Here is a 72089-nt window from a genome sequence, read left to right as displayed (position 1 = left end):
TTGTATTTATATCCTTTTTTATTATGACAAAGAGGGGGGAGAAGAGATGATGATTTTGATAGACCTAGTAAAACAACACATGTAAAATGTATAAAATATATTTGGTGTACCTTCTGACAAAGCAAGTTCTTATAAGTACACTCCAACATAAAATATTTTTGTTTTATTCCTATGAAATTGGTCCATCAAAATACATGTTTTGGTCATCATCAAAAGGGGGAGATTGTAAGAACAATATTTGGTTCTGCAATAAGTCACAATTTTTTTTACGATAAAGTATATATATTTTATATGTAAAAATTTAGTTACTAATAGTTTTCTTGAGTGTGCAGGTAAAATGTTCTAAGAGATTCTGGATTGTTGTCCGTAAAGAATTGTCAGAAACAAGCAAGGCAACTCGGAAATACCATTTGCAGCTGAATCTGAAGAAACATTAGTAGTTGTTAAGAATGTTGAATGTTCATCAGAAGGAGAGTTATTATGATCTTCTCAAATAAGTTATTGCATCAGAAGCCACGAGTAATCAGAAGGAAGAATTTCGTTAGAACTTCTGTTCAAAGATCGAAAACCAATACACAAGAGCAAGCTTTCAAGTCAAGATCAGGAACCAAAATTTATTCATCAGAAGAGTTGTTGCTTCTAACTCTGAAGAAAAAGTCAGATTTTGAATGCAAGATTAGACACATCAAAGGTCCATCCAAGAATACAAAGATCAGACTCAAGGATGTACTAAGGATAAGAACCGAGCTAATAAAGCAAGAAGATCAGATAACAAGATCCAAGAATCAAAAGTGCTTTCAATAATGAAAGAACTTGTTCTCAAATTTGTTGTTGCTTGCATATTTGGAAAAGAATGTTCTAATTCTAAGGATTCTGAAACAATATATGGACAAGCTATAGCGTCACAAGACCACTCCATATCAGAAGTTGAGTATCGCTTTTCAGAAGAGTTGCTGCTGTCAAGTTCTGATAAACGAGACTCTGACTCTCACAAGATAATGATTCTATACTTCACATCAAAGTAATTTTTGAACTACACATCAGGATCATTATCAGAAAGATAAAGACAAGTTGATAATGATATCGCTTTGGAGTCAATGAGATCTTGGACTTTGTGTTTCAAAATATTACAATCCTCAGTTGAATGTCCAGATGTCCCAGAATGGTACTCACACTTTGCATTTAAGTCATATCCTTGAGGAATCGGTGTTGGAGGGGGCTTAGCCTCCCTTAGTTCGACCAAGGATTCCTGGAGTAGATGAGAGAGCAGTTGACTATAAGTCATAGGAATCGGGTCAATCTTTCTTGGTGGTCTTCTCGGCCTTCGTGGACCCTGTTGTTGGTAATTCTGGTGATAGTTAAGAACATGAACCTGAGGATAGGCAGGGAGTTTCTCTTCTCCATTCTCTGGGGTTGCATTTGTTTCACTTTTCTCTTCTTCGGTGAATTCAGGAACATTGACCATATCTTGGATTTTACCCATCTTTAAAGCATTTTCAATTCGTTCTCCTACGACAACCAAACTTGAGAATTCGGAGGAAGCACATCCAATCATCATGTTCAGATAAGGATCTTTCAGGGTGTTCATGAACATGTCTACAAGCTCTCGTTCCAAAAGAGGAGGTTGGACTCTGGAAGCTAATTCTCTCCACCTTTGTGCATACTCTTTAAAAGACTCATCAACCTTCTGAGTTAAACTTTGGAGTTGTAGTCTAGTAGGAGCCATGTCATTGTTGTATTTGTAGTGCTTGAGAAAAGCCTCTGCTAGTTCATCCCATGTGCGGATGTGGGTTCGTTCAAGTCGTGTATACCATTCAAGGGATGCTCCACTGAGGCTATCTTGAAAGAAGTGCATTAGAAGCTTATCATTTTCTGCATACGGTGCCATCTTGTTGCAAAATGCCTTGATGTGACTCATCGGACAAGTGGTACCCTTGTACTTCTCAAAATTGGGGACTTTGAACTTAGCAGGAATCTTGATATCAGGCACTAGGCACAAATCAATAGCATTTAAACCAGAGGAGCTTCGACCTTCTAAAGCATTCAATCTTTCTTCCAGGAGGTGGAATTTTCTCTCATTTTCCTCGATCGGGAATTTGAAAGCTTCAAGTTCAGAATCGTTCTCATGATGTGAATCCCCCTTGTTAGGAATTTCCACGGACACAGGTTTTGATCCTCCTTTAGCAACAGTGGTCGGAGTACCATTAGCCAACTTAGCAACACTTTGTCTTAGCTCTTCTTGCCCTTGAACAACAACATGGAGAGTCTCAAAGAGTTGGGTCATCCTTTCCCCCATAGTATTCAAGTCCTTACGAAGCTCAGCCTGATTCTGTTCGAGATGGTCCATGATTCTCTTCTGATTAATCCTTGTATGCTACGGATGTAGGGAAGTCAAAGGCGTTGATGAAGCAGAAATCCTGATTGAAAGGGACCCCAATTAGCTTCTGATGCGGAACCATGAAATGTATGATGATATGAATGCAATGTTTCATTTCCGAGGAATCCTAAAGTTCTTTCACACACTTTTTGTTTTGTTCCCTTTTTTTTTGAAATCAAAGCTTTCCTTTTTATAGAATATCTTTTCTTTTTGCTTTTCTATTTCCTTTTTTCTTTTTTCTCTCTCTTTTTTGTATATTTTCTTTTTGGAAATAGACTTTAGGATCCCTCACAAATGAAGTGGATAAAACAATGATGTTATGCAATGCAGGCATGGGATCAAGGTCCATATGATCTGAGTAACCACCACACAATCCTCTGAATAGCTGATGTGAAGCTTCTGTACAGGCCAAGTGTCACAGGATCAAAGGTTCGACGCCTTTTTGAATACCAGAATATCAAGCACCATGAGAACAGACCAAATAAAGGTCCGACCTCAAATATGAATAAGTAATGGTATGTAGGAGTCAAGGTTTCCTGTCCCACCCCAATCTCACGGGTATGAAGTCTAGACACGGACAAGTGGTCCCTAATGGTCACTAGGGTCTACAGTTCCCATGGGGTACAAAGTGTTTGTGGCAGCAAGGGTGCCAGACACAGTGTTCCATGAAAGAACCTCGCCCAGTTGTGGTACCCCATGTTGAACTCGATCGTAGCAAGGGCCACGGGAGTCAACATGAGCATCCACGCTAATCCTATGTGTCACTTGGCCTGGGTAGTGGGCCTTTTACCTCACAAAACCCCCCACCTGCAAAACAGAACAGAAGACCCCAAGGAACACAGAATATAATCCACATGCATGATGTGCAAACAGAAATAAACATGATATGCAGGCAAAGAATAAGCATGCAAACATATATACAAGGTATAGACATAAAACAAGTAAACACCCAGTAAATAAACAAACGCAGGCTAGGATCGACTCGCTAAGAATGGACCCGCAATAGGTCTAGCAACGTCCCCAGCAGAGTCGCCAGCTGTCGCACGCTCGCGAAAAAATGAACAGAGTCGCCACCAATATATTTATCCCATAAGGGAAAGGAATATCAGAAAACCTAACAAAGGAAGGAACAGGGTCTTGCGACCAGAGAATCAAGGTACGGGAGTCGGTTACGCAAGGGGAAGGTATTAGCACCCCTCGCGCCCATCGTACTCGATGGTATCCACCTATGTTTGTTTCTATCTAAAGGGTGTGTACTATGTCTATCTATATGTGAATGAATGCAAAAGAAATACGGGGAAAAGAAGGAATATTTACAAGTGTGCTCGCTTAGGCCCCGCGACCCAATGCCTACGTATCCCTTACAAGGAATCAGAGCGACCGTAGTTCGGCTCAAGATTTTCTGTTTGTTTTTGTGTTTTTTAGTTGGGCGGAGTTAACGCTCGCGCTCTTGCATAAGGGATCGACCTAGGATGCAATAGAGCGGAGATAACAATGCCCTTAAGAAAGGAGAGAGAAGAGAGAGAGTTTGAGTGTTTCGAGGAAATCCTTAAAGCAAGGGAAACTCGAGTTACTCTTTGGTTTGTGTTTTTTAGAAGTTGGGAACTTACGCCTGAATGGGGCCCTAAAGCAAGGGAGATCCAAGCACTCGAACATTCCCTAAAGCAAGGGATGTTCAAGCTTCCATTCCCTTTTTAAGATTTTCACTTTTTTATTAATGTTTTAAGTATTTTCTTTGTATTTTTTATGGGGAATTTATTCAAGCATTTATTAGATGTTTTAGTGTTGCAAAAGAAAAGGAAACTAGCCTAATATGAATGGGAATTTCTACCTAATATTATCATGGTTTCTACCTAAGGTTAGGATTTAAAAGAGGCATGAAAAATAAAGCGCTAAGTAGAATATTGAAAATAGCATGAAAAAGAACAAGTCAAAATATAGCACAAAAGTGAATTAAAAGTACTATTATTTTTATGGTTTTTATGAAAGAAAATTGAATTCTAATTAACCAAAAAGAATTAAAAGAGATAGCCTAAACTAATATATATTTTTTTTAGTGATTATTCTCTATGTGACAAAAATTGGATTAAAGCTAACAAAATTCTAATGATTTTTATTGTTTTTTATGACCTAAAAGAAACACAAAAAAAACTAACTAAAGGCCTAAATCTAACATGAACAGGGGGTGTAAAGTTGAATATTGTGGTATGATTCAGTAAACTGGCGCAGGGCCCATGACAGGACTTGGCCCAGCAGAGTTATTTTTGTGTGTAATTTTCTATGGCAAAAAAAGAGTAACGATGGGCTTATGGGAGTGCAGTCAGCAATGGCCCAAATAACGTTTTTGTTTCAGTTTCTCTCATGTCCAAAAAATGGTGCATGGGCCTCAAGGGGTGTAGTCAAGCGAATTTGCAATTGAGCCCAGGGTTTTCTTTGTTTTCAGATTTTGCGTCAAAAAAAGGAAACGGGCCTATGGGAGGTGTGTAGATAGCATTTTCGTATGGGCCCAAGGGATTTTGATCTAACTTCAATCAGAATTATTCAATCAGGTTTTTTTTATTCAAAACAGAAGTTAATCAATTCCACTTAATCACCAATTAACATCAGATTTACTACCTAATACAGTCGTTATACTAATTAATGCATGCTAATTAATTTAAGAAGAAATTGAAAGAGGGGGCTAGGTTTACCTGATTGTGACAATTGAATTTCTTCGACGAACCTCTCCCTTTCCTCAAACGCACGAGCTCGCGGCGGTGACGGCTCCTCCCTTCCTTCTCCGATTAGCTCACTCCGTTCTACCTCGATTCTCTTCTCTTGCTCTCCGACGTCTCCTCTTACGAACGCCGCCGCACCGGTGAGTGCCTCCTAGAAGCGGTGTCTTCGGAAACTCAACCGATGTCACCTCAGCCACCCTCCGTCTTCGACTCGTCTTCTCCTTCTATTACTCAGTCGCGCAAATTCGATGACGTCTAGAAGCCATTAGCAACGGAATCAGAAATACACCTTGGCGCATCTCAGGTACTTCTCTACGTTCTTTGCTTCATTGTCTCCGATTCAAACATTCTTCTCTTCTTCTGAAATTTTTGTGTGAGCGTTGTTGATTGCGTGAGTTGTTGTTGAATAAACCGTGTAGTTGCGGAGAGTTGAACTTGAATGAGAGTGATGAAGATTGAGTTCAGAGAAAAGTGAAGGAGACTGAGAGAATGGTGATGATGGTGAAGCAGAGAGAGTTCAGAGGGATGGGATGGAGATTGAAGTTGCAGAGAGGGGGATGAATATGGAGTGAGAAGAAGATGAGAGGTGATGAATGATAGGTGGTGGTGGTTGAGCTCAATTGATAAGAGCTTCAGATGTTGAAGCTCTATCAATGGTGGATCGGTGAGCTTTTGGTGGAGGTAAGGGAGAGAGATGAATGATGAAGAAGGTGATGGAGTCGCAGAGGTGAAGATGATGATGGTGAGAGATTGAAGTGAAGGTTGGTGATTGATGGATGAGAGGTTATGAGAGAATGGAGAAGGTGATGGTGAAGGGTGAAGGTGAGAATGAGCGTGTCTTTGAATTATGGAGGGAAGAGAGACTATATAGGTGGCAGAGGGAGGATGTGAGCCATTGGATTGACTGAGGTTGGTTATGAATGGAGAGTGAGGATTGATTCAGTTTTGGTGGTTATGAATTGGCCAGAGGTTGTTATTTCTGTTATGAAGCTGTTTCAGTTAGTTATAGATTCTGTTATGAAGGCTGTTAGTAGTTAGTTGGGGGAGAATTCTGTTTTGAGAGTTAACTGATTTTGTTAGTTGTTAGGATGGGTTCTGAGTGTTAGTTAGTGAGTTCTGTTATGTGAAGGTTATAACTGGTTTAACAATTAGGTTGGTTGAGTTTGGTGATTAGAAATTGGTTTGTAAAAAACTGTTTTGGGTTGGTTACAGTTAGAGGCTGAATTGGTTAGAGGTTAAAGACATAATTGTCAGTTAGTTAAATGGTATGGATATTGAGAATTTAATGTTAAATAGTGAGTGTGTTCTATTTGTGTATGCGGACTGCTGAAATGTTGAATGGTGGTTCTGAATATATGTATTGCAGGGACTGAATATGATGGTGTTTTGATGCTGCTGTGTTGTGAATGGATTTTTTTCAGGAGATATGCGATGATGCACTGCCATGTGAAACCAAGAACTCAACTATACATATGATGATGAAGATCGCCAAGGCTGACCTCAAGACCAATTGCAAGTAGAAACGAATCCGGAAAGGCCATTCAACTACTTTTCTTATAACTGTTGTAGGTTTCTTTTTTCGTACAGAGTCGATATATGGTGCTAATGAAATTCCTTTGGGCTTTTCTGTCTTTTCCTTCTGCCTGGCAGTATGTATCGCAAGTCACGGGAATCATCTTGTACAATACACCGGTATTACGACTTGGCTGGATGTTGGCGCGAGTATGGCAGCAAGGTATACTTAACACACATTTATTCAGTAAAGCTTCTTCATGATGCAAGCCTGCTCGATTTCTACATACCGCGTGCATTGAATAGTTAGGCATAGCTTATACAGATCTTTTTTTGGTTTTTCTTTGTGTATCACTATATGTATGAATTTGTTTTATGAGATATGGAATGATGTTATGTGGATTGAATGGTTGTTGAACTGTTCCGATTTTCTGATGATGAAATATGTCTTGAACTGCAGGGTTATGATGAATGTAGTGCTCCCCATGTACAAACTGCTGCCACTGCTGATGTTGGAGCTATTGTATTTTTCTATTTTGATGTAGGTTGGGTTGACGCAGGGCTGGTACAGTAGCGTTTCGAACCGAACTAGATTATGGCATGACTGGAATAGCAAGCTTAGGGCAAGGCTCATGATGACGGTTGAGCGTATTGACTGACAGTGACGACCATAGGATTTATAGGCCTTGCAACATGTCTCTTTTTTGTATTTTCCTTCATGTAGTGATTCTTAATTTATGTGGATTGTATTGTATTGGAACTTGTATTGATTTATGGAGCAAACAATGAAATGGTGCATCCAAAAGCTTCTTGATTTCTTTCTTCAAAATGTTTGATCTTTGTATGGAATTTGAATGAATGATGCTTGCCTGAAGCTCATAATAGATTTTGAATCTTGTATGTAAATGTTGACTCCATGATCTTATAACTTTGGATACTTTTGAACATATCCTCTCCTTTTTTTTTAGGTTCAAATGGCCAATTATTCCTTTATTTTTCCCAATGCTTGACATCAAAAGAATTTACACTTTAATCATCATAGCATCGTAACGAAATCAACTAGTGAAAGTATATGAGGCCATAACCTTAATTAGGAAATCTTTGTTCAAATGACCCAGGGAATAAACCTTAGGCCAAGCAATAAGTCATCTGATCAAATGCCTTTCAGAAGAACTGTACATACCACAATCTTGATTAAATGTCAAACACTTTTTTGAGGAAATAAGTACTCTTTTGCCAAAACACATGAAACTCCAGCTTGCTTCATGACCCTTAATCCCACACTTTTAGATGTTTTATTTAATGAATGAATGCCAAGCCATGCAAATGCCCTAATGGAGGTATTCATGTGAAATGGGAAGTATAAGCCAGATGAAAATAAGGGGTAGGACAAATTTGGGGTATGACAATCGCCAACGCGAGAATACGGATGTTCTCGCGACTTCGCGTTAGAGATAACCTTAGTTGTGAGATGATCTCGTTTATGCTCCAGAGATGGACGCTTATGTGAGAGATACGTGATGACATAGATGATAATCGTAGGTTGAGTATAACGGGCTGGTAAGTGTATGTTTGTGAAGATTGAATATATTTACATTCCTGATAAGTTATTTCTCTTCTAAGAATGTGTTTATTCTTTTCCTGTCTATATCTTTGTTTACTTTTTGCTCATTCAATCCCGAGATCGAAACCATAGAAACTATTGAATGGCATCTCTCCATCTCTATGGACGATAATTCCCGGATCAATATTTCCAAATCTTTTTTGTTGCTTACCCTATACTGCATTCAACAGTCACTGTTGGAACTCTTATTCAAGGAGTTTCAACCTCATACTTCTCGAGGTTGTTTTTACTAAGTCTCTGGCCAATGTCTTAGTAAATGGATCTTCTAAATTATAGCTTGTTCGTATGTAGGAGAGTGAAATGATTCCATCCTTAATCAATTTTCTCACGAACGAATGTATAAACCCTATATGTCTAGACTTTCCATTATACACTTCCCTGAATGCTCTAGCTAAAGTGGTTGGACTATCACAATGAATCATCACATTTGAAACATTGTCTTTAGCCAATGGAACTTCCAAGAAAAGGTCCCTCAATCATTCCGCTTCTTGACCAGCGAAAGCAAAAGCCACGAACTCTGATTCCATGGTTGAAAGAATAATGCATGTTTTTTCTTAATCTTCCAAGAAATTGCTCCTCCAGCTAGTGTAAATATCCACCCAGTTATATATTTGTGATCTCCAATCTTAGATATCCAACTCGCATCAGTATAGCCTTCTAGAATGGCAGGGAACCTACCATAATGAAGGTCAAGATTTTTGGTTTTTAGTATATAGCCGAAAATCCTTGTGATTGCCTTCCATTGTTCATTATATAGACTATTAATACATTTACTCATTTTACTAACTACAAATGATATATCGGGTCTAGTACATTGCATTAAATACATAAGGCACTCTATTGCACTTGCATCTTCCAATTGAGTCACTGCTCTTCCGTTTTTCTTTTGAAGTTTGACAACATGATCAAATGTGCAAAAAAAATATTTCTTCTAAAGAGTTGATGATTCATTTTTTCTAAGCCTCACACACCTATAATTGGTAGTTAACGATCAACTTCTTTTGTCCCTCGAATATAAAGTACGCTACCAAGATATGGTAGCATTAATTGGATTTTCATGGTTAAATGATGTCAAATGAAGCGACTATTGTTGATAACACTTTATAGGACAAGTATTTGTTTTATCGTGTCCATAAGGATTGATGCGATATTACTGTCGTTCTACAGTTAAAAATGTCTTAAGTAAGGGTTTTGGAAAAGTTTTAGTAACAAAAATTTCGATTGCATGAAAAATAGTTAAAGACGGTAAAATAGAGTTTTGAAGGGTTAGAGAAAAATGTGTCAAGATTAAGTTTCATTAACTTGCTTCATATATTCGATTAATTAAGCGTATGAACTTATTAATGATTAATACAATCATGTATCCTCTCGATACTGTTTATTTCTAAAGCGGTATCTGAGTATTATTGTATTAACCACTAGATGATCTCTCAACCCAATAATCAATATGATAATCTTTAAAGTTTGACACAAGTGATTATCAACTCACAAATCTATCTCTAGGGTTTGTTTATTGATAGATGAATATCTTATAGGTCAAGGTTTGAAACATATTTCTCAATATTGATTCAAAGCAACAAATATAACAAAAACAACAAGATATTCACCATATATTAACCATCAACCAAGTTCATACACAAAAGATCAAAAGAAATATATTTTATACAACGTGGTATGCTCCTATAAGAGCTTCAACACAGTCGGCAATAGTCTTTGAACATATCTAGCGGTGATGTCACACAACTTCCCAACCACAACTTGTGGATCTTCCGTAATGAACTTTGCAACAAAAGGAACCTCCCCACAATCACAAGGAGCAGTATGTATAGAGTCTTGTCCAGGAGCAATCCAACGACGTGGTTCAAATGCGGAGTCTCGAATATATCTCTATCATAAGACATGATAAAATAATAAGCATTGAGCTGAATCATTTGTTAGAAACAAAAACATTCTGGCACCGGAAGATAAATATCCTTCATGTTTCTTAGGATATTTAAGACTAACCAAAACCCTTCTGGCACCTATTTTCACAAACAAAAACTAACCAAAAAGGAAGAGAGACCCATCGCAACACCATACTACTGCCTAGACCATCAAGCTCCGACGAAACCGCGACGCTTCAGCCAGAAAACGCAACAACAACTGCCGTAGCCGCAGCCGCACCTCCTCTGGCCTGCAACCAGTCGCACCACCGGGACCTCACTCCCACGATGACCGCAATTGTTACCACCTATCAACTTTGATTTTTGTGTTTTTGCATTTTCGTTCTCCTTACGCTTCACTGTGTTGCTTTCTTTAGTTTCATACTTATCTGTTTCGTTCTCCTTGATGTGTGGGCCACTTACAATACTATGTTTATTATTTTATTATTATATCACATGTGGGTTTATGGTCATCAACAATAAACTATATAATTATTATTAGATACTACCACTCTTCTTAATTTATCCTTTTAATTTTTTGTGTGGTTTTATTAGACTAATCTATTTATGTGAAATTGAGTCTATTTACTAGTAGTTACTTAACAACACGATTATTTTATTTTTTTAATAATATTGTAAGCATTAAAAACCTTAGAATTTAAAAATAACACAAATCACAGTAAAAAAAATAATTAATATAATAATATTAAATAATTAACCATTAGAATTTTATTTACTTTTTTATATAGGTTTTAGGAAAAACATTAAACAACTAATTTTTATTCATACACACACTAATCTATTTATAATTAATAAATATTTTTACATTAAATAATTATTAATTTAAAACATTATTACCTTTTATTAAATTTATTAATTTTTTTTTTTGCAAAAAACACATTTTATTATATAAGAAAAATATTTCACATTATTTTTAAATTAAAAATAATATTAAAATATGATAAAAACAAAATCCGGAAAAAATATTTCCTGCGAATTTTCTCATATATATATGAGAAAAAATATTTTCTCATATATATATATATATATATATATATATATATATATATATATATATATATATATATATATATATATATATATATATATATATATATATATATATATATATATATATATGGATGGTGCACTAACACTGTCAATTCTTAACCAAAATATATTTAAGTATTTTAATTGATACCCACGAAGATTTTTTTAAAAAGAGTCCTTCCAAAGATGTATCTTCGGAAGTTGGGGGCATAAATGAAATTTTATGTGGTGCCTAAAAGATCTACGAGATGCATTGAGGAAATCGTCAACCATGTTTGGAGGTGTTTTTCACCTAGTTGTTATTCCATATGGCGCCACATACATTTTAACAAAAAATTCTGTAGGTAAATCCGTAAGTAACAGTAAATTCATGGGTTATAGAAATTTTTTTAAAAAAAAAAAATAGGAGGCGCAATATAGAATGGCCAAACATGATTATTAAGATAATATTTTGAAATATGAGTTACTTATGTATATTTTTAAAAAAAATTGGTTATTATAAAAAAATCTTTGATACCCATTCTCAAAATTTTTAATACCTTTTATTTCATTAAAAAAATCAAAATGAAAGTTTAAAAAATAACACAATTCACATAAAACATTATATAATAATATTAAATAATTAACCATTAAATATAATGATTAATTTTTTTAAAAAAATTTAGACAAAAATTACTATTATTTTAAGAAAATAGATAAATTCGCAGCAAAATCCGCAGGAAATTTTCCTGCGGAATTACCTGCGGATTTTGTATAATAGTTTGGTTTTAATAAAATAGCTTTCCGCAGCAAAAGTCGCAGGAAACTTTCCTGCAGATTTACCTGCGGAATTTGTATTACAGTTTCGTTTTCTGTTTGAAATAGGGGTGTTAAAAAATATGGTTAACTGAATTGTATACTTGATCTGAACTGCATTGCACCATAAAAAAACTGAACCACTTAAATGGTTAATGAACTGAACTATTTAATTTAAACAATTCAAATTCAGTTTAAAACTGGTTCAGAACCAATTTCTTTTTATAAACTGGTTTAATTATATAAATTAGTTTCTAATAAAAGAAAGAAAAAAGATTGAAAATCGATTTTTCTGAAAAAAATAAAAAAAATTAAGTTTTTTGGAATTCAAAAAAAAGTTTTTTTAAAAAAAATAAAAAATCGAGTTTTTCAAAAAATACAAAAAAAAATTAAAATCGAGTTTTAGAAAACACGAAAAATTTAGTTTTTTCGAAAATACGAAAAATCAATTTTTTGAAAAAAAAAACAAGTATTCTGAAACACAAATAATCGAGTTTTCAAAAATACGAAAAATCGATTTTTCGAAAATACGAAAAAATTGATTTTTTTGGGAAACAAAAATAATTGAGTTATTCACAAATACGAAAAAATCGATATTTCGAAAACACGAAAAAATCGAGTTTTTCGAAAATACGAAAAAATCGAGTTTTTTGAAAATAAGGAAATTCGAGTTTATTTGAAACACGAAAAGTCGAGTTTTTTCAAAAAAATTAAAAATCGATATTTCGGAAACACGGAAAATTTATTTTTTTCGAAAATACGACAAATTGATTTTTTCGGAAACAAAAATAATTGAGTTTTTCACAAATACGAAAAATGGAGTTTTTTCAAAAAAATAAAAAATCGAATTTTCAAAAACACAAAAAAACGAGTTTTTAAGTAATATGAAAAAACAATTTTTTTTTGAAAAAAATAAAAAATTGAGGTTTTAGAAATAAAAAAATTAAGTTTTTTCGAAAAGAAAATTAAAAAAAAAACTAAAAAATCGAGTTGCTTGCAAAACCGTAAAAAATTCAGTTCACAGACTGAAACCAATGGAACACGTAACTCGAACCAATGGAACACATAACTGGAATTAAGCTTCATGTTATATACACTACAATAAGAGCACAATTCCACTAAAATCAATTTTGTTACTTGTAAGTTGGAAAACAAAAACACATAAAAATCGATCTTTGCCAAACATAGGTAGCGAAGATACATCTATGATTTGTTCATATACTATGCAAATACGTTAAAGAAGTTTTCATCTTATGATTCAAATTTAATTATTTTCGATGTGAGAATTTTTTAAAAAAATAATTTATAAGCATTCTGTAAGTTTTAAATTTTAAACTTATTATGATTGTCATTAATAGAGATAATAGGTCGGATCGATTTACAAGGCATATAGTTTGGGGATCGATTTACAAGGCATATAGTTTGGTGTCACCAATTTAATAATAATAATAATAAATTTAGTTTTTAACTATAAATTGGTTTTAAACTAGTTTATAACTAAAAATTTATTATAAACCAGTTTATAAATACAAACTGGTTCTGAACTAGTTTAAAACTGAATTGAAACTGTTTTATCAGTTAATTTGATTTTTATTAAAATGGTTTTTAAAAACTGAAGTGAACCATTAATTTGGTTCAGTTCAGTGCAGTTCATGAACCATGAACACCCCTAGTTTGAAATATATAAACCGCAGCAAAATTCGCAGGTATTTCTGCGGAATTTTCTGGCAATTCTGTATCCGCAGGAAATCTTATTTCACTAAAGAAAGTCCCAGGAAAATCCGCAGGTATACCTGCGGAATGTTTTCTGCAGGAAATTCCGCAGGTAATACGTGTATTTCTAGTAGTGTATGTATTATGTGCTATCTCTTATTTTATTTAATATATTAGTGGTTTGAAAAAAACTGTATTATCCATTATATTTTTGTAAGAATGAAGTCGATCTTTCAAAGTAATATAGATTCATTCTCTTTTAAATATGATAAAAAAAAATACATTGATTTTGTTCACACCTTATGTTTTCCACTTCTTTATAGTACAATTGTACAAAGGAATCTGAAATGGGAAGATATGGACCCAAAAAATGCTTTCGTAGTTGTGACTTTTAGCTATTATGAATAGACCAATTAATGAGCATATATTAAAAAGTGGGCCAAAGAAAAGCAATTGTTTTGGATACCCATGGCATAACCCTCAAGTATATGCCGATGTTTCATAATTTGTTTATTCTATCATCTTTAACAACTAGAGTAAAAACCGTAAAATGGATAGGGCTCCGGACATAGGTAATTACCCATTAAATAAGCGGGTATGATTACGGACACAAGTATCTTACTACTCACTTCGTTTCATACTCGCACTACATATTTATATTATGTCATTTAAATTATTATATAAAAATGTATGTTTATTAATTTTTAAAAAATATATCGCTATTAAACTATTACACATTTTAATAAAAATATTTATTTATTTCTTAACTCAACAATAACATTCATAATTTTTTTAATATTGTTTAAAAAACTTAAATTATATGAATGAAAGGAATAGTGTTTTGAATAATGAACAGGATGTACAAATTGAATGAATGATATTCGAATTTTGAATAATGTATTTATAGGTCATATATGTGTTGTTTCACAGGTTTGCAACTCTTGATGAAACAGCACATTTTTAGCATAAGTTTGCAATGGTTCGCCTATAGTCACCTTAAGCACCACTTCATGAAGTGTTGCATATTTTACAAGCCACCACTAACGCCTTTACGCACACGCCCTCCGACCCGGTCTTAGAGCCAGTGGCGACACCAACGAGGGTTTGTATGGTTGAGACAAGTGGTATAATGTTTGGGACCACCGCACTAGTCCATGTGGCACTTTATTCTCTTTTGTCCTTTTGTTGAGTTCAATGTTTCAAGGTCTTTATAAATGCTCTTAAAGTTAAATCCACTTTCTATGTGAGACTATTTGTAATACATTTATTGTCATTAACTCAATTGCCCATTTTTGTCATATTGGAACATACTCATGGCATTAGTTGTTCATTAATTTCCAACAATCCCCCATTTGTTATAATAATAACAAATATAATTTCAGAAAATGAGGTATAAAATTGTTAATATAGTTAGGTATCTTTTGCTTTAAAACTTACCTTAGTGAGGACAAAACAAAGTTTAATCAGAATGTTAGGTAGCAAAGATTTAAAACCATTCATCCATATGATTATATCGGCATTACCTTACACACACTCTTGAAGGGTTATTCCTCTCCATATCTCACTTAACACTTATTTATGGCCATGTGCTATCCTGTTTCATGAAATTTTCATGAGAAAAACTCCAACTCTCACTTTGAGACGACACCATCTCGAAATTCACATAGGTGAAGTTTATGTTGTATCCTTTTCCATGAGATACTCACCCTCAGTTTTGAACTTCATTAAGATGTTTAAAAACCTCAACCCTCTATTTAAAATTAGTCAACATTATTTACCAATCTCCAACACACATCCAAATCAACGATTTGTTGTTACCCATTGAATTTTTAAGTTAATGTTCTGTTAACATAAGATTGGGTTGTCACAACTGTTGGAACTCTTATTCAAGGAGTTTCAACCCCATACCTCTCAAGGTTATTTTTACTAATTCTCTGGTCTGTGTCTTAGTAAATGGATCTTCCAAATTATAGCTTGTTCGTATATAAGTGAGTGAAATGATTCCATCCTTAATCAATTTTCTCACGGATGTCTAAACCCTATATGTCTAGACTTTCCATTATACACTTCCCTGAATGCTCTTGCTAAAGTGGTTGGACTATCACAATGAATCATCACCTTTGAAACGTTGTCTTTAGCCAATGGAAATTTCAAGAGAAGTTCCCTCAACTATTCCTCTTCTTGACCAGCAGAACCAAGAGCCACGAACTCTGATTCCATGGTTGAAAGAGTAATACATGTTTTTTCTTAATCTTCCAAGAAATTTCTCCTCCAGCTAGTGTAAATATCCACCCATTTGTATATTTTTTATTTCCAATATTAGTTATCCAACTCGCATCGGTATATCCTTCTAGAATTGCAGGGAACCTACCATAATGAAGGTCAAGATTTTGGTTTTTAGTAGATAGTCGAAAATCCTTGTGATTACCTTCCAGTGTTCATTATTTAGATACTAGTAAATTAACTCATTTTACTAACTACAGATGATATATCTGGTGTAGTACATTGCATTAAATATATAAGACACCCGATTGCACTTGCATCTTTCAACTGAACCGCTGCTCTTCCATTGTTCTTTTGAAGTTTGACAACATGATGAAATGTGGAAAAAAAATATTGCTTCTAAAGGAGTTGATGATTCATTTTTTCTAAGCCTCACACACCTATAGTTGGTAGTTAACGATCAGCTTCTTTTGTCGCTCGAATAGAAAGCATGCTACCAAAATATAGTAGCATTAATTGAATTCTTATGGTTAAATGATGTCAAATGGAGCGACTATCATGAGTGTGACAAGTATTTCAAATTATATATCTTCTTCAACAAGGCCAAAATTTTCACTAAGTGTTTAGATCATATTGGTTTCTCCTTCAAATTGCATATGGGTACTAATCTTGGCAATTTTGCCACGGCCTACAATTTAGACCTTTTTCACCGTCCGCTAGGCATGTCCTCTCTTTTTTCTCTTAGATAAAAACGCTATGAATTTGTACTCTTCCTCAAAATGCTTTGACCATATGGATTTGTCAAACTAGTCAGATTCGTTGTGGTGCTTGTTAAGGTTGTTAATGAAGTATTGTCTGGCCATTTGTCGATTTATGTGTTAGGTGGTGATCTTCATATTATTTAGTGAGAACTACGCTGCCATATCTTGCAATGACATGGTAGCTCTAAGAGAATTCAATCTATCTACTATTTACTATCTAATATCTATTCATTAATAATAGATCCACCAAATTGTCTAAATTACTCTTTCACCAAAATTTATTTGCACTAATCTACTATCTATTCATTAATAATAGATTGACCAATCTACTATCTACTATCTATTCATCTATTTATTAATAATAGATTGACCAAATTGCTTAAATTACCCTTTCACCAAAATTTATTTGCACTAATAAAATGTCATTTTTGTAACTAACAAATTAAGTATTCACTCTTTCAACTTTATTGAATGGATGCCCCAAGTGTTAGCTTTTCATTGGTCCGAATTAAATAACATTTTCCCTACAACTTTATTGCATGAATGATGACATCACATGTAAGCCATGGATGATGGAAGTCATATTTAAATTTCTTTTACATTTCATTTTCCCACACTTTCTTACTTTCATATTTTTCTTAATTTATTTATTATCACAAAAAATATTAATAATCTATTTTTAAATTTTAATCTTACTAAAAATTTCAAATTTCTTTCGCATTTCATTTTTCCATACTTTCATTTTAATTTTTCAACATTTATCTATTATCGCAAAAAATATTAATAATCGATCATTTAATTATTATTCTCAAAAATATTTAATTATTTCACGGGTCATTATCAACTCAATATTTAATTTTTTTTGATCGATCATTACACATTTTCTCTATCTTAATTAAAATTTCAAATTTCTCTCACATTTTTTCACACTTTCTTACTTTCATTTTAATTTTTTTCTCTATTTATTTGTTTATTATCTCATGGGTCACTATCAACATAATGTCTATTTTATTTTAATCAATCATTGTCTTTATTTGAGAGATAATATCTTTATTTTTATTTTTTTCTCCATCTCACGATTTTTTATCATTATTTAATACAATTAAATTTCCATGATTATTGTTTATTTTAAATTTGATTTTAAATATATTTTATATCGCATCAAATTATTTTTTTATTTTACGGGTCATTATCAACATAGTAGCTATTTTATTTTAATCAACAATTACTATTAATTGGATGATGGAAGTCATATTTAAATTTCTTTTACATTTAATTTTTCCACACTTTCTTACTTTTATTTTAATTTTTCTTAATTTATTTCTTAATCGATCATTACACATTTTCTCTATCTTAATTAAAATTTCAAATTTCTCTCACATTTTTTCACACTTTCTTACTTTCATTTTAATTTTTTCTCTATTTATTTATTTACTATCTCACGGGTCACTATCAACTTAATGTCTATTTTATTTTAATCAATCATTGTCTTTATTTGAGAGATAATATCTTTATTTTTATTTTTTTCTCGATCTCACGATTTTTTATCATTATTTAATACAATTAAATTTCCATGATTATTGTTTATTTTACATTTGTTTTTAAATATATTTTATATCGCATCAAATTATTTTTTTATTTCACGGGTCATTATCAACATAGTAGCTATTTATTTTAATCAACAATTACTATTAATTGAGAGATCATTTTTATTTTTAAATGTTAATATTTCATTTTTATTATCTCCATCTTATAGTATTTTTTTATATGATTATTTAATATAATTGAATTTATATGATCATTTTTCATTTATAATTAAACCATAGTGATCTATATCATTTTCTTTTAATTGTTGTTGGACCGTCAATTATTAAATTACCTGACCCAATTTTGCATCTAGGAAAGAGGTTTCGTTCCTATACTCTGAGTTTGATGGTTATACTCGTTTTTCAAGCGTTCTAGTGGAAGATAATTCTGACTATCTCAATGTTAGTTAACCTTTGAAGTATATGTGATCTTTTATTGGACTCCATGATGAACACTAATATTCTTGTATAAACTTGTCGGACGAATCACCGTAACATATGATGTGGGTTTTGTGTCACTAGTCATGTTGTTGCAATCTTTTATCCTACTTTTTTGAATGTGTGAGATACTTCCAAAAGATACTTTGATGCCTAATTTAGACAGTATGCTAGTTGGTAGCAGATGAGTAAACTAATTGTGAGTTCACACTTAAGGGTAAGACTCTTATTTATAAAGTATTTGGACTCAAATATACTTCATACATATGGTAAATTTACTAAGACGACCTCGGAAAAGTGTGTACCCGTTACCGTAACTGACTCGTAGATAGGTGGTGAAACATATCTAATTTGAATATGTTTCATGTATTTCGGAATTGAGGGCACATCCTAACCTTTAATTGCAAAGACTTTTTATTAATTCAAATAAAGTGTAAATGAATAGAGGATCCATATCCCACTGAAGAAAATTTACATTAAATCGGCTCCATTTATGATAGATGAGTAAACACAATAGAATCACCATCACTTAGAGTCTGTTTGGTAAGACATAAAAAAGAGCTTTTAGCTTTTAGCTTTTAGCTTTTCAGCTCGTATTAATAAAAAAGCTCTGTTTGGTAACTCTATTTTAGCTTTTAGCTTGTAGCTTTTTTACTAGCTTTTAGCTTTTTTTTTAAAAGTTATTTGAAGTAGCTTTTGAGCTTGTAGCTTTTAGCTTGTGAGTTTTTCTTCCATTAATACCCTTATTATTTTAACTAAAATATAACCCTTATTAATTAAAATGTCATTAATGTCATTTTGTATCTATCAGCTAATGAAACAGCTAATTTACCAAACACTCACATTAGCTTATCAGCTACCAGCTACCAGCTAAAAGCTACCAGCTACCAGCTAAAAGCTACCAGCTATCAGCTAAAAGCTAGTTTTACCAAACAGAGCCTTAGACATAGCAATAATAACTCGTACTCGTGGATATCTAACTGAATTCGCTCTGAATTTTACGGGGAAATTCTATTTTAATTGGGTTTAGGTTTAAGTTTTCCTTGATTATTAAATATGAGGCCAAATCAGGTAATGGGGACATTAGTACCCATCCCAAATTCACCTTAGTTATTTTTTTATATACTTTATTATTTAATTTTGCTAATATGGAATATTAAAAATTTGGTCAATATTTTACTATGCTAATTTGTATTTATTATTTAAATATGAAATATTTTGAGAATATTTTATTTTATTATTTTTAATGAAATTTAATTTTAGAACAAATAAATATTTAAATTAAAAAATATTAATTTCAAAAAACAAATTATGTTGGTGGGTCAGAGATACCCGAATCAAACCCAAATTTATTTGAAACAGATTTGGGTTTTGTTAGAATGTTATGTCAATATTCCAAAATAGGGAGATGAATTGAAAATTTTCCCAAGTCAAGTCCCACATTGCGTGTTAGTTGAAAAAACTCCTTAGTCTCACATTGCATAGATTAGAAATCTTGTCTAGTTTACTTAATTATATGAGGAAGTCACTTGTTTCATTCCAAAACACACCAAAAATTTATTTTGAGTTTTTCCTTCCTCACTCTCATAACTCCGCGTCTTTCGAATTGTCGAAGCGCCAACCTCTCCCCCTTTCTTTCTATTCGTTGAATTTTCCGAGTATTTTCTTTAATTCTCCTTAGAAAATAATGTTAATTTCTCCTCATTTGAGTTAAGAAATTATCAAGTATAATTTTTTTTGGATTCTCTTTAGAGAATTATTCGAATTTCTCTTTGTTTGAGAAATTATTGTGATTGGTGAAATGACCATTATTGAATACTCTTTGGAGAATTATTGAAATTTCTCTTGGTTTGAGAAATTACTACGACTAGTCGTTATACCATATACTAAGGTGATATTTATATCATATTTGAATGGTCTTAGTATCATCTGAGGGTGTATTTCTAGACTGATTATCTACCGTGCAAGTAATAATCGTACAGTATAGAACTGGGCTATTTTATCCTGGAGGCGGCGCGGTAGTTTGACTGCTTTGCATAATTTTGGGAAGTACCGCGAAACGTATTAAAAAGAGCGACCTAGTCCGTAGTAAAGACTAGATCACTCACCATTTTCTTTTCGTGCGGTATTGCTTTCGGAGAATGATTTACATATCATTCCTCTCGCATGCATTAGCACATAAAGTTTTGACCGGCCTCGTTGTAGGGTGATTTCTACATAAATCACTTGGCGATCTGCTTAACATAGCGCAATATTTCGTGTCCCGAATCAAAAAGATCAAACATGGAAGAGAATTGTATGCGGTTGATTTATGACTTATGGAATTTTATCGTGTAGTCGCTATGATTTTATCAAGCTTCTGATAAAGTTCCATTGAATTTAAATCCGAGAACATCCTTCACTCACCATCGATCTTTATTACTAACTTTGATAACATACTTGACAAGTTTCAAGATGGTTATCTTTAAAATCTAACAATTGACTTTAATTTCTGCACTTTATTATATTGCTCTTTATATTTCTCGCTTTATCTCTTTATTTTATCATTTCATCATATTTACATTCCGCTATTTTTCCTTTGTCCATTTGGACATATGTTTATGTTTCCGCTATTTTTCTTTTGTCCACTTGGACCATACTTTATTTTTATGCTAAAACACTAATAAACAACAAAAAATCTAAAAAACACATAAGGCTCTCTTTCGGACTATTGGTTACTATCCCTAGCATTTTGGAGATTCGGACTTATGGACTTAGTACCTCTGGACCCTTATGATATTGTTACTCTGCTGTTATTCTGTCTGTCTGGCATTGGATTGTTGTCTGTTTATTTGTGCAGGTATTTCCTTGAAAGCCCTTGATGGTTAATTCCAAGGCATTGATATAAGGATTTTACCCGAAAACAGCCGTTACTCTGCCCGATTTTCGTCAGAATTTTTAATGTGCTTAATGCAAAGTGGTGCTAAGATAATAAATTCATCTGGATCCCCAAGTGATAATGTTGGTTTAGTATTGATATTCCAAAGGATGGGAAATCTACCTTGACTCATAATGTCAAGTGTTGGCTTCTTCTTCGGTTAGACCGTTCTTTCCTTAGCTTTTATTTTTATGTATTAGGATAGCCTCTTCATCTCCTCCCCTTCTTTAATTTTCAAAATCTTCTCCCTTTTTCAAAAACCTTCTTATGTTTGCAATCTTTTCAAAACCTTTTCTCTTAAAATATCTTTTGCCCTTAGTGGCCCCTTTTTCAAAAGTTTAGACACTGTTAATTGTCGAAACGAGTGGTTATACCCCACGATTTTGAAATTGATTGATATAATGAGATCTTTTCTGCGTGAGAGAGCTAGTGGCATACTCGTTGATTTTATCCGAGTTGGAGCCCTTCTTTCATTTGCGATGCAAAGAACTCATTTGTTCTCATGCTCAAGATCAATGGCTGAGTATTTCTCTCCGACGACGATAAAGTGTTTATTCATTTTTTTAAAATGTTTTCCCTTTAAGCGGAACTACATTAGCTCTGACTTCTCCATTACACTAAGGAGGTATGTAGGCCCAAGGCTTAACGCCTTGCCGAACTTATTTTAAAAATAAAACAAACCCGTTTTTTAGCACACACGACACAGATTTTCAAAAAGGTTCCTGTGGAGTACCACAGATATGAGGGGTGCTTAAAACCTTCCCCTCATATAATCAACACCCGAACCTGAGTTCTCTTTCTTGTTTTAAAAACAACTTCGGGTTTTTCGTTCTTTTCCCTTTTCCTTTGAAAAAATAAAGCGCGGTGGCGATTTCAAACGAAATATTGGTTCGAGTCAATCCCATGGCTTCGATATCAGATTTTCCCCGCTACAGATGGGAAAGGCGGATACGGGTCCGACATACTCGGTTGCTTCATGTTACGAGTATTTAAGGCGTGTTCGGACTCCTCATGGTCCTTTTGACAAAAATCATGAGGCGTTTGGGATTCTTTGGAAATCGGAGGTTCCTTTTAAAGTGAAGGCATTTGGTTGGAGACTTTTCCGAAATTGACTTCCTACTATAGATCTCTTGGTGAGAAGAGGTATGGCAATTCCCGCGGATAGTTTAAATTGTATTCTTTGTGACAATTGTGTGGAGAACACGAGACATTTCTTTTTATCTTATGGGGTGGTCAAGAAGGTGTGGTGGGAAGTTGCCGTTTGGGTGGGAGAAAAGGAGAAGGATGTGGAAGATTGCAAAACTAATTTTTTGGATTGGCATAACATTTTCCGTTTGAAGAAAGTGACAAAAGGGAAGGATGGAATGATTTGGCTTGCTTGTGTTTGGACTCTTTGGATTCTTAGAAACGGTGTGCGTTTTCGGAAGGATAGGTGGAGTATTAACGATATAGTTTGGAATATTAAAGCTTTAGCTTGGAAGTGGATGTTTTGTGGTAAAATTGCACATCCCAATTTCTCCTATTATGAGTTTGTTATGGATCCCTTGTTTTTCCTCTCGTTGTAGTAGTTGGTTTGTAATTTTCCTTTTGGTCGGGTTCTTTCCCGTATCCGCTTGTAAGGTTTGGAGAATCCTTTGTTCTCCTTTCTCATTAATATAGTATCTCTTGCTTACTAAAAAAAATCATATATTTAAATATTAGTTACAAATACATACATAGTTGACGAAAATTAGTTGATACTAATATTCAAATTAAACGTTTTAAAATATTGAAGAAATGTAATAGAAAGAGGAAAAGAAAACAAATAATTTATATTGCACTTTTATAAGAAGATGATGATCATGCATCTCAATAAAGTAAACAAAAAAATTAAATTAAATAAGATGTTGATCATGCAACTGAAAAGTTATTGATATTCAAAAATATGTGTTTTTTTACAAAAAAATTTACTAAAAGTACACATTGCTATATCACTGCACTAAAAGTGAATGCTTTAAAACCATGAATGCTAAATCAGTATTTAGAGAGTTTGAGAGATTGAGGTAAAGACTCACATAATAAATAAACAAGTGTAATTAACCTATCTAAGCTAAAACACTCACAGGGCAACTCTCCTTTGGCAAGTAAATTTCTATAGATTCAACTCACCTGCCAATAGAGAAATGCCCTTTGACTGATTTGCTTATTAAAACATAAACATTACTCCCTGATCACTCTTCACTCTTGCTTTCTAGTGTATCTTGTTTTCATTTAAGTGTATGACATTCCCAACATGTTATATAGGCTAAAACTCGATGGTTCAATGCTCTGGATATCCTTCTTTTGAATGCTACTATTTCCCCTTATTCTAAACTATGGCATATGCCAATATTTTTTCCATTAAGATTCTTTTTTATATTCGAGTTAAGCTTTTGCAAATAGAATCCCAATATGCTCCACTACCTGATGTTGTCGAGTGACCACGTCCCAAAAAGTGGTTTCAAAATTGTCCTGGAGGGGAAGTACAGAAGAAACAAGTAATCAAAATTTGATTCAAATCTTATAATTTAAAAATTCCATTACTATAAGGACACTAAACTATGTTTTCTTTCTCTTTTGTGTGACTTTAATTGAAATTGTAGTAGAATCAAATTTCTTCCTCACTGTTTGCCTCATTCTTTCAAAGCAATATAGATTCATTCTCTCTTAAAAGTACAAAAGGATCAGAAATGAGAGGGTGGACCAAAATATGCATTGACTAATTAATGAGCATATATCAAAAGCGTGCCAAAGAAAAACAACGGTTTTGGATCCCATCGCATAACCCTCAAGTATATGCCAATTTTTCACAATTTATTTATGAGAAAATCTTATCTCCCGTCACAAAAAGTTAATTAAAGTTATTTATTTATAGAGTAAATTATTTTGAAAACCTCCTAAATTTAAATAATTTAATAAATAATTAAATATAATAAAAATATTAGAAAATTAATTAAATCAATAGTAAAATAGGATTATATCGTTTGAATTCTCTCATATATCACTACTTGATAGTTGTAGACTTTCCCATATAATTACTCATTTAGAAACGCAACAAATTAGAAAATTATGATAAAATCAATGTAATGGCACAAAACTTATTAACTCCAGCATAATTTTCTAACTGCAGCATTTGCTGTCCTTTGTCTGGCACCACTATTGGAAAATTCAATGTCAGATACACTCGTGAAGAAAAGTTCAGTTCTACCCATGACACTTCTAGAAATTTTGTACCAACTGATCCTAAAACACTTCTTTCCACTGCTATCTTATGGTTTCAGTTTATTCGAAACAACTTGAGACAAAGAAAGTTCAATGTAGATACTATAGATTTTGATGACAGAGTTCTCATTTACTATCTTGTGAATCAAGTCAAAGTTAATCTACCTCAGACCATTTACAACTATCTGAAAGAGTCGATTATTATCTCCAGGAACCATCAACAGTCCTTTATACCTTTTGGGAGAGTCCTCCCTAAACTCTTCGTCGAGGATGGGATTGTTAGATCAATTATGTTCTATGGACCTAAACATAGTCTTGATGAAGTAAGATGTAAAATCAGGTCTATATAGTTTAGCTGGATTATGCTCGATATATCAGTTGTGGGTGTTTCTGTTCTGAAAGTTAACTTTAAGCTTTTATATTATTGTATGGTCGTGTTTGTATGTGTCTGTGTTCCTTAATGAATGAATGAAAAAATTAAGTTTAATTTTTCTTTTCAAGAAATAGCTTATCTTCAAGTATTATACACCATCTCTTTTGAATCATCATAAACAAATACAGAGTAAAGAATATAAATCAAGAATCTGAAGGAATATCATTTATGTCAGAAGCATGTTAATTTTTTTATCTTTAGCAACATTAACTCTGAGCAATAATTCAATCTCTAATCAATTGATAAAATAAAAAGCAGTTATCTCTGATGTTTGTTTGTTGTTATTTAACCGAGGAACTCTGAACAAGTTCACTAGGCATTCTTAGACTGGTCAAAATGAAAGAAATTTGTTGGAGTTGAGAATTCTCAGATTCAGATCTGAAGACATCAAAACAGGATTTTTCAGAATACAAGTCCTTCCTGGAAGCAACCAAGACAAAATCTACATTCAAATACGCGTGCCAGAAGAAATGAGCTTATCAGAAGTTGAAGACTGTCTACAAGTATTAGATAGAAGATTCAGAATCATGAGTTATATCAAGACAAATCTTGATTCTCCAGAAGCTATAAAAGGTCTCACTTAGTTTTAACATATCAGAATCTGAAAGATTTCGTTTAGGCACTGCATTTTCCAGAATGAGAATCGGGCTCTGAAATGGATCTATCAATCAGGTTCTGAAAATGGAAGATCTCTGGTATCAAGACTCTAAAGATAGTATCTAATCTATTGGAACCAAGGGAGTTACCTAGGACGGTTCATAATCAGGATATCTTATCTTTACCAATTCTAATACTCAAGAGGAGTGTCTCATCTGAGAAACAGGTTCTGAATCTGATGAACATCGTGGCCTACCTCAGAAGAACCTAACTCTCGCTTTTGTGCTACAAAGGCTCTATACGAACAGTAGCAGATCAAAAACATAAGACTCTAAAGTTATGAGGTTCTGATGTCCAAAGAAAATAAGCTCTGAAGATCTGAAGACTTAAGTTCTGATGAACAAGTCCAAATGCTAAAAGGAGTATTCTGTGTTCTGATATCTCTAATTTTTAATTTTTGTGAGTCTTGGCATCAAAGAAAGACTCTAAACAAGCATAAATTAATTTTTGGGATTAACACTTCTTAAAATATCTTCTTTTGAAATTTGTGTTTATATCCTTTTTTATTATGACAAAGAGGGGGAGAAGAGATGATGATTTTGATAGACCTAGTAAAACAACACCTGTAAAATGTATAAAATATGTTTGGTGTACCTTCTGACAAAGCAAGTTCTTATAAGTACACTCCAACATAAAATATTGCTGATTTATTCCTATGAAATTGTTCTATCAAAATACATGTTTTGGTCATCATCAAAAAGGGGGAGATTGTAAGAACAAGATTTGGTTCTGCAATAAGTCTTAATTTTTTGACGATTACAGTATATATATTTTTGATATGTAAAAATTTAGTTTCTAATATTTTTCTTGAGTGTGCTGGTAATATGTTCTAAGAGATTCTGGATTGTTGTCCGTAAAGAATCATCAGAAACAAGCAAGGCAACTCAGAAATACTATTTGTAGCTGAATATGAAGAAACATTAGTAGTTCTTAAGAATGTTGAATGTTCATCAGAAGGAGAGTTATTACGCGCTTCTCAAATAAGATGTTGCATCAGAAGCCACGAGTAATCAGAAGGAAGCATTTCGTTTGAACTTCTGTTCAAATATCGAAAACCAATACACAAGAGCGAGCTTTCAATTCAAGATCAAGAACCAAGATTTGTTCATCAGAAGAGCTGCTGCTTCTAACTCTGAAAACAAAGTCAAAGATTCTGAATGCAAGATCAGACACGTCAAAGGTCAAGCCGAGAATACAAAGATCAGACTCAAGGATGTACTAAAGATAAGAACCGAGCTAATCAAGCAAGGAGATCAGATACCAAGATCCAAGAATCAGAAGTGCTTTCAACAATGAAAAAACTTGTTCTTAGATTGGTTGTTGCTTGCATATATGGAAAATAATTTTCTAATTCTAAGGATTCTGAAACAATATCTGGACAAGCTATAGCGTCACAAGACCACTCCATATCAGAAGTCGAGTATCACTTTTCAGAAGAGTTGTTGTTGTCAAGTTCTGATAAACGAGACTCTGACTCTCACAAGATAATGATTCTATATTTCACACCAAAGTAATTTTTGAACTACACATCAGGATCATTATCAGAAAGATAAAGTTGATCTCTTCCGAGATTACTACTTCAGAATCAGAAGTACATTATTTGAAGATAAGATCAAGAACTTAGTCAAGAAGAAAATAGTACAACAATACATTACAGATTCCATTATAATCCAATACGCGTACTATTTTGCAGAAGTTGTCTCCCACCAACTCACAATGTATCAAGCTACGAGACAAAGGAAAATACTATATACAGCAATGCTTGATTCTATCCGTTGGGAACTAGCCGTTGGAAGCCAAAAGACCTTTTTATCCTTTAATGTCTCTTTTGAGAACTATAAAAGAAGATCAAATCATGCAACAAAGGTTGACGATATTGGCAACGCCTATATTGTTCATATCACACCTATTGATTCAAATGAATCTGATGTAGCTTTTGATGTCGTTGGTCTCGCTACTAATGTTATTACCATAGATGTCAAAGTTGATGTTCATACTGCTATAACGGCTTTTTCCGTTGCAGTTGTTAATTTTGATTTGCGTTGAATGGAACTCAACCAACACAAATTAACAAGAACAAAAGGATCAACAAAGAAGACAATGTTTAAAAGTTGATGTTAAGAAGCATATGTCAAAAGGAGAAGCTGAAGCACGTGCTAATTCAAAATGCTACTAGGCCAATTAGTTGATGCTAATGCCTAAGTAGATATGCAAAAGCTGATCAGAAGATGAAGAAGAATATTCTACAAGATGCTACTCAACTACAATCATATACATCTTGATAGAAATCAGAAGAAGCAAGGAGTTATTTCTCGGAACTTGCTCACAAATAAGATGAAGAAGAAGACCACTACAAGACGCTACCCAACCTCTTATTATATACATCTTTGTAGGACAATATAATGAACACAAGAGTTATTTCTTGTATTGTTATTTAGGTTTATGTTTCTTCATGTAAATTTTTCTAACACATGATTTGTTGCTCATAACTGTGTTAAACAATATGTGCTTAATTTACTGTTTACTTCCAGCTTGTGTAGAATCATTATATTGTAAGAAAACATTTATCAAACCGTTGTTTGATTGTACCTTGAGAGACCGAATGAAGATCGGAAGCTTGAGAAGACAATGATTACGATCATTGTGGTAATCCTTATAAGAGACCAAGTTGGTCAGATCTTATTGGGTCAGTGATAGTCATATCTCAAAGAGGATCGAGTGAAGATCAGACTCTTGTGAGATTGATGATAGATATCACTATGGTGGAAATCCTCTTAGAAGACCGAGAGAAAGTCAGAACTCTAAAGGGGTCAACGAATGTTATATTTGTTGAATCATATTACTGAACATGTCATTGTTGGTTAGTCACAAGCGGTTGCTTGGATGAACACTTGAACTCCTTAATTGCTAGATGATAAAAATGTACCTAAATTCAGAAATTGAAAATTAAATATATTAATAAATATCTTATTTAAATTAGAATGTATAAAATTAGACAAAGACAAATATATATATATATATATATATATATATATATATATATATATATATATATATATATATATATATATATAATCCTTCAAGAGTTGATACCATGAAATGTATAAAATATGAAGGTTTGAAATTTTTAGAGAAGAGAGATGAATGAGAAAGAAGTTTTGAAGAATTTTGAAGAGAAATGAATATATCGGTGGAAAATGAAAGGAAGAATTTGCTTTAAACATAACAACTGGTGAGGGGCTCCCTCACACTGTAATTAACTTTTCATAAGTAGTTGGCGCACTACTGACGAAGATGTTTGATGGGACAAATTTTGCTTGGGGCAGCCCCTCACAACCTGCTTCTCACTTTTCAAAAAATCTTTAAAGCTTGACATTAAGACTTATATTGCAAGAGGTTACCCCACGCGTATGCTACCATCACGTTTTGTGATGTTAAGCCCTTGCAAATTGCAGAGCGGTTAACATTTCAAAATTTAAAAATCCCTCCTATTTCATTTGTGAGGGGCATCCCTAGACCAATTATTTTATTTATTTTTTATTTTGTGATTCACTGGGGATTTAACCCTTAGCAACGTCAAATTTTAGTGAGGGTAATTCACTTCACTAATATCCCTAGCTAATCAAGCTTTTTCTTATAGTGACAGTTACGGTAAAATATTATACTCACTAGTATGTTTCATCCTGATACTTATAACATTCAAGAACGTGATTGGTTTGATAAATGAATTGAATGGTCATGCAACCTCAATACACAACACATAGTTGTTGGGAAAAAACAATTGCAATTTTTAAGGACAAAATTTCAAACCCATCAAACTACAATTTTTAAACAGAAAAATTGCAAACTCTCTTAATTATATTTTTTTAACAGAAAAATTGCAAACTCTCTCAATTACATTTTTTAGACAGAAAAATTATATACTCTCTCTCAACTACAGTTTTTGGACAGGAAAGTTGCAAACCCCCTCAACAAACAATTTTTAAACGGAAAAATTAGAAACTCTCTCAACTAACTATTTTTGAATGAAAAATAGAAAGCTCTCTCTACCATATCTATTTATATTAATACTCAAATTCTATTTTCTTCCTACTATCCGATGTGAGACTTGAATTAATATACTATTTGACCCAACAAATTCTTCTTTCATTCAAAATCTCACATATCTTCACTCTGTCTTCAACGTCATCTTTGAAACGATCATCATAATTATAATGATTAGCCACATTTAAAAATTATTACTCTTAAATTGTTTTTGTCTTCTTTCTCCCTTGATAAGAATTTTTGTTACTCTTTCTTTTTTGTTTGATCGAAATTTTTGTGACTCACCATCCCTCCCATATTCAGAACCTTAGCTTGATATCAGTTGTTAGGAAAATTAAAAAAATAATAATAATGATTTTTATACACGCAGAAGTATACTCTTACCAAACAATAAAAGAAGCAAAAATTCAAAAATAAAACTCACAAATTTATTATTCATCTTTTAACTTTTTATAAGGACAAAAATACAAACTCTTTCAAACAGTTGTAATTTTTAAGGAGAATACATTTAGAGTTTGTTTTAATATATTAAAAATATAGATTCTCAATTTCAATAATAGATGTGTATCTTGATTCTAAAAAAAAAGGGTTAAATATACGATGCCCCTGACATTAGGGCGAGATTCGGTTTTGCCCCCCGGAAGTTTTTTTTTTATCCGCCCCTTATAAAACCAAAACATCAATTTTACCACACCCTTTTACCACATATGCTGACTGTATAGTTAACTAAGGTACATGTGGTATTTTTTTGGGTAATAAATAGAGACATGTGACATATTATTAGTCATTTATATTATATTATTCTTTAGTGGACCGTGGCAATTATAATTAGTCAAGCTAATTATGTTTTCATTGTTATCATAACTAAATTAGTAGTGGTTTAACGATTATTGTTATTATTTATAAATATCTTTAATATTTTTAGATTAATTAAAATTTTGTTTATTAAGAATTATTTACTTAAGTCAATTAGGTCTTGTTTTGGAACTCTTTCTCTTCCCTAACCAACAGCGGCCGCCGCGCATCCTTCACCCCACCAAAAACTCTAATTCATCTAAAAACCCACAAAAACTCAGATTCATGAAATCCTTTTTAATCAAATCAAATAAACAAAGAACATATATGGCAAGAAACGATTTCTATTTGAAAAGAAAGGGATTTGTACATATAATCAAACCAAATAAATAAATCACAGACAACTTCAGAATCAAATCGAATCCCTAACTTTACAAATCGAAGATCAAATTTTTAATTGAATCTTCAATGAAATAAATTCCAGATTTGCAACTTTATGTCAATACAAAATTTCCTAAACTAAATCAAATCTCAAAAACCAATCTGAATCATGAACAAACTCAAATCCCTAATTTCCTAACTCAAAATTCTAATTACAAACCAAATCAAAATCAATTTGATTTCATAATAACAAACTCATCAAGAATTTCCTAATTGAAGTTCTAATCGACTCCAGGGACCGAAAAATGAGACGAAAAATTGAAAGCAAAAGAAGGAGTAGAAGAAGAATCGATTGAGTTCTGTAGTCTTGGATCTTAGACGCGAAACCCAACAACAAACTTCCCTTCAAAATCGTAAAGGACTTAGGTTTCAGAACCGAAACTCTAAGCCCCCTCTTGCCACGTCGCCACCTTCAAGCTCTTGCACCATGGTCGATGGGGTTTTTTTTTTGGAATTTAGGGTTCATTGGGTTTGAATAATGTTGCAATCTCTGGGTTTTGTTGTTGTTATGAATGTTGATGTTGTTGGAGAAAGACGAGAGAGAAAAGAAAGGAGAAAGAGAAAGTTACGTGAAAAATGAAAATGAAAATGAAATAAATGAATTAAAATTGATGTGGTGTGTCTCTATTTATTATTCAGTCAGCACCAAAAAATACCACATGTGCCTTAGTTAACTACACAGTCAGCATATGTGGTAATAGGGTGTGGTAAAATTGATGTTTTGGTTTTATTTGGGGCAGATAAAAAAAACCTTCAGGGGGGGCAAAATCGAATCTCGCCCTAATGGCAGGGGGCATCGTATATTTAACCCAAAAAATTCGTGGACATTATGGAAATAGTTTCCTGTATGCCTTAAGCAAGGTCACTTTTGTTTCTACAAGTAGATGGAAGCTTTTACATGAGATTAAGTATCTTTGTATTTTTTTCTGTTACGTAATATTGTTTTTCGATTGAAAATCGATTTTCAAACTTTCACATAAGAAATTATATAATCAAGTTACATACTAGGTCGCTCTTTTTAAAACGGTTTACAATTGTGCAAGACATTCTATCAACAACAAAGTAAGCTAGTCAAAATATGTGATCTAAGTAATGTGAGATTTAGAATTTATAATTTTTTTTATATAAGTTGAAAACTAATTTTAGTGTGTAAGCTAACTAGTAACAAACCCGTGCGTTCGCACGGGTTCTAGTATGGGACGCGCATTTGTTTCAAATGTATATATTTTATAAAAAAAATATTTGATATCTGTAAATTTGGTACCCCGTAAAAAATAATAATTGAATGTATAGAAAAATGTCTGATACCCGTGAAAAATAATAATTAAATATTTAGAAAAATGTCTGGTACCCGTAAAAATATTTAGATCAATAAGACTATGGTAATATATCCAAAAATAGAGACAACCAAAGGGCTGGACTGAGGATTTTAAGTGGATGATTGAAAATACAAAAAAGAAGGGCTGGAAAGCTTATATACTGAAGATTGCTTGTGCAGAAAGTGTTTATGGTATATGGCAACATAGGAATGCGACTGTGTTTGATAGAAACGGGTCGAATAGTGTTACACAGGATATTATTGATAGAATTACTTATAGGGGATGGATGAATCAAAAATATAGGAAACATATAGCTTGTTTGATGACCTAGTTGGGTCTGTGGGTTTTCCTTTGTCTTTGTTGTCTTTTTGATGGGCTGAATCCCTCTTGGGATTGCTTTGTACTCCATTTGATTTTTTGAATTAGTATATTCCCCCTTTGATTCCAAAAAAATATATCCAAAAATAAATACTAAAAAATATAGTAATATAAATAATTATAAAAACAACAAAATTTATTCTGTGTTTAGATTGATACATTAATTTTAAATATATTTAGTTTAGGATATTACAATTTTATATTCTTATTATTTATTACAAATCTGAAACATATTTTTATTTATTAATCATGTACAATATTATATGATTTTTCTCATATGATTGATTTGTTAAGTTAAGAGTCTTTGTTAAGAAAATTTGTATTAACTATTTTAATTTTAAAAAAATTATCAAATTCAACCGTCATATATAAATATTTAACATTTTTTACTTTCATATATTTACAATCATATCTAAAATAAAAATTCTTAACATTATGAAGATTATTCTATTTATTAAAAAATTATCAATAAGTATTAATTTAGATTTAGAAATACTATCAATTTGAAATAACTATTATTGAATGATGAATGATGTGTTTCTCACTATCATAAATAAATACTATAAAATAAAATATAAAAAAAAAGAGATTTGAGTATAAAATAAGAAATAGAGAACATAATAATAGTAATTATTAATTAGTGTTTAATTTTGTAATAATAGTCATTAAGTATCATTTGATTTTGTAATGGATTTAAATATGTAAAATTGCTTCCATTAAATGCATAAAAATTTATGTTGTGCACCTGTACAATGATATTAATAAATATAGATACAAAATAATTATCAGAATATATTATACTCCTATTTGTTATCAACATTATGACAATAGTATTATTTCTCTTTACGTGTATTGATTTATCAATGTGACATAAAAAATAATTAAATTAAATAGTATGATTTTTCCCGCATATTTTTAATTTACAATTAAGTTTGTTTTCATTATTATTCAATTCTATCTCAATGGCTTAATTTTCCTGTTTCATATAATTTGTATATTAAGAAAAAATAATAAAAAATTATTTTTATTATAAAGAGAAAGTCTATTTTAATCATTTTAAATGACTCTTAATTTACATTTAAAATAATATTTAATTTTTAAAAGTTAACTTAACTGTATTCATTACACCAATTGAATTTTATAACAGAAAAAAATAATTTAATATTATTTTCAATTTAAGATGCAATATTTTTAATAACATAATAATATTGAGAGGTATTAGACTTTTATAACTATAATTCAAAATAAAATTAAAATGTTATAGTATTATATTTTAATCAAAATATAGTATCGGGAAAAGGGAATATATCTTTCTTGGTAGAGAATGAAAAGAAGATCTTAAAAATAAAGTATTGATGTGATTATACAAAAAGCAAACTGAGTGACTTGACAATGTCATTATTACATACTTATAGTAGTCAAAACTGAATGAGTGACTTAAAAATAAAGTATTTATGAACTATCTTCGTGTTAATTCTGCATTTTTTAAATAATAATAATAGTCAAAATTTTGTTATTTTTTATAATAATAATCATAATTTTGTTATATAGTAATTAAAGTTAATTCAATTAATTATTTTTAAAGGCGAAAGCAAAGAAAAATTATATTAAATAGTAGGTTTAAGAAATGTCTGAAGAAAATATAAATACAATAAACCATCGTACACTTGTTTCAAAAACTTTAGAGAAATAAGATAGAGAAACTAAATTATTAATATAAATAATTAAAATCATAATAAAACTAAGATATAACTTTTCGTGCAATTTTTTGTATTTGCATCAATTATACATATATTAATAATTATTATTGAAACCATTATTGAAAGTCATCATTCTTTTTAAATTTTAATATTGTTGATTATATATGACATCTTTATTAACAGTCAATATTCTCCATATTAAATCTCATCTTGATTATATAACATTTAATTTAATAATGATAATTCATATTATAAAATATTTTTATAATATCAAATATATTACTATAAATTTTGATATAACAAATTTTCATATAATATTTTTATATTATTATATTATTCATTTAACATCATTTATTTTAAATAATGATATCAAATATATATAGCATCTTTATTAATAGTCAATATTCTCCAATCTCCAATTTTTTCAAAAGTGTTGTTTACATCCTTTTTTTCCATCGTTTTCTTCACCAAATATCTCTCAACATTATCTTCTCTACTCACGACGTGTCTTGCACTCATTGGTTTAATCAGATTTCCTCCTCAAAATTAATTTTCAATTCTCTCTCTCTCTCTTCAAATTTCACGTTTCAGAATTTCCTCCATTCTCCTTTCATATTCTTCATCCTTTATGAACACTATCATATTTTACTCAGAAAAACCCTAAAATCGTACAATCATAATCAATCTTTCAACAATCTTCATCCGCATTCAATTAGTTGGGATGTTTTTGACTAAAATAGTAACAAATCACAGCATTATATATTTCAACAAAATACATTAAATCTTCTTTTATACCTATAATAATAATAATAATAAATAATTATTACTGACTACTATAATTATCAAATTTTTGTAGAACATCAATCATGTGTTAAACCACAATGAATTTCTTCTTAAATGCTTACAAAATTCACACTATTAAAATTAAATACAGACCAAATTTTCTAATCAATTTGAAAATCAATTTAAGCTGCCAAAGCTTAGTCCCCAACAAAATATTCTTTTTTCTCCATTCCACAAAAAACCTGTCAGAAAAAAAAAGAAGCACCATGAACATGATTTTTAAAACATGAAACCTAATGAAAAAATTGATGAAAAAAATAGTTTCAAAAACATAAATTATTTTCTCAACAATAATGAAATAGATGTTGCACAAAGTTGTTTCTGAAAAAATAATAAAAAATATTAATGAAAAGAAACAAACAACTTAAAATTTTAATTTTTACATGATTGATGGAACAAAAATAGTAAAAGCTCAACCTTTTTTTTATAAAATGAGATAAAAAGGTGTAAAATCACATAATATTCAAAAACTTCAAAGAAACTAAAATAAAAACCAGACATGTAAAAAAATTAAAATTCACCTTAAGATATTTCTCTGTTTCCTTTCACTTGATAGATCTGAAGGTAAAAAATTGGTAGATCTCTTATAAAAATGGTAGATCTCTTATAAAAATGGTAGATCTCTTCAAATCTCATACATACTTGCTGCAAAATAAGAGCAACAAATTAAATTCACACAAAATATGAAATAGAAAAAATAACAAAGAGATTGATTTGGGACTTTCATCGAACACGATGCAGACAAGGTGCATTCTATATTTTGAAAGCACATTATTGACACAAACAACTCTCACAACAACAACAACAACGACAAATAACACCATACAAATAAAATAGGAGCAAATAAAAGGAGAATCTAAACAAAAATCAAAAGTGAAAAGGAGATCCGCATTTTATCGAAACCTGCAATAACAACAACAAATATAATCAACAACGTAATCATCGATGTTTCGTAGATCTAAGTAAAGAAGGATAAAATTATCATTTTTGTTGAAGAAAAAGAATAGAGAAGAAAGAAGAAGAATAAGAAAGAGGAAGCAGAAGAGAGAAAAAGAAGAGAGGAAGAGAAAAGTAGAGGAACAGAGAAGAAAGAAGAAGGAGAAGAGAGAGAACGTGTAGGAGAAGTGATTGGGGCATGAAAAGTGGAAAAAGTTGTGGGAGCATAAAAGTGGTTCAGTAAAAGATTTGAGGTGATTCTATCATAAAGTAAAATAATATAATATTGTTTATTTTTTAAAATCCATCAGCTTTGCAACCAAATAAAAAAAGCAATTGAAGAAAGCTTAGACCATCCACGTGGCTAGCTATATGAGCAGCAGGGTAAAATTGTAATTGGCACAACATAAAACTTTCTTATATTGTAGATAGCGTAGAATATTGAGTTTTCTCGATCAACAGACAAAAATATATATGATTTTCAAATTTATCTCCGTATTAAAATTTTGACATGTTCCAACGCGTAATCTTTTGATGTTTCGGAGAAAAGAACTTCAAATTGTGACTTAGTTAGAAAAAGTTATTGAAAAGTCAGAAATAAAAAAAAAATATATGTTTTTTTTACTCAAGTTTTACTAAAAACACACATCACATGCTATATTATTAAATAATGAATGCTTTTAAATTATCATGATAAAAGAATATTATAAGAGTTTGAGTCATATTGTACTCATGGTCGACCTTGATGAAAACAATCACATGATAAATGAACAATTGTAACTAATCTATTTAAAGAGTTAATAAATGCAATTCATATAAAGGAAAATAAGACAAATATCTAAGCTAAACACTCACAGGGCAGCTCTCCTTTGGCAAGTGAATTTCTATAGCTTTAAGTCAAATGAAATATGACCGTCATCACCTGCCAATAGAGAAACGCCCTACAAATGATTTGCTTACTAAAATATACACAATGCTCCCTCTCACTCTTGCTCTCTAATATATCTATCTTGTTTTCATATAAGTGTATGACATTCTCAACCAGTTATATAGGCTTGTTCTTTAGGGTTTTATGCTTTGGATATACTTCTATTTTTTACTTCTGAAAAATGGCATATCTCAAGGTTCTGAAATATAGTCTTTGACATTTCCATAAAGATGTTACTTTATTTTTTTGTTCAGCTTTTAGAATAAGAATCTCAATATGCTCCACTACATAATGTTGTTGAGTGACCACATCCATGGTCATAATACGTAGTTAATTGCCCTAAATTTAAAAGTACAGGAGAAACAAGGAATTAAAATTTGATACAAATCTTGTAATGAAAAATTTCAATACTATAAGCATACTAAACTATGTTTCCTTTCTCTTTTGTGTAGCTTTGGTTGAAATTATCCACTCTAAATTAAATTCAACTGTATTATGTATTATGTGCTATCTCTTATTTTATTTAATATATTAGTGGTTTAAAAAAAAAACTGTATTATCCATTATATTTTTGTAAGAATGAAGTCGATCTTTCAAAGTAATATAGATTCATTCTCTTTTAAATATTGATAAAAAAATACATTGATTTTGTTCACACCTTATGTTTTCCACTTCTTTATAGTACAAAGGAATCTGAAATCGGAAGATATGGACCAAAAAAATGCTTTCGTAGTTGTGGTGACTTTTAGCTATTATGAATAGACCAATTAATGAGCATATATTAAAAAGTGGGCCAAAGAAAAACAATTGTTTTGGATACCCATGGCATAACCCTCAAGTATATGCCAATGTTTCATAATTTGTTTATTCTATCATCTTTACTATAGTTTTCTAAAGTTTCACATAAACTAATGGACTTCGAGGCATAAACGAGCACTTGTTTTGTAATGCTCGGCCTGTAGGTAAGTCTCAAGTATGGATATAATTTGACTCATACTCTATGAACACGTGTTAAAAATGTCTATAATGAATAGAGTAAAAACCGTAAAAGGGATAGGGCTACAGACATAGATAATTATCCATTAAATAAGAGCGTATGAGTACGGACACTGATACCTTACTACCCACTCCGTTTCATACTTGCACTACATATTTATACTATGTCATTTAAATTATTATATAAAAATGTATGTTTATTATTTTTTTAAAAATATATCGCTAATAAACTATTACACATTTTATTAAAAATGTATTTATTTTTTAACTCAACAATAACATTCATAATTTTTTTTAATATTGTTTAAAAAACTTAAATTATATGAATGAAAGGAAGAGTGTTTCGAATAATGAACACGATGTACAAATTGAATGAATGATATTCGAATTTTGAATAATGTATTTATAGGTCATGTATGTGTTGTTTCACAGGTTTGCAACTCTTGATGAAACAACACCTTTTTAGCATAAGTTTGCAATGGTTCGCCTATAGTCACCTTATGCACCACTTCATTTGAATTCAAAATTCAAACTTTCAGCAACAAAAAATCAGGAACAATAATTAAAATCAAGTTGTGGCATGTCGGCCGCCGGAACGCCACAGGCGCCGCCTCATTAATGTTGCGAATAGCCCGATTGCTCTGATGCATAGTGCATAAGTGCTCAAGTGCCGAATACAAGCCGCCACTAACACCTCTACGCACACAGTGCTCAAGTGCCGACTACAAGCCGCCACTAACACCTCTACGCACACGCCCTCGGACTCGGTCCCTGAACCGGTGGCGACACCGGCGAGGGTTTGTATGGTTGAGACAAGTGGTATAATGTTTGGGACCACCACACTAGTCTATGTGGGACTTTATCCTCTTTTGTCCTTTTGTTGAGTTCAATGCTTCAAGGTCTTTAAAAATACTCTTAAAGTTAGCTCTACTTTCTATGTGGGACTATTTGCAATGCATTTATTGTCATTAACTCAATTGCCCATTCTTTTTTTTTTTTGATACAGATGAGGGCCTAGGCCCGAAAGAAAACGCAACTACAAAAGAAAATCACAGGGGGTAACAATCCCCAAAGCATCAGCTTCCAACAGCGGCTTTAAGAATTCCGGCACTATATCATACTTGACAAATTTCCTCTCCAAACACCCACGCGTAGCTAAGTTATCTGCACACGCATTAGCGTTTCTGAAAAACATGAGATATAACAACGACATCCATTTCCGAAATCATATCTATGATGCATCGGAGAATTGAAACACACTCCACATTTCCAACCTCACCTTCTTCGATAGCCTTCACCACCACCAATGAATCAACATTAATTTCCACCTTGCTATATCCTAAAGATTTGATAATCTTTAAACCTTCCAACACCCCCCAAAACTCCGCCAAGATAGCACTACACTTTCCCACATACTTGGAGAAACCTCCTTTCCACTCCCCTTTGTGATCGCGAATAATACCACCACACCCAGCAACCTTGTCTCTTTTGCTAGCACCGTCCGTGTTCAACTTAATCATGTTCACGGTAGGAGGCCTCCACCCTATATACTTGCTCCCACTTTCTTCAACCTTTAGAGTCTTGTATAATTGAATGGATCTCTTATAATCATGAACTCTAGTAAGGATATGATTGATGGTATTAATAGGTCGATCATAATTTACATTATGCTCTTCCATATTTCTCCATGTCCATAGGGCGTGACACGCAATTATCCACGTATTGTTCCATTCATGGACTGAATTGCCTTTATAATTGAGATTAAGATGTATCCACATTCTAACATCAACAGTAAAGAAATCTGGCAATAATTCACTTGGCACCAAACTCCTCCAAACATGCATGCTTTTGGGACAATCTCGCATAGCATGTATACTGTCTTCACAAACATATCCACAAAGCTTACAGCTCGCATGTCCCAATCCCTTCCTGCTCTTACTATCATTGGTAAGCAATCTGTCATGTTTCAACAACCATAAGAATGTTTTACACCTTTCCGGCACAGCAGCTTTCCATATGTTCTTCCAATCTTTATCAGCAGTTTCAAAGTCATAGCCTTCTAGTTCATGAAACATATCCTTCACTGAGAATTTCTCATGCCCCATACCTGCAAAACAAAACACGTCAGTTCCGTGCTCCACACTAGGTGGGATGCACGTAATAAGTTTATCAATCCATTGGTCCGGTAGCCAACTCGCAAGCATACTCACATTCCACTCACCCCACTCATTTATCAAATCACTCACTTTCGCCCCACGAAGGTTTACTGGAACACTTATGTTGAGATTTTTCAAACAAAATTCTTCCCCTAGCCAATTATCCTCCCAGGCTTGAATCGAATTACGATCTCCAACAATCCATCTGCCCGACTCCACCAGCCGCGGGACTACACTCGCTATATCTTTCCATAAACTAGAGTCTGTGTTTCTAATCTTAGAACAATCCTCCTTTGTTTGCACCTTATATTTATTCCTAAGAACATTACACCAGAGCTCATCAGCATTATTGTACATATGCCAACCCAGCTTCATAAGACAAACTTGATTCATAACCTTCAGATCCCTCAATCCCACACCTCCTAGCTGTTTAGGTCTCGTGATCGTATCCCACGCAACAGCATGCATCTTACGATTATCAGCTGAATCTCCCCACACGAAATTTCGTTGCATTTTATGAATTTCATCAATGCAAGCTTTTGGCAGCCTACTTGTCATCATAGGGTACAACGGTATTGCCTCAATGACACTCTTCGCAAGAGTTATCCTTCCTGCAAGAGCTAGATTGTTCTTCTTCCAACCATTTAACTTGGCCGCAACTTGTTCCACTATGTAATTACAATCACCTCGATTCAACTTCTTCCCATGTAGAGGAACTCCTAAATATCTACCAAATTTCTTTGTAACTCTGAACTTAGAAATCTGCTGCAGCCGCATAGAAGTTCTCTTGTCAACATTAGCTGAAAATAAAATGCTAGTTTTCTCCTGACTCACCTCTTGCCCTGACATGCTGCAAAAAGTATCCAGGGTCTGCATTACACACCTCAACTGTATTTCGCCCTATATCATTGTGTAACTCAATTGCCCATTCTTGTTATATTGGAACATACCCATGGCATTAATTGTTCATTAATTTCCAACAATCTCCCACTTGTTCTAATAAGGGTTATATATGTTTTTAATCCCTATAAATATGCGACCCTTCAATTTTGGTCCCTTTAAAATTTTCCTTCGAATAATAGTCCTCGGAAACTTTTTCATCCACAATTTTGGTCCATGCCGTCAACTTTCTTTAACGAAAGCTGACATGACACGCCACATGGAAGACAATTAGGAAAAATATGAAGGAGTTTTAAACCTCTTCTAAAATCATTGATTTTAATTACCATTGCACCTTAAGTAAAATTCCTAATATACATAAAAATATGGTGAAAAAGAAAGTATCAAGAAACTGCATATGGTATAATTCTTGATTCAGGATTTTTAATTATCTTCCACAAATTCTCTAGATATGATGTTGCCAAAAACTCTTCTTGCCACTCCCTAATAACATTGAGCCAACTAATATGTAGGAAAGGCCCATGAAAGCCAACAAAACCATTCTATTTTATCATTAACGAACATATATTAAAATACTTTTATAAGTAGAACTCAACCAACAATGAAAGCTCATTGTAGCATTTTGTCAAACACATGGTGGCTGAAATGGAAATAGGAAATAACAACTCATAAATGTAACAGATTCTTGGCTTGTTATCTTCATGGGAAATGTTTCAGCCTTCAAAATCTTATGCATTAGTTGACATGACATATGTTGAGTTATGATTGCCAGAGGCGTTATTTTCATGGCTTTCACTTTTTCAAGAAAATTGATATAATTCCATTGATTATAAAATTGTTCGTTTTTACCAAAGTATATATTTTATAGAAAAACAAAATGTTGGTTTGAGATTTAGCCAAATCCTTGATGAAATGTCTTCTTTGCTTTGAAATCCTTGATGAAATGTCTTCTTTGCTTTGAAATCCTTGATGAGATTTATGCAATTCGATTTTGATTTTGGATTGTTTTGTGTGGCAGTATGAACATACAAATTTACTGGACTTTGGGAGATAAAATGGTTCACATGGTTTTGGTGACATAGTCTAATGGACAGAACGTGGAGTTAGGCTATAACAATTTTATGAGATAGAAAATGAGTTAAAAGAAGAAAAGGAGCAGGATAAACATGAAGAAAATCACTAAATTTAGGGAGGTTTGTAAGTCCCGCAATCTAACATATTTTTCCAGTCAAACAGCCTGTTGACTTTAAGTGACGCGGCATGACACATGGTGTGCCACGTCAGTTTCTGTTAGAGCCAATAGACGGCGGGAACCAACATTAGAGACAGAAAATTTTATGAGGACCATTCATTGAAGGAAAATTTTAGAGGGACTAAAATTGCAGGGTCGCATATTTATAGGGACCCCTGGCATATTTAACCCTTCTAATAATGACAAATATAATTTCAGAAAATGAGGTATAAAAAGTGTTAATACAGTTAGGTATCTTTTAATTTAAAACTTACCTTAGTGAGGACAACATAAAGTTTAATCAGAATGTTAGGTAGCAAATATTTAAAACCATTAATCCATATGATCATATCTGTGTTACCTTACACACACTCTTTAAGGGTTCTTCCTCTGCATATCTCACTTAGCACTTATTTTGGCCATGTGTTATCCTTTTCATGAAATTTTCAAAGAGAAACTCCAACTCTCACGTTGAGACGACACCATCTCGAAATTCACATAGGTGAAGTTTATGTTGTATCCTTTTCCATGAAATGCTCACCCTCGGTTTTGAACTTCATAAAGATGTTTAAAAACCTCAACCCTCTATTTAAAATTAGTCAACATTATTTCCCAATCTCCGACACACATCAAAATCAATGACTTGTTGTTAGCCATTGAATTTTTAAGTTAATATTCTGTTAACATAAGATTGGGTTGTCACCGCTGTTGGAACTCTTATTCAAGAAGTTTCAACCTCATACCTCTTGAGGTTGTTTTTACAAAGTCTCTAGTCAATGTCTTAGTAAATGGATCTTCCAAATTATAGCTTGTTCTATATAGGTGAGTGAAATAATTTCATTCTTAATCAATTCTCTCACAAACGAATGTCTAAACCCTATATGTCTAGACTTTCCATTATAATTTTCCCTAAATGCTCTAGCTAAAGTGGCTGGACTATCACAATGAATCATTGCCTTTGAAACGTTGTCTTTTGACAATGGAACTTCCAAGAGAATGTCCCTCAACCATCTGCTTCTTGACCAGCAGAAGCAAAAGCCATGAACTCTGATTTCATGGTTGGAAGAGTAATGCATGATTTTTCTTAATCTTCCTAGAAATTGCTCCTCCAACTAGTGTAAATATCCACCCAGTTGTATATTTTTGATCTCCAATATTAGATATCCAACTCGCATCAGTATATCTTTCTAGAATTTCGGATAACCTACCAAAATGAAGTTCAAGATTTTTGGTTTTTAGTAGATAGTCGAAAATCCCACTAGTATAAAAACGTTAATTTACACCCTTTTTTATTAAATTTACACCCGTTTTTTTAAATAAAAAACGGGTGTATATTCACCGGGTGAGAAATATCTAACAAATTTACACCCGTTTAAAAACGGGTGTAAATACATGCTATGTTACACTTTTTTTTATTAAAAATCGGATGTAAATACGTTTTTAATTACACCATTTTTTATTAAAAATTGGGTGTAACTATGTTCTTAATTACACCCTATTTTGTTAAAAATCGAGTGTAAATACATTCTTAATTACACCCTATTTTATTAAAAATCGGGTGTAAATCGGTTCTTAATTACACCATATTTTATTAAAAATCGGGTGTAAATATGTTTTTAACTACACCCTATTTTATTAAAAATCGGGTGTAAATATATTCTTAATTACACCCTATTTTATTAAAAATCGAGTGTAAATACGTTTTTAATTGCACCCTATTTTATTAAAAATCGGGTGTAAATATGTTCTTAATTACACCTTATTTTATTAAAAATCTGGTATAAATATGTTCTTAATTACACTTTATTTTAATAAAAATCGGGTGTAAATACGTTCTTAGCTACACCCTATTTTAATAAAAATCGGGTGTAAATACGTTCTTAGCTACATCCTTTTTAAATATAATTTACACCGTTTATGATTAACAAGTTATATTATATTTAATTATCACATTTATTCATATCTTCATATTTCATATACTAAGAAGTAATAAAAAAATTAAAAACTTCCAAAATTAATAAAGTTAAACAATGAAAATAAGACATTGGAAATTAATAGCCAAATTCACCATAAGTGTATTGAGACCGAAGTTTAACACACTAAAGATTACAATATAAAGAGTAAACAAAGGCATACACTATCTTAAACTTCAACAAGTTACAACATCTTTTGTCTATACCAAACATTCTAATGAAATTTTGACAACTATAATTCTGGAGACAGACTAATAGATAAATGGAATAAACTTGTACTTAACTTTGCTTGCATATTCGATGTATCTCTGATCGAAAGACTCAACCATCAAAGCCTCCCCCATATCTGCCTTTTGCTTATAATACAACAAACAAATAGCTACAATGAATAGCAAACTCAGTGGTACTCGAAGCGCAACGCAATATGTCACAAATAAAAGCGTTGTTGATGAATATATTGGATGGCGCAACCAGCGATAAGGTCCAAATTGCACAACAGAAGTTGGAACCACCACGTTTTCTGAATACTTAGCAAGATATAACATGGCATATAGTGAAACAACAGAGTTGCAATAATCAAACCCCAAATTCCAAGATTGCTCCACCCACCTGATATGAGGCTAAGCTCTGGGCCTTCGAATGCTGCAAGTCTGAAATCCAAAAGTAAAATAAATAATTTAAATTGTAGTTTAATATATAAAATTTGATTATTTCTTTTTGTTATACTTCGTATCTTTCTTTCTTTCTTTTTTAAGAATTTTTTATATAACTATTGTTGATTCTATCTCCAAAAGACCAAGGATCCTTGTGATTGCCTTCCAATGTTCATTATTTAGACTAGTAAATTTACTCATTTTACTAACTACAAATGATATATCAGGTCTAGTACATTGCATTAAATACATAAGACACCCTATTACATTTGCATCTTTCAACTGAGTCACTCATTTTCCATTGTTCTTTTGAAGTTTGACAACATGATCACATGTGGAAAAAAAATATTGCTTCTAAAGGAGTATATGATTCATTTTTTCTAAGCCTCGCACACCTATAGTTGGTAGTTAACGATCAACTTCTTTTGCCCCTCGAATAGAAAGCATGCTCCCAAAATATGGTAGCATTAATTGGATTCTTATGGTTAAATGATGTCAAATGGAGCGACTATCATGAGTGTGACAAGTATTTCAAATTATATATCTTTTTCAACAAGGCCAAAATTTTCACCAAGTGTTTAGATCATATTGGTTTCTTCTTGAAATTGCATATGGGTACTAATCTTGGCAATTTTGCCACGGCCTACAATTTAGACCTTTTTCACCGTCCGCTAGGCATGTCCTCTCTTTTTTCTCTTAGATAAAACGCTACGAATTTGTACTCTTCCTCAAAATGCTTTGACCATATGGATTTGTCAAATTAGTCAGATTCGTTGTGGTGCTTGTTAAGGTTGTTAATGAAGTATTGTCTGGCCATTTGTCGATTTATGTGTTAGGAGGTGATCTTCATTATCTAATGTGTGAGATACTTCCAAAAGATACTTTGATGCCTAATTTAGACAGTATGCTAGTTGGTAACAGATGAGTAAACGAATTATGAGTTTCCACTTAAGCTTTAAGACTCTTATTTATAAAGTAGTTGGACTCAAATACACTCAATATATGTGGTAAATTTACTGAGACGACTTCGGAAAAGTGTGTACTCATTAGCATAACTGACTCAGAGATAGGTGGTGAAACATATCTAATTTGAATATGTTTCGTGTAGTTCGGAATTGTGGGCACGTCCTAGCCTGTAATTGCAATGACTTTTTATTCATTCAAACAAAGTGTAAATGAATAGAGGATCCATATTCCACTAAAGAAAATTTACATTAAATCGGCCTTGTTTATGATAGATGAGTAAACATAATAGAATCACCTTTACTTAGGCATAGCAACATAACTCGTACTAGTGGATATCTAATCGAATCCGCTTCGAATTTTACGGGGAAATCCTATTTTGATTGAGTTTAGGTTTAGGTTTGAGTTTTCCTCGATTATAAAATATGGGATCGAGTCAGATAATGGAAACACTAGTACCCATCCCAAATTCACCCTGTTTATTTCATTATATATTTTATTATTTAATTTTGATAATATAGAATATTAAAAATGGGGTCAATATTTTAATACTCTCTCCGTTCCAAAATGAGTGTCGTTTAAGGTTTTTGCATATAGATTAAGAAATGCAATGATATTGTCCTAAAATATTTCACTTTTACTAAATTAACTCTATTAATGTATTGGAGTGTACAGAGTAATAATTAAATGACATAATTGAAAAAGAATTTAATTGAAATGCAGTGACAGTGTAAAGAAGTTTTACACTGTCAGTTAATCACAACCGTTGATAAGTTAGTAATGTTTGACTTTTATTTTAATTTGTTTAAAAATCATACAATTGAATGATCATGATACAATGATGGTGTAAAATTTTGTACACTGACAGTGCATAGCAATTTAACTCATTGAAAAATAGCAATCATTTTTACTTTAAAACGTGAGAATGACATTCATTTAAAAACAATTTTTTCTCTTAAAACAACACTCATTTTGAAGAAAAAAATTAAAATAACCATGTTTTAAAAATAAATACAATAAAAACCATAATTTAGGAAAATTTATACAAATGTCTAGGTTTGGTAGGGCACCCAGGTGCATGAGCCACCTGGGATGGCACCTATCTTTAATTTTTGTGCATATGCGACATCTGGAATGGCGTCAATGTTGTCCCTAAATTAGGGTTGCAATCTCAGATGGCGCCTTAGTGTTAGGGTTTACACATAGGAGCCATCTCAGATGGCTCCTATGTGTTGGGGATTTTTCTATAAAAATACCACTGTTCCCCTTCATTTCGGACACAGTTTTCTCTTTCATTCTTCGATTTTCTCTCTGATTTTTTCATCATGTCTAATTTGTCAACTCATTGAGAGAGAATCGATGAATGGAAGAGAAAACTATGTTCGAAATGAGGAGGAATGGGAGTATTTTTATAGAAAAAGCCCTAACACATAGGAGCCATCTGAGATGGCACCTATGTGTAAACCCTACCACTAAGAAGCCATCTAAGATGGCAACCCAAATTTAGGAACATTGGCGATATCCCAATGGCGCATACACCTAAAAATCAAAAGTAGGCACCATCTCAAGTGGCTCATGCACCTGGGTGTCCTACCAAACTTAGACACTTGTGTAAATTTTCCCAAATTATGGTTTTTTTTTATTAAACATGGTTAAAACCATTTTGAAATGTATATTGATTTGTATTTATTATTTAAATATGAAAATTTTTGAAACTTTTTTATTTTATTATTTTCCATGTAATTTAATTTTATAACAAATAAATATTTAAATTAAAAAAATTAATTTCCCAAAACTGATGCCGCTGGTGGGTTGGAGATACCCGAATCCAACCCAAATATGTTTGGGACGGGGTGGAGATACCTAATACAACCCAAATTTATTTAAAACGGATTTGAATTTTAATTATCAATCGTTAGATATCATAAAAGTTAGGAGAGACAGGGAGGGATGTATTTGGTTGGTTATTATTTGGAGCTTATGGTGGGTTGGAGCTTATGGTATTATTTTTAGAAATTCCATTTGGGTCACTCGTTACGTGGTTTGGGGTTGTAAGGCGGTTGTTTGGCGGTGATCCTTTATAGGGAATATTTCTCATGTCAATTGCAATTTCTATGTCAATTGCAATTTCTATGAGTTCGACAAAAATCTATTGTTTTACTTATGTTAAATTCCAATTGATGGACAATTTTCTGCTTGTGGTTTAGGCCCCATTTTTTTTATCGCGTTTCGTGACCCTTTGATATATATATATATATATATATGAGGAGGGATCAAATTACACCCGAAGAGTTACACCACGAGTTACACTCGTTCCATAACTACATCTCGAAATAATATTTTTTAAATTCAATCGTTGGATTGAAACATAATATCATATAGATCATACCTATAAAGTTTGAGCTTAATCTGTAATGATTTACTATATCATCAAGATATCCAAAGATTAACGTCAAAATGAGCTTTCATATAACGTTAATTTTGATGTTATTCAATGACATAGTAAATCATTATAGATTAAGCTCAAACTTTATAGGTATGATCTATAAGATATTATGTTTCAATCCAATGATTGAATTTAAAAAATATTATTTCGAGATGTAGTTATTGAACGAGTGTAACTCGTGGTGTAACTCTTCGGGTGTAATTTGATCCCTCCTCTCTATATATATATATATATATATATATATATATATATATATATATATATATATATATATATATATATATATATATATATATATATATATATATATATATATATATATATATTGCTTTCTAAAAAAAACCCATTAGCAACACCAGCCGAAAGTAGGGGTGATCGCGGTGCGGTTTGGGCGGTTTTGACGAAAAAAATCATCCGAACCGCAAGAGAAAAAATCGTGCGGTTTGGTTTGGTTCGGTTGGCTTTTAAAAAAAATCCGAACCAAACCAAACCAACCTAATGCGGTTTGGTTCGGCGCGGTTGGTTCGGTTTTTTAGAAATATTTTATTAAACCATTCATATACATATAGATGATAACATAACTTTGTATTTAGACATTCATACACTATCAAATAACAACAAAACCCGTCATATTTTGACAATAACTTTCTATTTAATATGTAAAAATTAAATTAGACAAAAGTGGAATAATAAACATAAAATAATAGTATAAAATAATATAAAAATTATTAGAATGAAACAAAAAAATAGAAGATACGAGAGATTAGTGAATGTGAAAAAGAAAAAATAAAAGAGTTGAGAGATTAGAGAAGAAGATGTGCGATAAAAACGAAACTGAAATAGGGAACATTTGCATAAAAATGAGAAGGTGAAAAAGAAAGAATATAAGAGAGTAAAGATTATAGAAAAAGAGGGAAGATGTATGTAGCAAAGAAGAAGCGATAATGTTATTAGAGATTTGAGAAGATCGGGACTAAAATCATGTGTAAGGATGAGAAAATTGTTCGTAATCATAAGGTTAAGGTATTATAGATTTATGTTTGGGTTGGATGTGAGTTAAGTAAAAGTTAGGTGGTAACATAATGCGGTTTGATTCGGTTTGGTTCGGTTTATAAAATACAAACCACAAACCAAACCGAACCATGCGGTTTTGTTAAAAGATGACCCAAACTAATCCGAACCAAATGCGGTTTTTTGCGGTTTCGGTTTGGTTTGGTTTGGTTTGCGGTTTTCTATTGGGTTGGTTTGGTTTTGATCACCCCTAGCCGAAAGTGATGGAAAAAAAGATAAGCACAAATAAATATTATGGATGAGAAATCAATCAAATATAGAAAATGTATTATGGATGAGAACTGATAACAACCCAATATTTTATATCACACACAAAATCATTACTCCATTGTTAACATAAAAATAATCAGCAATAACATCATCACCAAAAGAACTTCACAAAACAATTCAGTGTGTATTTCAGAGAGTGATTAAGAAAAATGGGTAAAGGGGGAATGTCAATTGATGATCATGTTGAACAACACAATATGGCTGCTTGGCTTGTTGGTTTAAACACTCTCAAGATTCAACCTTTCATCCTTCCAGCTCTTGGTATTCATCTTAACACACCCTTATTAATTTCATTGTTTCAATATTTTTATTATTGTTGTTATTGTTGGTTTTTTATGTAAATCGGATTCAAAATTGAAACTTGGCATGCTTTGGATTTAGTTTCTAGTTTAAGATTAGGGATTTGGATTCTCTGTAGATGAAAAATGATTATTTTTACAGGTAAAGCAAATCAGATGTATGGATGGATTAATAAATTGGATTCAAAATTCAATCTTGAAATGTGGGCATGTTGAAGTTTTGGGATTTGGATTCTGTTTAGTGAAAAATGACAGTTTATACAGTTAAGAAATTTGAAACTTTGGATGGATTAATAAATTGGATTCGAAATTCAAATTTGAAATGCGGTCATGGTTCAGATGGCATGTATTGGATTGCTTAATTGCGAGTCTTATTGTTAAATGTTTGGCTTTCATCATTTTTTATGTTTGAAGGACCTCATGATGTCAGAATTAGAATGAAAGCTGTTGGAATCTGTGGGAGTGATGTTCACTACCTCAAGGTAGATAATATTATTATTGTTACACTTAGATTTGATGAGTTAGAAACTCTTTATTTACAACTGATTTGCTACACGAATTGTTGCACTTTTCTTTGCTTTTTCTAGTAAAAGTTTCAATTTTTATTGATTATTTTATTACTCTCAGACAATGAGATGTGCAGATTTTATTGTTAAAGAACCAATGGTTATTGGTCATGAGTGTGCTGGGATCATAGAAGAAATTGGCAGTGAGGTCAAGAATTTGGTGTCCGGTGACCGTGTCGCGATCGAGCCTGGGATCAGTTGTTGGCGTTGTGACCATTGCAAACTTGGTCGATATAATCTATGCCCTGATATGAAGTTTTTTGCTACTCCACCTGTTCATGGTTCCCTTGCTAATCAGGTTTGTAGAAAGGATTCATAATTTCTCAAAGTATAGTTATTTGTTGTGTCTAATTAGAACTGCAAAAATTCTAGAAGTAAGAATTTTAGTGTTGTTGTATACTGGCTATAGCGTAACGGAATTTGAACAAATTGCTATTGTTCTTCTATACACTATTTAAGATTATCTAATCTTATTAAAAAAATCATGGTGCCCAGTGCCCACATGAACATGTCGTGATTTCAAACATGCACTAGATTGATCATCTCAAATGAAACCTGTGTTTGACTTAGATTGTTCTCTTTTCAGATAGTTCATCCAGCAGACCTATGTTTTAAACTACCAGACAATGTGAGCTTGGAGGAAGGGGCAATGTGTGAACCCTTAAGTGTCGGCGTTCATGCTTGTAGGCGAGCTAATATCGGACCGGAAACAAATGTGTTGGTTATGGGAGCAGGACCTATTGGACTTGTTACAATGCTTTCGGCTCGTGCTTTCGGGGCACCTAGGATTGTTGTCGTGGATGTGGATGACCATCGTCTATCTGTTGCAAAGAGTCTTGGCGCAGACGATATTGTTAAAGTTTCAACAAACATTCAGGTATATTGAATCATAAGTTTCTTAAAATCTTATATATTTTCTTCTTTATCTGTCATTAGTAATTTCCATGCTTTACAGGATGTAGTTGAAGAAGTTAAGCAAATACATAACGTTATGGGTGCTGGAATAGATGTTACCTTTGACTGTGCTGGTTTTAACAAAACCATGACTACAGCATTGACTGCTACTCAACCAGGTGGCAAAGTTTGTTTGGTGGGAATGGGACATTCTGAAATGACTGTGCCACTCACACCAGCTGCTGCAAGGTAACCATCAGACTTAATATGCGTAATTGTCGATAACTATCCCAAACAGGACCTAAAAGATACGCTTAGTATACTTTTGCCCTGTTTTTAACTAACTCGTGATTTTCGACTTCTTCTTTCTAAATCCATAAATACATTCTCTAGTTTATTATCTATGAAGCACAGTCTCTGACGTGGACACTAGGACACGACACGGACATTCCAACACTGATAATGTCAAAAAACATAAGACACCGACACTTCTACATATATCATAGTGTTTGAGTTTGAGTTTCATTTATGTATCTATTATTAAAAGAGTTAAAAATAGTTTAATATTAACATCTTTAATTATTCATTGATAGCATTGCTTCATTACATGTTTAACCCTTTTAGATGGGTGTGAGATTTGTCTAAAAAATGTATAATGTGTGTTGCGAAAAAAGAAACAATTTTTTTTGAAACACTTGTCTGAGTTGTCTGACGCGTGTTGGGTATTATATGACTGTTATACTTATACGGATGTCGGACACCGTTTAAAAGAGTGTCGAAACAAAGAAAAAAAACCATTTTTCTGGGGATACTCTTCTGATTTTTTTTCCGACACTTACCTGACTTTTTCTTCTTTCATGCAATACAGGGAAGTTGATGTTGTTGGCATTTTCCGCTATAAGAATACATGGCCTCTTTGCCTTGAGTTTTTAAGGAGTGGCAAAATTGATGTAAAACCGCTTATAACTCATAGGTTTGGATTCTCACAAAAGGAAGTGGAAGAAGCCTTTGAAACAAGTGCTCGTGGTGGTAATGCTATTAAGGTCATGTTCAATCTTTAGATACTATATATATAGACTGAGAATTTGCAAACTCTCTTACTTTGAACAAAAGTTTGTTTATACTTGCTTGTTCATGCCATTGTTCAATTGTGTATTTATAATCTGTATTGTGAATAAAATGGCTTCAATAAGAACTAATGATAATAAAAATCAGTTGTTTCGACTGTTTTACAATACTATAGTAGGACTTGAAAGTTGAAACATATTTGAGTTGCAACATGAAATCTTTATTTAATGAAAAGAGGATTTAGCTTCGGCTCTAGTAATACAATCTGATCATCACTAAAGAAGTTATCCAAATAACTTACATCAAACTTATTTCATTGCTTGAAAAATGTTTTCAAACTTGTATCTTTCCATGACATTTATATACTTCTTAGAAATATATCTACTATAATCATTCATTCAATATGGTTTGGAAGTAGGGATTTGTAACCATGGACAAAAGAAATAGATAGAGGCCCCTATATATCAAAATGTAGTAAGTCAAAATTATGCAATGGCATGAGAATGACTAATATTATATTGTAATTTCTTTTGTCATGCAAGATGACAAATATCACAATATACTTTATTATCATTAGAAATTGAAGGATACATTTTAGACATGTGAGACATTCTATGATGGGATAAATGCCCCAATCTAAAATGTCAAATTGAAGAGAAAGAAATTGTTTGATTATGTTGGAAGATATCAAAATTATTTATAAAACTTTTGTGGCCAAGTAAAGGTAAACTAAAGGTCTTATTTTGAACTTTATCATCCACAATCTTCATATACAATCCATTCAGTTGATCAACACAACCAATCATTCTCAAGGACTTCATATCATGAATGTAACAATAAGTGAATTGGACAATACAAGTTAAAGATTGAAACAGGTTTTTAAAACCGAAATCAAATTCAATTTAGAATCAACAATGAATGAAAGTGGAATGGACAATACAAGTTAAAGATTGAATATGTTTTAAAACCGAAATCAAATTCAATTTAAAATCAGTGAATTTAAGAAATTTATAATATGAAGATATGATGAAAATTGGACATTACCCTCAAAAGTGACTTTGACATAAATTGCATGGATGAGCATATGATCATTGAATCTAGAGTCAATGATCCGAAGATTGAAATTGTTACTTACAGAACAAGAAATTACGGATTCTATACTTGAGAAAATACTGTTGGTATCACAAGAAGAAGAAAAGAGTAAAGTAAAGATGTTTCTCATTATGGAAAGTTAAGTTACAGTTACAGTGGTAAATGTCATTTATAGTAAACTATTCTTATGTTACTATATACACCCTACACTTATAGCATACACCCCAAGTGTAACTAACTAAACTAATTTGTATAATTTGTATATTAAGTTGTTAAATATGCTCAACTGCATATGGCCAATGGGAGGTAACGTTGGATGTGGTAATTTGGTTTGAACTTGAACCAGTCACATGAGATGCTGAGTAGATCAATTTGATTGTTGGAGCAAGGATACAAGTTGATCATATCTCTCTTGAGTTAGACCGCAACAATAATTTGCATATGCCATTTCATTGGTCCAAATTGGAGGGTGTTCCTAAGCAATTTCAGTGTTACAAGCATTGGCAGATGAAGGTGGTTTGTTCAAATTTAGATCACCATATTTCTGATAACAATGTCAATTGTATGATCATGCATCTTACAATTTTTACTACTAGATCCGTTGGTATAGCCTTTAACACGTTCATATGTTCGTTTAGCATCATAAGCACATTTACAAGAATGTTGGATTCATTTTTAGAATTAGATGGACCCATGTTGCTTTCTTCTTGAGCAACTAAGGAGTAAACTTTGTTAATGGACGGGAAAGACTCCATCATAAAATTTGAGTCTGTCTTTACGATAAAAAGTGTTCATTTAACTCAATCAAGAATTGTATGACCCTTTAGAATGAAATTTCTTTATTGCTTCACCTCTGCAAGGGTGACCATTAGCGCAAATAGGAATAGGTCTATGTGATGGTAACTCATCCATGAGTGATTTCATCTCAATAAAGTATTCCAAGACAGTTTATGAACTTTGTTGGAGGGAATTGATCTAAGGCGGAAATTTTGAAACTCGGACTTCATCAGTTTTTGAAAATCTTTCTTTTTATTCCTCCCAAACATCCATGAAGTGCTCATGAAAGATAATGGTTAAAATAATGGATAATAATGGATTCAGAAACTGAATTAATCAACCAAGAGTGTACCAAGAGGTTACGCCTTTCCCAAGCTCCCTAGTTCAAGTCTTTCTAATTAGGAATTGGTATGAATCCATCATTTCAAGCTCCCAAATTCAAATGGTCAAGTCTCCCCACGTCGAAAGATTAGGCTATGCAGTTACACAGGCAAGATACTCGATTTACATATACCAAAAAAAAAAAATACTTGATGTCAATTAGTATAGTCAAATCTCTCAATAATTTTATAGAGATATTATCAAATAAATCAAAATTATAAGAGTTCAAAAACTTATTTGATATTCTATTGAATCAGTTTATTTGAACATGTAATAAGTTATTTAAAATATATGCAAATATCAGCTACTAAAATATAAGAATGATTAAATTGTTTGAAATTTTATATACATGATCATCGTAATAATATTGGATAATTCAAACTTAGTTGATATAAAATTTGCAATTTTATATACATGATTAAATTGTGTGAAAATATAAGTATGGTAAGTAATAATATTAGATAATTCAATAGTCAAATTGATTTAATTTATTATTTACAGAGTCATTGAAAATATAAGCATGGTAAGTTTGACGCTTTGTAAATGAAAACATGAAGGATTCAGATGTGGAAGTTTAAAAAAATGTGACTTGAGACTTTAATGAGGCCAGTCTTAAGAAAATCAACTTATGCAGAAATACTTGTTGGCATAAACCGACTCCCATACAACAACTGCTAATTGAATAATTGCTTAAACACTTGATCCAAACATAGGTAACACCCGTTCAAAGAAAAATAATACACATCTTGGTTACTTGTAAATAACAAGTAACTTGAAATTATTTGGTTATATATACGCATTAAACGATGTCGTTCTGCAATGAATGCTAAATAATGTTGTGATTTTGCAAAATGTTTCAATCCTAATAAACATGCCCTATGAAAGCAAAGCACTGGGCCAAGGATACCTACTTAACACCAAAACCACAGCTCACATTCTAAAATATCGACTAATCCCGCAAACATAGATTACATATTTTCTTTTCGCTCTAGCCCCGATACTCTGCAGCACTACACTCTGTTCAACCATATCTCAGCCGGCGAATTCAGGATGGACAGCTGCAGAGAATCCAGGTCTGGTTCCAGCACTTATTTTTTACTCTGCAATCCCAACCTCACCCTTCTTGCAGCTAATAAATTACAAAAAGGAAGATCAAAAAAACTACTCAAACAATTAAATGGAATACATTATGAGAGCCTTCCGCTTTATTTGATGTTATTGGCCGTGACTGTGGCTGGTTCCGCTATCCAATTCCACACTCTCACTTGGCCGGTTCCATCACCGGTGAAGAATATGCTACCAGGACCAGTTTGAATTGCCCGCACTTCTTGTTTGTTGAATATCTTACCTCTCTCTGCAAAACTGCACAAGAAATGGACAGGAAAGTTAAGAACAAGTTCCAAACTCTTAAGAAACCGCAGATAAAAAAGAAAATGGCATAACGAAAAACTGTGTTTAGAAATTCCTAAGAGCAAGAAAATGAAGTTATCCACTTACGATGGCAGATCATAGAGGCGAACAGTGTTATCATTGCAAGAGCACAGTAATATGGGCTTTCCTTGTGAATCATGCATCCCACAGAGGGTGACTATACCCTACAAGAAGATCATAACATCATCAGAAACATAATTAAAGCCACCTCAAACACCAGCTACATTTTATGAATATGTTATTACTGCAAAGAGAATATCATAAAATATGAACCAATATGAAAATAACAACTCCTGATTTTTCAAGAAATTGAGTGAAAAGAACAGCCACTTGGGAGCAATAGTAAGTATGATTAACAGAAAGGTTATAAATGGAATTAAATCCCAACAATCATAAAATATCAACCTTTCAAATGGAACAAGAAAAATCATATATCCAAGAAGGGAAATAAATAAATTCATACGTACATGTTCTTCAGTGTGAGTATATGTCACTTCCAAATTTCCACTTTCTGTGGCAAACCATACCTGTATAAAAAATCATAACAGTCAAGCTTAAAACAAAAATACAAACAAATATCAGCAAATAGTAAGAAACTAACCTTCACTGTTTTGTCTAATGAACAAGATATAAGGAACTGATCCCAGCAAAGGACAGACATCACAACAGATGTGTGCCCTGTTAGTGTCTGTATACACTGCAAGGTCTCAAGATTCCAGACCTGAAAATAAGCAACCAATTGGAACAAATAAATCAAAAATTCGAATAAATAAAAACCAAAACCAAATTCCACATTGCTTAAGACGAATGTAAAGAAAATGATTATTAAAGAGAGCTTAAGTTTACTTACTCTAATTGTATTGTCCATTGAACCAGAATAAAGTCTATTAGCTCCAACAACTAATGAAACAACACCACGGGAATGACCTTTAAGAGATGCAGCTGGCTCGAAACGGTTGGCAGCTACATTAAACTTCCATACCAATATAGCTCCATCCTGCAAGAGAAAGTGTTTCACTTGAAATTAAAATTTAATCTGGTCTTCCAAACTCATGTAGACAAATGTTTTATGAATTAAATTTTCACTTTCAAGGACAAATTTTAAAAATCCTAAAAAACATGCTTGTTTGACTATATGTAAAAAAAATTCCCAAGATTCTAGGAGCATAAACCATAGCTGCCGATCCCAGATAGGGGCGCGCAGTGCAGCTGACCACAAAACTTGGATACCAAAATAGTGTTAGGCTGGACAGTCGCTATGTGACATTTTTTTCAACGAATAACTCAAAAGTCACAATCACAAGTCTTAAGCTACTACTCTGGGCCGCACCAGTGCCATCCCAGTGCAAAATGGCGCTATTAACAATGTAGGCATAAAATTGCAAGAGTTTTGCAAGTTTATGGGCTAAAGGCTTATCCCATACTCCCTAATTAGTTCTTACTTTTTAAAGCTAATGTAAGCATTATCCAGTCCTTCACAATTTTAAATTTAGCAAGGCTATCGTATTAGGCTGGATGGTCGCTACGTGACATTTTTTCGACAAATAACTCAAAAGTCACAATCACGAGTCTTAAGCTCCTATTCTGGGCCGCACCAGCGCCATCCCAGTGCAAAATGGTGCTATGAACAATGTAGGCATAAAATTGCAAGAGTTGCAAGTTTATGGGTTAAAGGCTTATACCTCATATTCCCTAATTATCTTACTTTTTAATGCTTATGTAAGCATTATCCAGTCCTTCACATTTCTAAATTTAGCAAGGCTATATCGTATTCAAGAGTCTACATAAACTCAAGAACTTACATAAAATCAAATTGTAGTTGTAAGTTTATTTAACATTAACATTAAAATAAGTCCTGGATCCAGTCATTTTAGTCATTCTGCCAAGTGAACAACTTAAAATAGGTACACACAACAGCCAGAATACAGAACCAATGAACTATTAACAAAACACCACCAGCAAGAACACAAACCAGAACACAGAACAGTAATTAAGCAGAATACAACCAGAAATGAGCTTTGATTGGACATTCAGTCACATAGCAATCAACAAATTTAAATGCATGGAAAAGAAAACAGAAATGCACTTATTAATTTCAACAAACAACATCCCAATTCCCAAGGCACCAACATAATAATATACATCAGAAGACAGGATTACTGCCTCAAGAAATAGACTATGACTTGAAAAGAAAAGGAAATAAAACAAAATACATTGCCAATGGAAGAAAAAATATTACCTGCGTACCAGCAAAGAGCATATCATTAATCACAACAAGTGCATAAACTTGACCGACTGGGCCATCTAGACTTAGTTCCATTGAATTTTGTGTGTTCCAAGCCTGACAACCAACGAGACCAACCAAACAGGATATCAGTCAAGATGCTACAGGTGGCAGAAAAACAGTATTTCAACAAAAACATTTCACTAAATAGAGTTGATGTACTTGATAAAAAACATAAAAATGCATATTTGCTCTTTCTAACCTTAACAAAATTGGGTATGCCAACAAAAAGCCAGGGACCTTCACTGATCATACAACCAACTTCACCACCAAGATTGATTACAGCTATACACTGCACAGGGTCATAAACAAAAATATAAGTTCAGTTTTACATCTGCTTTAGTTCTTTGGCATTAGCTCAAGAAAACAAAAGAAAAAGTGATGACGATTAAAATAGTTATTTAAAATGCTACATACATTAAGAAATTCTCTACAAAGTATATTCATTACCATAAACACAAAGTGTGAGCAACAAGAACTGAAATCTCAAACTTCAAGGTATAAAAAATATACTAAGGTAGTAATGCTGTCTCTTTAAACAAAGACAGCATTAATTTAAGAGAACCATATACATTAGATTTCAACTATAAAATTCAAACTATATGATAACAATATAATACTTGACCAAGCTAAAATCTCAAGCCCTTCAAGGTATAAAATATCACTCCTTTTTCACCTATACAAAAGCAACTCTTGACATTCCATAAAGAGTTGTCTGGGTATTTGTTTAAAACTAAAACAAAATTACAAAAATAACATACAGAAAAACAAAAACAAAAACAAAAAAAGTAGCAACCTGTCCAGACTGGCAGTCCCAAACCCTTACGGTCTCATCAGTACTTCCAGTATAAAGCTTATCCGAACCAGAGGGCATAGCAATTCCACTCACAACCTGTAAATTCAACAAAACCAAAACTCATCCCATCAACACATTACCCAAAACTGCCTTAATTCACATGATTAATCTCGGTGTATTGCTTACGTTACACAGTTCAACGAATCAATAAATATTAAGCATTTAGTACATTAATAACTTTAAGAAAAATACCTCATCCCATCAACTCAAAACCCAAAACTGCCTTAAATCACATAATTAATTTCAGTGTATTGCTTACGAGACACAGTTCAATAAATCAATAAATATTAGCATTTAGTACCAAGTTTTTAAAAAACGGTCGCGGTCGCGTCACGGTCGCGTAAAGGTTTTCACGACTTCGATCGGTACAGGTGTATTGCGGTTGTCGCGGTGTGAATTAATGAAAATTTGTTCTTCAATATAGAAAACGGTGATAACAATATCGGTATCGGCAACTGCCAAAACCATTTTGTCACGGCTGTATTCGCGGTCGTGGACCGTTTTTTAAAACCCTGTTTAGTACATAAGTAACTTTTAAAACAAAAATACTTTCATCACAAAAAAAAAAAACATTAAATTTTCAAACTTAACCAATGCTATCATTTACTAATATTTGCCTTTTTAACATTTCACAATGAACCTATATGCATAGTAACATATCCAGTTATCCACCCATTCAAAACATAATCAACTATAAACATGAAAAATTCAACAATAAACATGAGTATCATGAAATTCAGTGATAAACATGTTGACATCTATAGGTTTCGCAGTCAAGATATTTCTAAACTACAATAACACATCTCTATAAAAGTAATAACCTAAGACTTTTTCCTTTACCTTTTTATGTCCTTCAAGCTGAGTCAATAAAGAAAACCCGTCCCCTACACTCCAAGAGTGAAGAAACTTACACCTATCACCATAATCACAAGTCCCTTGAATCCAATAAGTACAAACTCTCTCAACATTCACAACAACTCCCCTCCCACCTCCTCCTACACTACCCCTTCCACCACCGCGACCACGTCCACCACCACGCCCCGGCCCCCACGTATTAAAACTCGACCCACCGCCACGCCGGTTACCCGAGAAACCAGAATTTTCAGCATAAGGCCGCTTCGAGGGAGCACCATTCCCATTGGAAGTAGGCAGCTCACTATGCAGAAACGGACACGGATAACGGTTACAGTTCCCCGCTTGCCATTTATAACACACTTTCTGATTCTTTGTGTCGCCGCCGGCCGGACCACCGAGACGGTTATAAACGCGCTTGTTACCACCGTCGAAATCCATAGATAAAAAAGACTGATTTAACCCAAAAAAATCGATTACCCTTTCGAATTTGAATGGGAATCAGAGAAATACAGTCTACAAGACTCTATCTTTTCCTTGGATTAGAAGAAACGACAGTTCGAGAAATTGAATTGGGATGTTAAATCGACCATATGCAAGAAGAGAAAAGGGGGAAAATAGTGCGATCATTCAGTATGGAGATGAATTGGAATGCGTGAAAACCCTAATTGTTGAGATTAGGGTTCGAAGGAAGAAGAAAATTGAACCCTAATTTTGAGATGTAGCTTTCGATTGTGTAGTGAGAGATTGGGGGTGAGTTGTTTTTGCAGGTGAGTGAAAGCGTGAGATTAACGACAATAGGAAAGTACGAAACTAACCTATCCTAACTATTATTTATACTGTCGCTTGAGATAAAAGAAACCTTTACTAGTGTTGGATTTTGTACCGTTACTAGAAAACCATATACTTTATGGTACAAAATATTTTATGAATCGAAAACATTAGTGATTAAATATTATTTGATTTTTTTGACAATTATTCAAATAATTAATGAAATATATTATTGTCAAACTCTAAAATTTTAGTTGAAATTCGATTGATACATTTTCATTTATCAGTAAATCTCTTTTTCATCTAACAATTGTGTTAAGAGAGAAATTTTGCAATTCACTTGTGGAATTATTAACTATTCTAAATTGTGTTAAATAGTGTTAAGTACGAGTGTGAGACGTTGAACTATTAGGTTAAAAAATGGATAAAAATACAGATTAAATGATAAAATTTGTAAATAGCTAGTTTGATTGATAGGATATTGATAGGATGATAAAATTTGTAAATAGCTAGTTTGATTGATAGGATATTGATAGGATACTGTTTGAAAGTTATAGTGTGGTATTTATAAAATTATACTATCAATTATAGTATTATGGCTTGAAAAAAATGTTTTTTATTTGACTATTTATGTGGGTAGTGTGTAATTGTTTTCTCCATTTTGGGATAAGTGGTGTTCCATGATTGGCATTTATTTTTTGTTCTTCATTGTGTTCCAATGACTTTGTTCACGAGTGCGCAACTCCTTCGATTCATGGTTTCACCGTTTTTGCCTTTTTTTATCTTAGGCTATGTTTGGATACAATAAAAAGAATGGAGCGGAATGGAACGGAGCGAGATAGAATGGAGCGGAACGGAGCGGAATGGAATAAATACGTCTTTCCATTGTTTGGGAACTTCACGATGGAATAGAGTAATTTTTTCATTCCGCCCAAATCGGAGGGTACAAAAAATGGTGGAAAGTGATGGAATGGGATGGAATGCATTCCATCCTATACCACTCCATTCCATCCGTATTTAATCAATCCAAACGATGGAACATAAACTTATGTCATTCCATTCCGCTCCATTCCATCCTATTCCATCAATCCAAACATACCCTTAGTGACGCTCCAAATATGAAACGGGATCATAAAGTACAATTATTCAGTCTTACCATATTTTTTATTAAGTCTAGAGTTTTGATGATTACAATGTATTTGAGCAGACAAGATAATTTGGTTGCTTCAAGTTCGATTGTGTTTGTACTCGCATAACCTTGTCTTGGTTAGAGACCATAATAGAACCTTAACATCGACATATTAGATAAGACTTTAATTATTTTTAGGTGTATATAAATGCCACATGTGTTGCATTATCAATTATCTTTGAGACGTGAGATGATGCATAGTAACCAGTAGTTAATGTGTGTGACCAAAATCATTACAAAAAAAATAGAAATTTGACATTTATAAACCATGTCTCGATCTATGAAACGTGAACGAGAAAAATACACTTGATTTTCCTATGTTTGTAAGTTTACTCAAGTGATTAATTTTCCTTCTTACGATGACATTCCTTATAAATAACTCTAGTCGATATTTCTTTCCCTCACTCGACATTATTTGCCTTGATAGGAAAACATATTTCAAACAACAATATTCTCTTAATCTCCTTCTTTCTATATTTTCTCTCAAAAGAAAAACACCCCTTTCAACGATGTCTTCTTCTCATTCCCAAAATAGTGATCACACATATGATGGTAATGACTCACTAAATTCCATCTTGTTGACCTTATTTCCTTCTTCTTCCAGTACATTACATCTGCTACATAAACACCTATTTATCATGGTTCCCTAAACCAAATCCAAGTTCATTTAACCTTGGGCTTTTCTTAGGGTGTGCAAAATATTCGATTGTGAGACCCAAATCCATAACTAAATCCAAATCCATTTTAAATATCCGAATATAATTAAATAGTTATTAACCAGTTTAGTTACTAATAGTTTGGTTATCCATTTATATAATTCGGATATAATTAAATGGCTATTAACCGGTTAAATTATTTATGGATTCGGTTATAATCCGGTTATTATCCAAAATCCAAAATTCATTCAAATATTTTAATTCCATAATAAATATTTTAATTTTCAAAATAAAAAATATTTTTAAAACTGGATTTTTTTTTAAAACCAGTTATATAATCATAATCAAATTTATAACCGATTTTATGACCAATTTTGATAGAAATGTGATTATGGTTACAAATCAAAACCATTTAAATGGTTTAAAAATGGTTATGGTTTGGTTTTTAAAAATAACCTATGCACACCCCTAGTTTTCCCACCTCATTTGTTAATTATGGTGAAATGTTATTAAGATCATGTGTGTGCTCTATTAAAAACTAAAACATATTGATTGTCGTGGAATGATTTTCTAATGAACGGGAGTCAAACAACTTCATAACATTTCTTTTTCTATGTTTCCTTGCCTCTCTTTAGTTTAGAGAGCTCAAGACAGAGGCAACAAAGATGAAATACATGATTGTGTATCCGATACAGACTAAACAAATTTATGTGATTTTAATCCGGCTTAAATGCATTCCTTGCATGATTGCGTATCTGATACATACTAAACACATTTATGTGATTCTGATACAAATTAAACGCATTGCTAGCCTGACTCCGTATCTGATATAGGCTAAACTCATTTTTGCAATTCTAATACGACTCAAACGCATACCTTGCATGACTTCTCATCTGAGGCATACTACACGCATTTCGGCGTAGCTGGCGCACCTCCCCCTTAAGAACTAATCGATCCATAGGCGTAGGTAGTGGAGCCCAAAGACGCCCACCTCAATCTGTGCTAAGCCTCATGGACAATGATGGGGATCCTACCCTTAACCAGGTAACAATTCTCTATGATTCAGAGCACAACACAAAGATGCGACCATATCACGCCAATTTTTTCGGTCCTAGGCTTCTGTCATACCCCAATTTTTGACCCTAAGGTCATACATCATTTGCATTTCAATCATCAATCAAGAGTTTCATTTTAAAGCTCTGCTCTCGGTGTTATGCTCATTTCATTTGTAAGAGGGATCATCAAACACCAATGTTTTTTGTATATATATGTTTTACTAACCAAAATACCAAAAATATTGCCTTGTGCTTTTGTATGTTTGTGTTTTGTAGGTATCAAGTCAAACTACCCATCAAAAGGAGCATTTTTCAACAATTGCACTGTGCAAATCGATTTGCATAAGGTGTAAATCGATTTACACAACTGATTATGCACCAGATTTGCTTCTGCCATCAGTGCAAATCGATTTGCATAAGACAGCAATCGATTTGCATAACTGTTTTTGCCCCAGATTTTGCCTTTTTCAGCTATGTAAATAGATTTGCATAAGGTGCAAATCGATTGCACCAGTGCGAATTTGGAAAAATGAAGGCAAATTTCAGCTTTTGAAAGTGTTGACATCATTTGCAAGCATGGGAAGCATGACTTAGCTCTTGTATTTGATTACCTACATCATTTAATCATAAACCCTCATGTGATTGCATCAAGACCATTGGATCTCATTTTTGGCTCCAAATCCTTTTCCCAAGCCTAATTCTATTTTCCAATCCTAACTCCAAGCCACAAAATTTCCCAAGCCTAAGTGCTATAAATTAAGGCATTCCCCTCTTCATATTTCAAGCTTTGATAGCCAAGAAAACTCTTGCTCTTTCTCTCCTCACCTCTTCCAAACCCCTCACTCAAAGCTCTTGTTTCTTCCACAAATTAGTGAGTCACATCTTGAACCTCACTAATTTAGAGCTAAACCTCAACATAAACACTACTTTTTCTTCATCAATTGTGAGAGATCAAGGCTTGTGGTTGTGTGTTCTTGAAGAAGATTCAAAGTTTGTGAAAGTTTTGGTAAAATTCTAGATCCATTCCATAATTCAAGATATGATCCATTGTTGTTTATGCTTGACGCACCTTTGGTGCTACATTGATGATTTTTGCTTGCTTACTTGATACATTTTCGTGCACAAATTGATCCAAGATCACAAGGTGTTTGGTTTTATGTTTAAACAAGTTTTCTTCTCTTTATTTGCTGTTTTTTTGAAAACTGTGTTGTGCAAATCGATTTACATCTTGTGCAAATCGATTTACACAACTGAAAACTGCGCAGATTTTGAAAACAGAGTTATGCAAATCGATTTACACTCTGTGCAAATCGATTTACACTGGGCAGAATGCTGATTTTTGTGGTTTTTGACTTGTTTTTGGTTCTAACTCATCTTCTACTCCATTCTTTTGATATTTTCTTTGAATCACAAGTTAGAGGCCTAATTTCTCTCTAATTTCAATGGACTTAGGGCATCGATAGGATGAGAATCCAAATCCGCAAAATTATGTGATTGAAATTATGGATGAAAGGAGTTTTTAATGTGGTTCCATCTTTTACTTCTCTTTATTTTGATCGATGAAAGTCTTAATACCTTGAGAATTCTTATGGATTCTTGGTAAAGACTAGATCACTTACCATTTTTCTTTTCGTGCCGTATTGCTTTCGGAGAGTGATCTACATATCACTTCTCTCGCATGCATTAGCACATAAAGTTTTGACCGGCCTCGTTGTAGGGTGATTTCTACATAAATCACTTGGCGATCTGCTTAACATAGCGCAATATTTCGTGTCCCGAATAAAAAAAAGATCAAATATGGAAGAGAATTGTATGCGGTTGATTTAAGACTTATGGAAATTTATCGTGTAGTCGCTATGATTTTATCAAGCTTCTGATAAGTTTCCATTGACTTTAAATCCGAGAACATCCTTCACTCACCATCGATCTTCATTACTAACTTTGATAACATACTTGACAAGTTTCAAGATGGTTATCTTTAACATCTAACAATTGACTTTAATTTCCGCAATTTATTATATTGCTCTTTATATTTTGCTTTATGCTTTACTTTATCATTTCATCATATTTACATTCCGCTATTTTCTCTTTGTCCATTTGGACATTTATATTCCGCTATTTTCTCTTTGTCCATTTGGAAGCTATATTTATGTTTCCGCCATTTTCTTTTGTCCACTTGGACCATACTTTACTATTATGCTAAAACACTAATAAATAACAAAAATCTAAAAAAACACCTGAGGCTCTCTTTTGGACTATTGGTTACTATCCCTAGCATTTTGGAGATTCGGACTTATGGACTTAGTACCTCTGGACTCTTATGATATTGTTACTCTGTTGTTATTCTGTCTGTCTGGCATTAGATTGTTGTCTGTTTGTATGTGCAGGTATTTCCTTGAAAGCCCTTGATGGTTAATTCCAAGGCATCGATATAAGGATTTTACCCGAAAACAGCCGTTACTCTGCCCGATTTTCGTCAGAATTTTAATGTGCTTAATGCGAAGTGGTGCTAAGATAATAAGTTCATCTGGATCCCCAAGTGGTAATGTGATGGTTTAGTATTGATATTCCAAAGGATGGGAAATCTACCTTGACTCACAACGTCAAGTGTTGGCTTCTTATTTCGGTTAGACCGTTTCTTTCCTTAGCTTTTATTTTACGCAATAGGATAGCCTTTTCATCTCCTCCCATTCTTAAATTTTCAAAATCTTCTCCCTTTTTCAAAAACCTTCTTATGTTTGCAATCATTTTTCAAAACCTTTTTCTTAAAAAAATATCTTTTGCCCTTAGTGGCCTTTTCCTCTTTTTTTTCTTCAAAAGTTTAGACACGATTAATTGTCGAAACGAGTGGTTATACCCCACGATTTTGAAATTGATTGATATAATGAGATCTTTTCCGCGTGAGAGAGCTAGTGGCATACTCGTCGATTTTATCCGAGTTGGAGCCCTTCTTTCATTAGCGATGCAAAGAACTCGTTTGTTCTCATGCTCAAGATCAATGGTTGAGTATTTCTCTCCAACGACGATAAAGTGTTTATTCATTTTAAAAATGTTTTTCCCTTTCAGCGGAACTACATTAGCTCTGACTTCTCCATTGCACCGAGGAGGTATGTAGGCACAAAGCTTAACGCTTTGCCCAGCTTATTTTAAAATAAAACAAACCGTTTTTAGCACACACGACACAGATTTTCAAAAAGGTTCCTGTGGAGTACCACAGATATGAGGGGTGCTTAAAACCTTCCCCTTGTATAAACAACACCCGTACCTAAGATCTCTTCTTTTTGTTTTAAAAAACAAACTTTGGGTTTTATTCGTTCTTTTCCCTTTTCCTTTGGAAACAATAGAGCGCGGTGGCGACTTTCACTGAAATATTGATTCGAGTCAATCCTATGGCTTCGATATCAGATTTTCCCCGCTACAGAAAAATGGCGACTTCACTGGGGACCCAGTTTTAAGTGTGTTAAGCCTATTTTTGTTTATCTGTGTGTTTTATTTGTATATATTGTTGTGTGCTTTGTTTGTATATTTTCTTTTTTTCTTTTTGGTGCTCGATGGTTCCTCTGTGATGAGATAAAGTTCTAACCCGGACTTTGGTGAGTAACTTGAGATAGGAGGTGGTAAGACCAATAGTTGCATGTCAGGAGCAATCCTTAACATGAGCATCATATGGTGGAACCCCAATCAGTGGAGGCCTCATGGAAGGTAGTAGATGTTGTTACGAACTATCGTAAGGACGCTATTACTTTCAATAGTGAGTGTCCGTAGAAGCTGAATGACTTAGAACCTTTTTAACCCATCTAAGCCTTTTAGGATGTAGCGCAGAAACAAGATCAAGTACCAATTTGAGCTTGTTGTCATGCGATGCTACGCTCAGACGAGGTCTTTTTAGGCATATTATTGGCGCCCATGAGCAATTGTGCGAGCCGGTAGTATCCGATAGAAGATTGAAAACTCTGGGAACCTTTGTAGAACCCGATTGGCAGGTACAAAATTCCCTAGTACATACCTTTGTGGGTGGTTCTTAACTTTGACTCCATGCTTGTGACGTCGAACCTTTGAACTCTATTTGTGCGACCATGTGTGATCTTGATTGTGATTGATGCATAAACCATGCATCCATGCATTCATTTGAATTCCTTGAAAATCAAATAAATAAAAAGAGACAAAAACAATTTCATCATTTGCATACATACATCCAGGTTGTCCAGAACACTTATCCTTGTCTGTCTTCATCTTCAGAGTTTGTCTGTCTATCGTCAAGCTGATTCCTCCACACAAGTACGGAACTAGAGCTGCTGTTAGACAAAGAATGGCAGATCAAGAGAAACATAACATGGAAGTCAAAATGGAAATTGATGAGTTGAAATCAGGCATGATTAAGCTTACCGAGATGATGCAAGTGTTGATGGCTAGGACTGATCCACCTCAGAGGACTGTTATTTCCGAAGTCTCCACTGCTGTTGTTGATCCTTTAAAGGTTCAGAAGCCACCTTCTACTTGGCCAGAATTTGGGTTACCTGAGAATTTCTCTCCAACATATGTCAATGCTTCTATGGTGGGTCAAACTTCGAGGCAGATATTCCAACCTCCGGTCTTTTCTGAACCTCCACCTGTTGTTCATACTACTACTCAAGCTGTTCCAGCTCGTTATGACAATCCTCTTTATGATTACCGTTCTGTTGGTTCTCGAAGTGTTAGTCAAGGAGATTGTGGTGAAGTTGAAGAAGTCCGTGAGCAATATTAGGCATTGGAAAAGAGGCTAAGAGCTATGGAAGGAAGCAATTTCTTTAGTGTGAATGCTGATAATATGGGTCTTGTTTCAAATCTTGTCATGCCGTCCAAGTTCAAAGTTCCCGAGTTTGAGAAGTACAAGGGGCATACTTGTCCAAGGAGTCATTTGACCATGTACTACAGAAAGATGACTGCTTACACCAACAACCAGAATTTGCTCGTTCATTGCTTTCAAGACAGTTTAAGTGGAGCTTCGTTGAAGTGGTACATGAGTTTGGAAAAGGGTTGTGTTCAAAACTTCCAAGATTTAGCTGATGCATTCATGAAACAATACAAGTATAATCTGGATATGGCACCTGACCGTCGTCAACTTCAGAACATGGCTCAGAAGGAAAAGGAATCTTTCAAAGAATATGCTCAACGTTGGAGAGAATTGGCTTCCCAAGTTGAACCACCATTGGCTGAGAAAGAATTGACTGGAATGTTCATGGATACTCTCTCCCCTTTCTACTGGGAGAAAATGATTGGAAGTGTGTCCTCAAATTTCACAGACTTGGTTACTATTGGCCAGAGACTCGAAGAAGGAATCAAGAATGGGAAGGTTGCTAATGTTGCTGAATCCTCTGGTGGATCGAAGAAACCTTATGGAAACTTCCACAAGAAGAAGGAGCATGAGACTAATGCTGTGTCAGATGACAGAAGGGGATCTCGTCGTAGACCTCAAAATGGTGATCAACCTTATGTAGCCGTTGTCGCTCATGTGCGAATTCAAGCTCCTCAACCTCAAACAGCTAAACAGAATCAGATTCGTAATAGGATCGACTTTGATCCTATCCCTATGACTTATACAGAACTGCACCCTGCTTTGGTCCAGAAAGGGTTGATTACAACAAGAGCTATGCCGCCTCCTCGAAATCCTCTCCCTGATGGTTTCAGATCTGATCTCCATTGTCCTTTCCATCAAGGTGCAGCAGGCCATGATTTAGAAAGATGTTTTCCTTTGAAGGAAAGAGTTCAAGAGTTGGTGAGATCAAAGATGCTCTCTTTCAAGGATATGGGTCCCAATGTTGTCACTAATCCTTTGCCAGAACAGAGTGGCTGAAGACAGATCAAAGCCAGATATTCCTAAAGCCAAGTGTTTCAGACGAGATAGCTCATCTTTGTTGCTGATTAGTCACTAGGCCTTGTTTCTGTACTGTTTGCATTTCCTTTATTGTATTGTTTACTTTTAGACTTTGTTTGTTTCTGAATGGTGATTTTAATGAAATGAGCATTGCATATTTTGAATTCATTCACATCTGTTATGTTTATGCTTATGCTTTATTTTACAAAACTTTTTCTTCCATTTTCTTTCTCTATCAAACTTGTGTTTTATGCAAAGATTGGAGGGAGGATGATGACAACGAAATACCCAAGTTGTTGAACTGTATGCTTTCGAATAAAACTCTGCTGATGATGTACAAGCATTGTTTCAATTCCCAAACACTGGAGAAATAAGGAAGTTAATCCCTTGTCAACCCCTCTGAGCCTTCGAAGTTGGTGTTTCTTTCTGTATGAAAAAACCCGCATTTTAAACCTGGGGCAGGGTAGTTCTCAATTAATTTGGCTGTGCATTCTATTTTAAGAGAATCATTCAGTGCACCTTTTAACAAAGGTTTCAATCACAAGCTTTCCTCCGCATACATCAAAGAAATGTTGGAGATGCCAATCAAAAGCCAGTGATGGTTCATCAATCATTAAGCAAGGCAGTCACTATCTTTCAAAATATATATATATATATATATATATATATATATATATATATATATATATATATATATATATACAAAGAAAAGCCTGCTAAGTCAAAACCAAAAACGACTTAGGCAAAAATAAGGGCATCCCGCTGACTGTAAATGCAAAAATAAACAGTTCAGGCAAAAGGTAGGGATATCAAAAGAAAAAAATGATAAAAGAGAAGTCAATAAATTCCTCAAACAACAAAATGTTGTGATATCAAAAGGAAGAAGTGACTGCCATCTCAAAAGTTCTCTTTGCTTGTGAGCTATCATCATTACCAAAGGTGCAATTCTAGAAGCCTCTTGGAACCTGAATGCATGAGTTGAATTAACTGAGTTTAAGACTGGAGATCATCACGAAGATGGGGTGGGTACAATCAAATTTTGAGCCTTATATCCTTTGTTTCTAAAACCGTGAACCTGGCCACGTTACAACCTTTAAAAGACCTAATTGAAGCAAGGTTTGTTTGAAAGCATACTACAACAAGATTGTGTAAGCTGACTCCCATGAGATTTTCCAATCATTTGTTTTGATATCATGCCTTTGCTTTATCTTTCACTTTGAATGTCTTAACCCTTTGTTTTTACCAATGATTCCATTTCCTTTACATCAATAACATCATTCTAATAATGACTTTGATTTCAAAAAATATTCTTTGAGCAATGCATTAAAATTACCATTCTTGAATGAACATTTTATTTTCAAGTAAGCACTCATTTTTCAGGAAGTTCAAACAGTCGAGAAACTTGATCAGTGATCCTATCAGGAGCACGTTATTTCAAGATCCTGTTGTTCGGATGTTCAGTCAAGATTTGTTGATCAGAATATCCTTTCAAGACTTATACTGGGGCAAGCCATCCCAGCATGCATTTCAAGAATTGAAGCCATGATCAGTCCATCCCCAATACAGTTCAACTGAAGCCATGATCGGTTAACTTACAACAATCACTCAATCAAGGGCAATCTTCTTCAGCAATCCCCAAGCAGTTTTATCAGCCCTTCTCAAAGGATCATCGTTTTGATACAGTTACCAATGTGATAAGAAGTGTGTCCAAGCATCTTCTTCATAAGCAGAATTGGCAGGGTTCCCGTGTTGAGGAATCGAGTTCCTATCTTGCCTCATAAAAGAGTCTCCCTCAGTTGTCACAAACAATTGCATTGCATTGATCATATATCATGCATAGAAAAATTCAACATCATGCATTGAAACAAATTTCATACTCATTTGCATTTTTCGAGGTTCTGTTGCTATCAATATCTTCACCTTGAGATCAAAGTCCAACTTACTTGGCACCTATCCAAAACAGATACTTGTTTGTCTTGTCTGTCTATTGTTGTTCCTTGATGTATCTTTTCTTCTTTCAGTGTCATTCCTGAAAGATTTCAATCATGTTTTATCT

The 72089-nt window shown here is 33.1% G+C and overlaps 3 protein-coding genes across 3 annotated transcripts; 2 read left to right on the top strand and 1 right to left on the bottom strand.

The window, feature by feature from the left end:
* The first annotated feature begins 22780 nt into the window (after positions 1-22780).
* LOC131650803 (uncharacterized) lies at positions 22781-23200 on the top strand. The gene has a single exon (XM_058920515.1). It carries the CDS (start codon positions 22781-22783, stop codon positions 23198-23200), a length of 420 nt encoding a protein of 139 aa, XP_058776498.1.
* Positions 23201-49982: 26782 nt separating this feature from the next.
* LOC131653187 (sorbitol dehydrogenase) lies at positions 49983-53002 on the top strand. Its single transcript, XM_058923274.1, has 6 exons — positions 49983-50269; positions 50722-50789; positions 50935-51171; positions 51460-51750; positions 51829-52016; positions 52636-53002. Exons 1-6 carry the CDS (start codon positions 50158-50160, stop codon positions 52826-52828), a joined length of 1089 nt encoding a protein of 362 aa, XP_058779257.1. The 5' UTR covers positions 49983-50157; the 3' UTR covers positions 52829-53002.
* Positions 53003-55831: 2829 nt separating this feature from the next.
* Positions 55832-61320, bottom strand: LOC131653186 (zinc finger CCCH domain-containing protein 48-like). Its single transcript, XM_058923273.1, has 9 exons — positions 60497-61320; positions 59597-59692; positions 59003-59092; positions 58756-58857; positions 57367-57513; positions 57118-57237; positions 56984-57043; positions 56583-56680; positions 55832-56447 (listed from the first exon to the last, which is right to left on the bottom strand). Exons 1-9 carry the CDS (start codon positions 60947-60949, stop codon positions 56291-56293), a joined length of 1323 nt encoding a protein of 440 aa, XP_058779256.1. The 5' UTR covers positions 60950-61320; the 3' UTR covers positions 55832-56290.
* Positions 61321-72089: the final 10769 nt, after the last annotated feature.

The sequence above is a fragment of the Vicia villosa genome, linkage group LG2 (assembly GCF_029867415.1).
Source record: "Vicia villosa cultivar HV-30 ecotype Madison, WI linkage group LG2, Vvil1.0, whole genome shotgun sequence".
Lineage (NCBI taxonomy): Eukaryota > Viridiplantae > Streptophyta > Magnoliopsida > Fabales > Fabaceae > Vicia > Vicia villosa.
This window is presented reverse-complemented; position numbering and strand designations above follow the sequence as displayed.

What these genes read in the sequence shown, in the direction of transcription:
- LOC131653186 (XM_058923273.1), bottom strand. Translation starts at nt 60,949, where the DNA reads ATGGATTTCGACGGTGGTAACAAGCGCGTTTATAACCGTCTCGGTGGT. An exon ending in CATTAGACAAAACAGTGAAG is followed by an intron (nt 57,044 to 57,117) that starts GTTAGTTTCTTA and finishes TTTTTTATACAG; the next exon opens with GTATGGTTTGCCACAGAAAG. An exon ending in CGCCTCTATGATCTGCCATC is followed by an intron (nt 56,448 to 56,582) that starts GTAAGTGGATAA and finishes TTTCTTGTGCAG; the next exon opens with TTTTGCAGAGAGAGGTAAGA.
- LOC131650803 (XM_058920515.1), top strand. Translation starts at nt 22,781, where the DNA reads ATGGCAATTCCCGCGGATAGTTTAAATTGTATTCTTTGTGACAATTGT.
- LOC131653187 (XM_058923274.1), top strand. Translation starts at nt 50,158, where the DNA reads ATGGGTAAAGGGGGAATGTCAATTGATGATCATGTTGAACAACACAAT. An exon ending in GTGATGTTCACTACCTCAAG is followed by an intron (nt 50,790 to 50,934) that starts GTAGATAATATT and finishes TATTACTCTCAG; the next exon opens with ACAATGAGATGTGCAGATTT. An exon ending in AAGTTTCAACAAACATTCAG is followed by an intron (nt 51,751 to 51,828) that starts GTATATTGAATC and finishes CATGCTTTACAG; the next exon opens with GATGTAGTTGAAGAAGTTAA.